Source organism: Lactuca sativa, chromosome 7 (assembly GCF_002870075.4).
Source record: "Lactuca sativa cultivar Salinas chromosome 7, Lsat_Salinas_v11, whole genome shotgun sequence".
NCBI lineage: Eukaryota > Viridiplantae > Streptophyta > Magnoliopsida > Asterales > Asteraceae > Lactuca > Lactuca sativa.
Genome location: NC_056629.2, coordinates 148,114,211 through 148,186,299, shown reverse-complemented (window position 1 = coordinate 148,186,299; position 72,089 = coordinate 148,114,211). Strand labels below are relative to the sequence as shown.

The 72,089-nt window shown below is 38.1% G+C and overlaps 1 protein-coding gene and 1 long non-coding RNA gene across 4 annotated transcripts; one reads left to right on the top strand and one right to left on the bottom strand.

Annotated features, from left to right (window-relative positions):
* The first annotated feature begins 24,964 nt into the window (after nt 1-24,964).
* On the top strand, nt 24,965-25,896 carry LOC128127474 (uncharacterized). The gene is made up of 3 exons (XR_008225271.1): nt 24,965-25,483; nt 25,545-25,628; nt 25,708-25,896. It is a non-coding gene; the product is annotated as an uncharacterized LOC128127474 (long non-coding RNA).
* A 3,767-nt stretch (nt 25,897-29,663) lies between these two features.
* LOC111894039 (premnaspirodiene oxygenase) lies at nt 29,664-33,873 on the bottom strand. Of its 3 annotated transcripts, none has more exons than XM_042896846.2 (3): nt 32,589-33,655; nt 31,790-32,462; nt 29,664-29,891 (listed from the first exon to the last, which is right to left on the bottom strand). In XM_042896846.2, the coding sequence occupies exons 1-2, from the start codon at nt 33,483-33,485 to the stop codon at nt 31,836-31,838; spliced, it is 1,524 nt and encodes a 507-aa protein (XP_042752780.1). In that variant the 5' UTR covers nt 33,486-33,655; the 3' UTR covers nt 29,664-29,891; nt 31,790-31,835. The 3 variants fall into 3 exon arrangements, with proteins under 3 accessions (XP_042752780.1, XP_023745876.1, XP_023745875.1); XM_023890108.3 differs by lacking the exon at nt 29,664-29,891 and adding an exon at nt 33,674-33,873 and having other exon boundaries at nt 31,689-32,462; nt 32,589-33,433; XM_023890107.3 differs by lacking the exon at nt 29,664-29,891 and having other exon boundaries at nt 31,689-32,462; nt 32,589-33,654.
* Nucleotides 33,874-72,089: the final 38,216 nt, after the last annotated feature.

Genomic DNA, 72,089 nt, shown 5'->3' with positions numbered 1-72,089 from the left:
ACACTAGTACAAAAAGTTTGAGGAATTTTCGAAACTTTTTTCTATTTATCTGTATTTTGATAGAATAAATACCCAAATATCTATAAAAAAAACCATGTTAAACTTTTTGAAAATCGATTTATATATTTTCCAAGATTCTATATGTTGCATATCAGTAATGTACAAATTTTGGGAAATTTTGTTAACTGATTGATATTTTTCATGAACTTATATATATCTAGAGAATTAAATGTAGTTAAAATGGTTATACATATCTATAAACCATACAAATTTATTCTGGAAGTATTTTAATACTGTTAGAACCAAAACCAGAAGTTTTGTAATTTTTATTAATTGTTTACTATTTTTCATGATATTATGATTAAAATTAAAATGGTGAAAAATAGCTAGACAAATCAAAAATGCAAGAAAACTTATCTTAAGGTCTTTGACTTGAATTACAACTAAAATGCAAAGTTTGGGAAATTTTGGAACTAAATTGACTTAGTTTTTAAATATTTAATCATTGGAACATCTCCTAAAATGTTAAATTATAACATTTCAATAGTGAGAAATTTCACTTGAATTTGTTATACAACAAATTGATTCGTAGAAATATAAAATTCATAGAAAAATGCTTGTAACTTAACAATATTAAATTTTGCCACGGTGGTGGCATAATTCTATTGTAGTAGTAAGTATGCAAGTGTTAGATTTCGATTAAAGACTCACTAGCATATACCATTATTGTAGGAATCTGTAATGGAACAAGTGTAACATAGTTCAAGGCACCATTTCCATCATCTCAATACATTGTTAGTATTCACGCCTCCCCCTATTTTTGGTTTTTATGTTTTGGGGTGGAAAAGCGTGTCCGGAAAACTATTTACTGTTTGTTGTATTTAAATTCATTTGTATCAAACTTGATTGCTATATTTTCCTATGTATGTCTATGCAACTTGAGACGTGAGGCCTTATTGTCTTAAGTCCCTTCCCTTACACTTTACTCCAACCATTAACTCTTTGAGCCAATGGTCATTATGGATAGCGCTATTAGGAACTGACAACTCTTCACTCGCCCCGATTGTTGGAGTGCATGATACCAATTCATCTGAGGTATAAAGTATATACCTTGTCTATTCATTTACTAGATCCCTTCATGGTGTAGTTTATGGATTTTTGGAGCATAATATGGGACCATTCATGGATGAAAGCATGTGTGGGGTTAAGAATTCAGATCTAGAATCTTTAAGGGACTCCATGGCATAAAGGTGCCAACTTTATGGACATGGGAGTCCCATGAAACTTGTGAACCTCATTTTAAGGCCTTTTGAGCTAGATAACCCATGCATGAATGTAAAGTTTGTAACTTTACGTGTTATATCGACCCTATAAGGCCAGATCTACGTTTTGGATGCATTAAGCTCGACTAAAATCGACTGTATGAATTTAGACTTAGGCGAACTCGATGAGTAGTTCTTAGGACTCGGCGAGTTGGGTCATGGTTCCCTAATCTTTTGTATTAATGAACAAACTTGTTGATTCTTGAAGAGGACTCGGCTAGTTGGACGTGTTTACGGACTTACGGATCAAAGAACTCGACGAGTCCAAGGATGAACTCAGCGAGTTAACAACAAAATGTCCCAAATGAGATGAAGAGGAATTTGACGAGTTTAAGGATGAACTCGACAAGTTGTGAGTGAAATACCCCGACTCTGTATGAAGGAGTACTCGACGATTCCACATAAGGACTCGACAATTTCAAATAAAAAGTCTCGATACTGTCATAAGGAAGAACTCGGCGAGTTAGAGGGTAACTCAACGAGTTAGATTGCGAGTTCGAGATTCTCTGAATGCTTGAATTCGACGAGTTGATGGACCAACTTGGCAAGTTGAATCAGCCAGAGGTTGACTTTAACCAAAGGATGACTTTGACTTTGACTTTGACCAGGGTGTTGACTTGATTTTGACTTTGACCAGAGATGACCCTTACAGGGTTTATGGTAATCAGAGGTAAATTAAAGGAGATTGTTATGTGTAGGAGTTTGAGAGGAGTTGATCCCAGCACCGAGGAGTGGGTCTAAGGCACCAATGTTGGCCCACTAGTAGGTGATTATATATGAGATGATTGTCTTTGCGACAATTGTCTGGTATGCCACTATCCATTATGCTTTATGTGCTAGTATGATATGTTATTATGTGGTAGTGGTAGAGGGTGAAATAGTCCCCGATTACCGGTTAAAAGAGACCGAAAGGGATACCAACACCGAAATATGTTAGGCAGTTACCGGTTGAAAGAGACCGAAGGGGAGGCCAACACCCAGATATGTTAGGCAGTTACCGGTTGAAAGAGACCAAAGGGAAGGCCAACACCCAGATATGCTAGGCAGTTACCAGTTGAAAGGGACCGAAGGGGAGGCCAGCACCCAAATATGCTAGGCATTATGTCAGTATATGGTATGTGGTATGTTGGGGGAACTCACTAAGATTAGTGCTTACAATTTTCAGTTTTTGTTTCAGATCCTTCTTTGTTGAAGGGAAAGGAGCCGACACGGTAGCAGTGCATCACACAAATGATTTTCCACACATCAGATTCTTGGGATTTGTACTCTAACATTTTTACTATTTTATGATATCGTTTTGAGACATGTCATCTTTGGTTTTAATGAAATGAATTAACTTGATGATGTTTTCTTATAAATTGTTTTATGAATCGTTATATCAAAAATGAATTTTTTGGTCTTGAATTTTTGGGATGTTAAAAGTTGGTATCAAAGCCTTGGTTTGAGGGATTCAGACACACCTTCGGGGGTGTCTGGACTCAAATTGAGGGTTTGAAAGATTTTTACAAGAAAATAGTTTTTCTAAAATTAAAAAAATAAATAAATAAATAAATAAAAAAGAGTTTTGATACAGAACAAGGTATGTGATGCATGCAATTGGCCGAGCTCGAGTATGTTTTCTCCAAGATACCCATACATGTTATGTTATGATATGATATGATTATGAGAAATGCAGATTAGGGCTGAGGATCTTGGAAGGATGCCTTATATGCCTATTGTATGAGAACTGCATGCTAGATTAGGGCTAATGATCTAGGAATACATCTTACATGCCTGCTATATTTACTTATTGAGTTACATGCTAGAACTGATTAGGCAGTAATATGATGGCCTGAATAGGAGATGTTTTGTGTGGTTACTCAATGCTCGAATGTTTCTTGCTTTGTGCTTATAGGAGTTGTAGTTATCTTTATCTAACTGTTAAGCGGATATGTTAAGTTATATATTGCAAGGACTAAATAATTACAGAAGGTTAGGTCTAGCCCTATTGCGCAGCTATTCTTTGAGTCCAACCGTTATAGGGTAGGACCTCTCATTCGAAGAATTATCCGGTCTTAGTGATATGTAATGGTATTCGCGAGTTAGTTAGGTAAGGGTGACAGGAATTTCTTATGCAGCTCATGGCAGAGAGTAGGTTGGAGAGTTACTATAGGGTAAGCCTAGGACGAGATTAGAGCAGTGAGAAGTAGTAGTAGAAGGGACTTGCTGAATTCAACGAAAACCTTCAGGAAAGTATGGATACATGTGCAAGGTAGTATAGGCCCGTACTACTGAAAGCAGAGGATCCGTACTCTAGTCAAGGAGGGTCAAGATAGAACCAGGGAACTTGTAGAATTTATGAGACCTCTCGAGGTTTTGTATGACCCTAACGATTATGTATTTTGTTTCAGAATGGTGGTGACACGTCACGGAGCAGGAGGTTCAAGGTCTAGGTCACGATCAGGTTCGGGTTCGGGTGCAGGTTCCGAGCCATTTGATGATGGAATACGCAGGTTCATCGTGTCTGAGATCACAAGAGGCATCCTTGAGGCAACCCAAGTGATTTTGTGGTCGATCAAGGAAAGGATTATCGAGCTGATGGAGGATCACCTAAGACATTTCAGAGTGACATGGCGTCTAGCCAGTCAGGGACACGCACACTCTCCTTCAAGGACATCAGGGGTTGTGGTGCGCCAGACTTCCACGGGGTGAAGGACCCCATCGTGTCTAGGAGGTGGATTGTAGACATGGAGTCTGCTCAGTTGACGAGCTTCTGCCCTGAGATGTCGAAGGTCCGGTACGCTGCAGGATGTTTGAGGGACCGAGCTCGAGATTGGTGGGAGGCGTTCGTTGATTCGTTGGGAGCCCCAGCCATTGAGGATTGACCTGTTCGGACTTTGAGGAACCAAGTTTAGGGTTTTGTTTGTGTCGGCTATGGAGCTTCAGCAGCTGACCAGGGAATTTCTTGATATGAGGCAACGATTGAGTCGGTGGCGGAGATTACCTCCAAGTTCAAGGAGAGGGCCTTACTTTGGTGCCTCAGTATGCAGAGGATGAGGAGATGAAGAAGACTCGGTACCACGACATGTTAAGTGCTGACATCCATAAACATGTCAGCTATTCGACATGCCGGACCTTCGATGACATGATTGCGAGGGCGAGGGAGAGGAAGATTGATATAGAGCACCTCCGGAAGAGGAAGGCAGAGATTGAGACGGTTATTGGGGTTTTAGGAAAGAAACCCAAGGGATTTGACTCTTGGTCGAATGGCCAGAAGAATCGGGCCGCTATGGGAAATGTGGAAAGTCATATGAGGGAGTTTGTCGAGCTAGGGGATCAGGTTGCTATAAGTGCGGCAAGACTGGACACTCTGGCAGGGATTGTACTACCCCTACCCTCAATTTCCATACATCAAACCTGATTCGCTTTCATTGCAATCTGGAGGGCCATAAAAAGGCCAACTGCCTGAAATTAGTACCAGCAACGGCAGTGGTAATGCCAGCTCCAGCAACCCTGCGGATCATGGATGGCCGACAGGGCGAGACAGATGCTCTGGTACTGAGGAGCCGAGCCTTCCAGCTGACCACCGAGGAGGCGCGTTCCATACCGGATGTGGTGACGGGTGTTTTCTTCTCCCTAACACGTATTATATGTCGTTTATGATATTTATGTACTATGTTTATGTGTTTTATTTAGGATCGTTCCATGTGAACGGTATTCCAGTACATGTTTTATTTGAATCGAGGTCTACCAAATCATTCGTCTCTCTTGCTCTTAGCAAGAGGTTTTCAAAGTCTTCGGGGATGTTGGACTGTCCTCTAGCGGTTGAGATTGCTGACGACCGATCTGTCCGGGCATCAGAGGTTTTCATAGATTACGTCTTGAGGTTATATGACGAGCGATACCTAGTGGATTTGGTTCTCATTCCGTTGCATGGGATCAAGGCTATCATCGGCATGGATTAGCTTAGCCCTAATGGGGCAATGATCGACTATGTACAGCAGTTGGTACGTGTCAGGACCCGGAGTGGGGGAGAGCTGGTGATTCAAGGAGAGAGGCCACAACATGGACCAGCTATATGTTCAGCTGCGAGGGCTAGGCGCTACCTTCAGCAGGGTTGCGTAGAGTATGTCGCCTACGTTATGGATAGCTGGGAGGCGGGTTAGGTGACTGTGAGTGATGTACCAATGGTGCAAGAGTACCCAGATGTATTTCCAGAGGAGTTGCCTGGGATACCTCCGGAGAGACAGGTAGAGTTCAGGATCGACCTAGTACCTAGTGCGGCTCCGAAAGCCAAGGCACCATATCGGTTGGATCCTCTTGAGATACATGATTTGTCTACACAGCTGCAGGAGCTGTTAGACAAGGGATTCAGTAGGCCAAGCATTTCGCCTTAGGGAGCCTCGATCCTGTTTGTGAAGAAAAACGACGGGTTGCATTGGATGTGTATAGACTACCTAGAGTTGAACAAGGTAAAGGCGAAGGACCATTACCCACTCCTGAGGATTGATGATCTCTTCGACCAGCGACAGGGGGCATCTTGGTTTTCCAAGATAGATCTGTGGTCAAGCTACCATCAGATGAGGGTCAGAGACGAGGATTTGCAGAAGATTGCCTTTCGGACTTGCTATGGCCACTACAATTTCATGGTGATGCCCTTTGGGCTCACCAATGCTCGTGTCGCATTCATGGACATCATGAACCGTGTGTGCAGACCGATGCTGGATCGGTCTATGATCGTCCTTATTTATGACATCTTGGTCTACTCCAAGACGCAGGAACAGCATGAGGAGCATGTGCGAGAGGTTTTGGATACCCTGAGGAGGGAGAGCTTGTATGCCAAGTTCTCCAAGCGTGGGTTCTGGTTGCGCGAGGTGCAGTTTCTGGGGCACCTTGTCAACCAGAATGGGATTTTGGTTGACCCAGCCAAAGTAGAGGCCGTGATGAGATGGGAGGTTCTGAAGTCTTCATCTGAGATTCAGAGTCTCCTTGGGTTGGCAGGCTATTACCAGAGGTTCATTCAGGACTTCTCCAAGATAGCAGTACCCTTGACCCGACTGACAAAGAAGGTCGTTGTCTCTCATTGGAGGCTTGATAAGCAGGCAACGTTTGAGACTTTGAGACAAAGATTTTGTGAGGCACCGATCTTAGCCCTACTAGAGGGAGTAGAGGATTTTGCAGTGTACTGCGACGCGTCTATCTCGGGTTTAGGCGCGGTATTGATGCAGTGGGGGCATGTTATCGCATACGCCTCGAGGCACCTGAAGCCTCATGATGCGAACTACCCGACACGTGATTTGGAGTTGGGGGTGGTTGTTTTTGCCCTTAAGATTTGGCAGTATTACCTCTATGGGTCTGTTGTAACATATACATGGATCACATGAGTTTGAGGTATCTCATGGATCAGCCAAATCTGAACATGAGGCAGCGTCGGTGGCTAGATGTGGTGAAGGATTATGACTGTGAGATCCTCTACCACCCGAGGAAGGCCAATGTTATGGTCAATGTGATCAGCGGCAAGGAAGCCAAAATCAGAGGCATTTGCTTTAGGATGATGGTGGTGACTCCACTTTTGGAGCGGATCCGAGAGGCACAAGTTAAGGGTATGAAGGAGGAGTGCCGGAAGTGAGAGCGGATCATAAGACAAGTGGGCTCGTTTGACTATGACATCCGCGAGCTGCTAACCCTGCATGGGATGGTCTGGGTTCCGTACTAGGGCAGAGTGCGACAGATTTTGATGGATGAGGCCCACAAGTCCAGATTTTCCATCCATCACGAGGCGAGGAAGATGTATAGAGATCTTTTCCCTGACTACTGGTGGCCCTACATGAAGCGGCTTGTAGCCTGGTACGTCAAGAGATGCCTGACCTACAGGAAAGTCAAGGCGGAGCACCAAAGACCTCACGGAAAGACGTAGAAGTTAGATATCCCTATATGGAATTGGGAGTAAATTACTATGGATTTCATCATGAAGCTTCACAGGACCGCATGGGGAGTTGATTCGACTTGGGTCATCGTGGATCGATTGACCAAGAGTGCCCATTTCATTCCAATCCAGGAGAGCATCTCGACCGAGAAGCTGACCGACATCTACATCAGAGAGGTAGTATCTCAACATGGAGTGCTAGTTTTCGTGATTTAGATAGAGATGTACGATTCACTTCCAGATTTTGGAAGAAGTTTCATGATGATTTAAGTACCCATCTGAACTTTAGCACGACTTTTCTCCCACAGACGAATGGTTAGAGCGAGCGGACCATCCAAACTTTGGACGATATGCAGCGGGTGTATGTCCTAGACTTTGGTGGTAGTTGGGATACCTACCTTCCCTTGGAAGAGTTTTCCTACAATAATAGCTACCACGCGAGTATCGACCGTCCTCCTTTTAAGATATTGTATAGGAGGAAGTGAAGGACCCTGACTCAACGAGTCGAGAGCCTTGATTCAACGAGTAGGGTTGCTAGAGTGAAACTCTAATTTTTAGGGTTTGCACCCTATTTAAACACTTTATCAGGCATCAACTTCAACCCCCATCACCTCCAAACATCAATCACGAAACCCTAGCCCATCTTGAGTGTTCTTGAGCCATTGTTGTGTGTTTTGGTGGTTTTGAAGCTTGTGAAGAAAGAGGAACTTGGGAGATCAAGAAGAAGCAAGTAGATCCAGAGTTTGTGCTCCTTTTCCATTTCATATGAGGTATAAAGTCTATACCTTGTCCATTCATTTACTAGATCCCTTCATGGTGTACTTTAGGGCTTTTAGGAGCATAATATGGGACCATTCATGGATGCAAGCATGTTTGGGGTTAAGACTACAGATCTAGAATTTTTGAGGGATTCCATGGCATAAAGGTGCCAACTTTATGGCCATGGCCATCCCATACAACTTCTCAACCTCATTTTAAGGCCTTTCGAGCTAGATAACCCATGCATGAAAGTAAATTTTGTAACTTTACGTGTTATATCGACCCTAGAAGGCCATATCTACGTTTTGGATGAACTAAGCTCGACTAAAATTGATTGTATGGATTTAGACTTTGGGGAAATCGATGAGTCGTTCTTAGGACTCGGCGAGTTGGGTCACGGTTCCCCACCCTTTTCTGTTACTGAACAAACTTGTTAAGTCTAGAAGAGGACTCGGCTAGTTGGACGTGTTTATGGACTTTGGGATCAAAGAACTCGAAGAGTCCAAGGCTGAACTCGGAGAGTTGAGAGCAAAATGTCCTAACTGAGATGAAGAGGAACTCAAAGAGTTTAAGGATGAACTCGACAAGTTGTGAGTGAAATACCCCGACTCTGTATGAAGGAGAACTCGACGAGTCCATGGAAGGACTCGATGAGTTCAAACGAAAGTCCTGATACTATAATAAGGAAGAACTCGGTGAGTTAGAGGGTAACTCAATGAGTTAGATCGCGAGTTCAAGATTCTTTGAATCATGGAACTCGACGAGTTGATGGAACAACTCAACGAGCTGAGTCAATCAGAGGTTGACTATAACCAAAGGTTGACTTTGACTATGACTTCGACCAGGGTGTTGACTTGATTTTAAATTTAACCAGAGTGACCCTTATAGGTTTTATGGTAATGAGAGGGTAATTAAAGCATATTATTATGTTTAGGAGTATGAGAGGAGTTGATCAATGCACCGAGGACAGTTCAGCTACTTTACGAGGTTGAGGTGAGTTACCTTCCGGTAAGAATGGGTCTAAGGCAACAACGTAGGCCTACTAGTAGGTTATTATAGATGATCTGATTGTCTTTGTGATATTTATCTGGTATGCCACTATCTGATATGCTTTATGTGCTAGTATGCAATGTTATTATGTGGTAGTGGTAAGAGGTGAAGTAGTCCTCATTTACCGACTGAAATAGACCGAAGGGGAGGCCAACACCTAGATATTTTAGGCATTTATCGGTTGAAAGAGACGGAATGGGAGGCCAACACCCATATATGTTAGGCAATTAGTGGTTGAAAGAGACCGAAGGACAGGCCAGCACCCGGATATGCTAGGCAGTTACCGGTTGAAAGAGACGGAAGGGGAGGCCAGCACCCATATATGCTAGGCATTATGTGAGTATATGGTATGTGGTATGATGGGGGAAAGGAGTCGGCATGGTAGCAGCGCATCACACACATGATTTTCCACACATGAGATTCTTGGGATTTGTACTCTGACATTTTTACTATTTTATGATATGGTTTTGAGACATGTGATCCTTGGTTTTAATGAAATGAATTAACTAGATGATGTTTTCTTATAAATTGTTTTATGAATCATTATATCAAAAATGAAATTTTTGGTCTTGAATTTTTGGGATGTTACATGATTATAGTGATTGAAAGTTTGATCCAAACTCTCTTTTGGGTTTTGTATAAACACTCCAAACTCATAAAGCAATAGAGTCCGAGTAGAATGCTCGAGATCAGCATCAGTTGAGTACAATTCCTTAAGCCTATCCTAAATGGCTTTTGCTGTGTCATACAAACTAACCAAACGAAAAGTGTCTGGTGGCAACGTAAACTTGATAATCCTCATTGCTTTAACATTCCTTATCAGCATGTCCTTCTCATCCTGTGATAAGTCTTTTACATCAATAAGAAGTTTGTTGTAGTCTTGTTGAGTTTTAATTTCTCTTTGTGTTCCTGTATGAGTGAACGTCTGAACAGTAATAGCCTCCCAAATCAAATACCCATTATCTACAAGCCGAGGACATAGTCTTCAGAATGCAACGCCCACACTTCATAATTATTGGGAAAAAGAATGGGAATTCTAGTTGTATATCCGATGCTGCTTGAAAGGTTTATCGAGTTAACTTGAGAATCGTCTGTCATGTTTAGAGATTGACAAAACCTGTATGAATCAGATGTTTAAACTAAATGGTTTTGGGTAATATAAAGATAAAAGATCAGTGTTGATAACAAAGATGACGGCTGAACCAGATCCTATAATAGCGGAAACCCTAAAAACTCTTTCAACGGAAGAGATGTATATAGATTACACAGTCTCCTACTCTAATACCAATTGAAGAGTCAAAAACTCTTAAGATCGATTGGATTCAAACAAGTAAGAACAATCAAACACAGAATATAAATCAAAAATGTGTCGAATGATTATAAATCACAACCTTAGGAGAGCTCGATAAACAACGGCTATTGTCGAGGTCTGTAGGGTTTACAATGACATGATTAACTAAATCATGATGCATGCATGCAGCTTAAATAGTAAAACCCTAATCATTAAACACGAGTGGACGTGCCCAATTCGGATATACAAAAGACTAAATACAAAGGCCCAATAAACGCAACACTTAATACTCAACAGATATCATCGGTGAGCATTCTTCATTCGACTCACGAGGAGACACGGAGGTTTAACCCATATGTGAGACCTTATTTCTATGCAACAATTTAGCTTTAGTTTTATTACACCTTGAGCATAAAACCTAACATAGGATATCCCTTTGACCCAAAAGCTTTTCTTTAGGTAGTTCTTACCCTAACATCTTCACTTTGAATATCCTAATTAAAGCACAAACCACTACCCATACGAGAAAGACTTACAAGTTTTAGTTCAAGACCCCCTAGATGCACTAGTGATTATATCGAGTATACAACCATCTTACACTTTCTAGTTTACTAGCATGTTTCATGCGAACCTTTAACCTTCAATTTTCATGCCCGATTAAACATCGCACTACTTTGTTGTACGAATCCTTCCTACAAATTTTGAATATTCCTTCGAATCTTAATATTTTCATACATTCGTTTGTGCCTTAGGGACATTAGTAACATTTCTATCGTTATAAAGGATTAGATCCTCTTACGCCGTGATCCATACGCAAAACCTATAACTTAAACTTTTACCTATATAAAAGGCATGGAACTACATTCACACCATAAAATGTTTTACAATGAATTTTGCATGTCCTTTATTTGGGGAAAAGCCACCGATACTCGCCTTATACTCGCAATAGTATTAAGTATGATTAGCTACACAAATCCACTTATTCTTTACTTTTTAATCTTCTCTCAAAAACTTATTTCGCCTCATCAGTTTTATTTATCATCGATACAATACTTTATAACCACATTATACAATTTACTATACATTTCGTAAAACTGTAAGTTATATTTCTCGCTAAAAACAACCACCTTTACTTTTGACAACTTGCTTTAACTTAACACTTTTCTTCAAAATTCAATTTAACCAATATTGGTTTTAACCTTGCTATTTCAATTTCATTTCAAACCTATTTCAATGGAAAGATGTGCTTTTAAGGGCATATAAATTATTTTAAACCTTGCTTACCATTTTGGCACATTTTCGGAAAACATAGAAACATTTTCTTTTATAAAAGTGTTTAGACTCTATGCTATAAAACTTAAACATATGACATTAAAGTTCATATTACCTGTAAAAGCTTCACCGGATCTTTCAAACCACTTTTTTTTGGTTGATCACATTCTCATTTAGGCGTTGTACTTTACTTAAATGTGTTTTCTTGAAACCCAACATGATACGTTTACAACTTTCTACACCAAACGTGTTTACAAGACATCACTAATGCCTACATTCCAAAACACACCTTATTTGTATATTTTATTACAAATTAGTTATATAATCTATAAAGTTTCTAGATTTTATCGCATTGCAAACCATAGTGTTCACTTTTAAATTCCCAATGATACATTCTCAACAATGTATAATTACTCTTCTAAATAGATTGATTATTTACCTTATCCGTTGTAACCATTGTTGGACTCCAGTCTAAAAGGTCAAAACTGTCAGATTTTCAATTACCAGTTGTAGTTTTTCTTCTTTTTCACAAATCGAGTTTAACTTAATTGATAACTCATGAATTTTTAGCAAACACTTTAAAACTTATGCATGTATATTTAATCATCAACATACATCGAGGATTGAAATTTGAAATATATCTCAACCTAGGATTTAAATCTACTTACGAATACTTTCCTAAAAAATTTTAACAATAGTAATCAATGCCGCTGCTATGTTCCTTTTCTTTCCCCCGCACTTTATTTCTTACTCTCTATCTAATTTGGGATCTCGCACACTCATAATAATAACATAATACAGGGTCTAACTTTGTTTTTGTTTATTTTGCTTCTATTGGTACCATGTTCATACACATACATACTAGAAGTCTACCATTTCGTTTTGAGCGATTAATATGTGTATAGTCGTGATGCATAATTATGATTTAGTCAACTTTGATATATTCAATTACGCCTTTTATCATATAAATTTTATTTTTATTTTGAAATCTACTATAAACAAGTGATCCTTATTTACATATTCTCTTTCGTTCTAAATTCGCAAACTTGATTTAAAATGAAGTTTTCATTGTATTTTCCTTACAATTAAAACACAAGATGAATACCCTTGTGCTTATCATTTTTCTAAGACCGGAAGGTATGTGTGAAGGATATATGTTCTTATGTTTCTTCTTCTTAAAACATAAAAAGTTTAAATTTTACAATTATCTATCCTTAAAATAATTGGTTTTGGTAGAATCACTTAATTAAGAATACATTATTTTCAATGATCGATAATGTTATTCATTCTTAAAATAGCATTCCACTTTGCAATCTCCAGTGAATTCCTAAACTCTCAAACTTGTTTTCATAAATACTCTGACTCTTCTTCAGCTTGTATTTGTCATGACTTAGACAAATAGACAATTTTTCAAGAGAGGAATTTAAATATTTATGTATAAATTCCCTTATTAATGATTTAAACCTATAACATTATTTAACCCCTTTATTATTTTACTACTTCGTTTGATCGCCACACATGTATCTTCATTTTCTTAGAATTAGTACACATTTTGATAAAACTGAGATTAATTATCATTTCTAAACACTCAAAATGCTATCTACACAATATGATTTAATTTATCATAAACTTTCATTGCCTCCATTTGCAACAATGACTCTCTAATTATATATACTCTTCGAATATGGTTCAATTATTCTAAGAGTAACTATAGTAGTAATTATAGCTTCAAAGATCCTCAATCATTTTGTAATTTATTTTGTAGATGACACTTAAATAGTCTTTACACTTGAGACGTACCAAAACTTCGTTGCTTACCCTTACTACGTATCTTCAGGAACTTACCCTCGATCACTTCTCTTTCATTTTTGCTATCCCCTTCTTATTTTGGAATATATCTTTTCCAGATTTAGTAGCCAAACTGGAAGTGAAAAAATTGTTCCTAATCTCTTCTTTATCAGGCGGCAAATTTACACTTAGTGTTGATTTAGAATGCGACTTAAGGATCAATGCGGACTTAGAACTCAATGCATTTGATGCTTCAAAAAAATTTATAACGCTATTTTAAGTTAGATAATATCTAACTAGATAATCTTTTCAAGTAGGTCGCCATGGTTGGATGATGATTTCGATGATTCTAATTATCCACAATCTAGATGACAGAACTCGAATTAGGGAAACACTAAATTGATTATAGCTAAAGAATTGGGCTATTCCCTTGAGGAATTAACCCAAAATAATCAGAGATCTCCTCAAGTCACCATTTCTCCAATTATACAATTGTATTCAGCTGAGTTCTAATAGAATGTGTCACGAACTGAATATCAGGACGAAATTATTTTAACGGGCGGGAGACTGTGACAACTGTCAAAATTCAAGATAGTTCTAGATTTGAATAAACTTAGTTGAACGTATAGGCACATACTAGACTTGGTAACTAGAATCTAAGTTACAACCTACTAGAAACTTGGAAACAAGTAGAATCCAAGGATAGTATACTTAGATTTCACATTGATATGTGAATTCTACAACTACTTAACTGTAATGACTATCCATACTCGGGTCACTCTTTGACTCGAACATCTTTTCATGAATCATATACACACATCATCCACTTGACCTAGTGGTAGAAATTAGGTTCGAGTCTCATAGGAACTTAAGTGAAAAATTGAAAACTACAACTAGTATACTTGATTCCTCAATTTCGCTTGAATCTCAAAACCACTACATAGAATGTCAATAAACCGATAAAATAAATTAAAAATATTATTTATTATTTGAATAAGAGTTATGAAACTCTAAAAGTTTCATGTTTCAAAATTTAATTAATTTTGATATCCAAAGACTTACAATCTCTTCAAAACCCTAACAAGCCCTAAATATTCAAATTTATAAATTTTAACACCCAAAATTCCATAAAATTTGTTATGAGCCACAAAATATCAATTTAATATAATCAAATTTAGGAAAAGATAATCAATGGAAAATAAAATTTAGATCATTGATATCTAACCTTATTCTGTAAGCCCAAAACCCAAATGTTATAATCAAATTCTTATTTAAAATGTATATTTTATAAAAATTTGGAAAAAGGTTTATAAAAATAAAAGGAAAATGATTTATATGAATAAAAGAAGAGAGAATGTCCCTCCTCTCTTACCTAAAGTCGTCCATAGTCTTCCTAACACACATAATCAAATTTCCAAATCCACACTCCACCTTCTGTCATCACTCTCTCATTTCTCTCTCACATTTGATCACTTCATCTTTTGTCTATTCTCCTTCTCTCTTAAACTCACGAATTATATTCCAGAAAATGAGTCCAAAACCACACCTTAAACTCTAAATCTTCATCATTTGAAGTATTCTTGAAGGTAATCCTGAATTTTCCTTCACATTTTTTCCATGTTTTACATGTTTTCTTGCATTTGCTCTATCTTCTGCTCCATTCTAATGAAAGATAATGAAAACATAAACATACACACACACACACAAACACTCATGGTTTTGATGATGAAGATGGTAGGATTTCACCCAAAAACAACATGTATGTTGTAAATGGTGAACTCCCATGACCAAACCTAAGTCAAATCAACATAATGCACTTTTCTACAAGTATTGGTGGAAAATCACCACATGAATCCTATGTTTTCTTTCAAAAACCACTTTTAAACATTTCAAACTCATGAGTGGTCTTCAAACCAACACGCATGTGATGATCTTCAAGCTTAGATGTTAGATGATCAAAGTTTGTTATCAAACTCTTTCAAATATGTTCATAAAGGATTTATTCCTAAATAAATATCTAAAACTTCTTTTCTATTAAAATTCGGTTTTTACTAGAATAAAAACAACAAAAAAAGAAGATCCATAAATTTTCAAAAAATAATTCATTTTTCTCTAATTATTATAATTATTTCAAGATAATAGAGCAATAATTCATATAAAATACTTTCTGAGGTCCATAAATCTAGAATAAATTCATGGATGACCCTTAAAGTTTATAAACATCTCTCATGAAGGTTGGATGATTTTTCTCTTATGTATGCTATTTTTGTTCTATTTTCCCAACATTAAACATTCATAAATCCAAAAATAGAACTCCATTATTTACAAATCACTCTTGATAATTTTCCAAATTTATATACAACATCAAATAATTTAACAAAAATTTTCAGGAATTATGCTAACTGTTTACTATTTTTTCTAATTTTTATTTATTAAATACACATAAATTATGAATATCAAACTCCTATATATGAAAATCACCTTTGGAATTCTTCCCAGATTATATATGATTAACAAAAGTGGAACACCAAGTTTGGGAAATTTTACATACTGTTTTCTAATTGTCTTCATTTTTACTAAAATAAACATAAAAAAAAAACATAAAATCAGGATACACTATTTGAAAAATAATTTTGGTATTTTTTGTAGATTATGTACACTGTATATGAAGTTTACAAAAAGTTTTGAATTTTTCCTTAACTGATTAATAATTATTCACGAATTAATGCTTATTTAAGTGAATAAAACAAAGAAAATATCTAAACTATTTTGAAACCAACTTTTATACTTTTCCCAACTTTTGTATATGTAATAACACCACTACAAAAGTTTTGGGAATTTTTGAAACTTTTTTCTATTTATCTCTATTTTGATTGAATAAATACAAAAAAATCCAAATACCCATGTTAAATTGTTTGAAAATCCATTTTTATATTTTCGCAGATTATATATGTTGCATATCAGTAATGTACAAATGTTGGGAAATTTTGTTAACTGATTGATATTTTTCATGAATTTATATATATATATATATATATATATATATATATATATATATATATATATATATATATATATATATATATATATATATATATAGTGAATTAAATGTAGTTAAAATGGTTATACATATCTATTATCCATAAAAATTTATCTGGAAGTATTTTAATACAGTTAGAACGAAAATTAGAAGTTTAGTAATTTTTATTAATTGTTTAGTATTTTTCATGATTTTATGATTATTCAAGAAATTAAAATGGTGAAAAATAGCTTGACAAATCAAAAATGAAAGAAAACTTATCTTAAGATCTTTGACTTCAATTAAAATAGAAATGCAAAGTTGGGAAATTTTGGAACTAAATTGACTTAGTTTTTAAATATTTAATCATTGGAACACCTCCTAAAATGTTAAATTTTAACATTTCGATAATGGGAAACTTCAATTGAATTTGTTCTACAACAAATTGATTCATAGAAATCTAAATTTCATAGAAAAATGCTTGTAACCTAACAATATTACATTTTGACACAATATTGGCATAATTCTATTGTAGTAGTAAATATACTAGTATTAGATTTTGGCTAGAGACTCACTAGCGTATACCATTATTTTAGGAATCAGTAGTGGAACAAGTGGAACGTAGTTCAAGGCACAATTTGCATCATCTCAATGCATTGTGAGTATTCACGCCTCCCCTATTTTCGGTTTTTACGTTTTAGGGTGGAAAAACATGTCCGAAAAACTATTTATTGTTCGTTGTAAGTAAATTTATTTGTATCAAACTTGATTGCTATATTTTGCTATGTATGTCCATGCAACATGAAACATGAGGCCTTATCGTCTTCAGTCCCTTCCCTTACACTTTACTCCAACCATTAACTCTTTGAGCCAATAGTCATTATGGATAACACTATTAGGAATTGACAACTCCTCACTCGCCCGATTGCTGGAGTGCATGATACCATATAATCTATGGAACAATAAGCATAGATCTTGATAGGGCATCATTCATAGGCTTGGTTGTGAACTCATTGTATGCTCATATACATACAAACTAGCTTACTTATTATAGCAATGAACTGTGTTTCTTATTATAGCAACAAACTTTTACTACTGTAAACTTATACCCTTGTTTTAGAAATGAAAATTTATCTACTTGTAACAACGAACTTGTTTACTCATCATAGCAATGAAACTTGTTACTCGTTTTAATAACGAACTTTATTTCCCATATGAATCTAAACATTGCACATAGAGACACAACACTTGTACGAGCATTTACATGTGTTGTCTCTCAAATACATTGTAATTTACTTTAATACGTTGTTCAAACTCATTATATATTGTAATGCTTTTTAATACTATGGTTAGTATTGTCTTTTAACTTTTGCTATGAGACCCTTTGTATTGCCACGCCTCGTGTTTACGTTTTAGTGGGGTATGATACAATCGGAGGTTATTGACTCAATGTAGAAAGGTATGGGTTCTAACATTCGGGGGTGTTAGACAAAGGATCTTAGAGGAGGTGCACAAGTCCAACTTCTATATTCATCCGGGAGGCACAAAGATGTATCGAGATCTGAGATTCAGTTATTAGTGGCCCTGCATGAAACGGGAGGTTGCATGGTTTGCTGTGCTTTGGTTGACCTGTAGGAAGGTCAAAGCCAAACATCATAGGCCTCACAGCAAGGTTCAATCACTACCTCTTCCCATGTGGAAATGGGAACAAATCACCATGGATTTTATCACGAAGTTACCTAGGACGGTGCATGGTTTGGATTCCATTGGGTTATTGTGGACAGCTTGACTAAGAGTGCACATTTTATTCCGATTTTCGAAAGTGTCTTCGCCGAGAAAATAGAATATATATATATATATATACATATATATATATATATATGTACGGGAAGTGGTGGTCAGGTACGGGGTGTCGGTATCTATGGTCTTTGACCGTGATGTCCGTTTCACCTCCAAATTCTAAAGGAAGTTTCATGAGGAGGTGGGTACTCAATTGCATTTCATCACCACTTAACATCCCCAGACTTATGGTTTGAGCGAGCGGACGATTCAAACGCTTGATGATATGCTTCGGGCATACGTATTAGATTTCGGAGGGAGTTGGGATACTTACCTTCCACAAGTAGAATTCTCATACAATAATAGTTATCATGTTAGTATTGACTGTCCCCCGTTTTAGATGTTTTATGGTCAGAAGTGTAGGACTCCAGTTTGATGGGGTGAGCATCGGCATCGAGTAATGGGAACCACTAAAGTGGTGATTAAGACCACTGAGTTGACTTAGCAGGTTCATGATATGCTAAGGGTTATGCGGAGATGCCAGAAGAGCCATGCTGACCGGCATCGATCAAGTCTTGAGTTCCAGGTGGGTGATTTTGTGTTGCTAAAGGTGTCACCTTGGAAGGGTTTCATTCCGTTTCCGAAGAGGGGCAAGTCGGGGCCCCGATACATTGGACCATTCAAGAATTCTATCTGAGTTGGCAGGGTTACTTATCGGTTGGATCTTCCGAACGAGCTTAGTCATATCGATAACTCCTTCCACGTGCCTCAGCTCCGGAAGTGTGTTTCAGATGAGATTGTTGTTATTTCTCTGGATGATATTCAAGTGGATTGGAGCCAGAATTATGTGGAGAACTCCATTGAAGTTTTGGATAGAAAAACTAAAGCTCTTCATAACAAGCTGGTAAAGCTGGTGAAGGTGCAATGGCAGCACCAGAAGGGTTCTGAATGGACTTCGGAGCTGGAGGACGAGATGCGAGAACATTACTCGGATCTATTTGCACCAGCGGACTTCGAGAACGAAGTCTAGACCAAGTGGGGGAGAGTTATAACATCCGAGATTGATCAGGTTGGTTTTTAACTTTTGGAATTTGAGTTTATGGCATTATTGATCCCATAGATTGGAATCTTAACCTCTTTGAGTACGCGAGGCGTAACTCTTATTATGCTGGGAGTTGAGGACTCCGGGTGCATACGTTCGTACGTATCGTACGCTGGGCGTATGTAGCTTAGGCCAAAATCCTAGTGATTAGGGCTTGTGCACTTTCTAAACCCCATTATGGCCCAAGGACCTTCCCTCAACATAGCCTCCACTATCATTTCGGCCCTCTTAGCTAGCTGTAGCCATTTTTGGACATCCTAAGCTTCGTAGTGATATTTTGAGCTTCTTTGGTGGTGAAGAAGGTGGTGAAAGAAGAAAGCTTTGTCTCCAAGACTTTAAATCCATCATTTACTAATCAGTTGGCACCACATTGAGGTATAAAGCTCAAATATTTGCTTGTGTTTCCTTAAGTTCTTGGTTGAGGATAGATTTCCCCTTTTGACCTAAAAGGCCAGATATTGGTAAGTATGAGCTACTCTCAAGCCTTTTAGTTGCATTTCTAGTTAGGATCTAGTGTCTCAATGCTTAAAAGTGCAAGATTGGAGGTGGTTTGGTCGCCATTCTTGAGATAAGACGTAGGAAAGGGCTTATGAGACATGATCTTTGTTTTTGGATCTCCTAGTAGCCATGCAAGGGCTTAAAGTTGGCAACTTTATAGCCCTAGAGGTCTTAATGGGTCCAGATCTGAGTTTTGGACGTAAAATCTAAATGCAATAAGTCCTTGCATGGATTGTGGTATAGCTGGTGTGTACACCGCGCGTACACCCTTATATGTTGTGTGTATTGCCTCCGACTGAGGTACGTTGCGCATATCAGTGTGTACGTCGGGCGTAGGGTACATGTAGTCTTGTTAAGTGTTTGGCTCAAATCTTTGGGCCTTATGTGGGTTTTTGGGGTTTTAACCGTGGGACTGAGCTTTTGGATCAGTGGGTAGTGCAATTCATCATTGGATCATTAGTAGCTTAGTTGGGACTTTTGGGCCTTGTGGCTGCTAATGGTTGTGGACTTTGGATGCTAGGCCCATTAGTGAAGGAATGACCATTGCGCCACAATGGAGGAACTTGGACTTAGATTTCTGGGCTTTTTACTTAGGGTAAATTATAATCCTAATTTAGGGTTATTTGTATTGTTGTTCAGTGTGAGGTTTCAGACTGTTGGGTGAGCAGCTATTGTGTTCAACAAATTGGGGTGACTCTTCTCACTATACCTATGGGTTGAAGGCACCAAGGCCGGCCCGTTAATTTTTACAAGATGTTAGTAATTGATTATGTTATGGTTTCATTGACTTCTGTGTTGACTTCTATGAAGACCATGGGGGAGCCCATGGCACTCGGCAAGACCTTGGGGGAAGCCCATGGCACTGGGATACAAGACCATGGACGTAGCCCATAACAATCTAAATGAATACCATGGAGGGAGTCCATGGCAAACCAATGTTTGTGTGTTCATGGAAATATATGGTTATGTGATTATATATTTTTTGGGAAACTCACTAAGCGTGCGCTTACAAGTTTGTTGGGTCTTTCGGGTACTTCTAGTTTTAAGGGCAAGGGTCTGGCTTGATGGCGCAGCATGTACTCCCCAATATTATGTACTTTGTACTTGAATACCTTAATCTTTTAAACAATTTAGTTATGTAATGGGATTTTTTGAAACAAATGTGGTTGATATTGTTAATTTTTTAAATGAAAATTTTCCTATAAATTTTGGGTTGTTACATACATAGTACAAACCGACAAAACATTCTATGGGCGACATAATGCTAAGTGTATGACAATTCTGATACTTAAAAGACTTACTGGATTTGCCCTAAAAACTGCTACATCAAATAACGGAAAAAAGCATTAAATGCTTGTACATACTCAAATTTCGGAACATCTTCATCTCGGATTCAAAATGACTTCAAAGCTCTTCACATCTCCGACTAAGGAATTGTCTTTGGATTTGCTTTGGTTCGGATTGCTAGATGTTCACTTCTTATGTATTAACACCATCCCCACCATCACAACCGCCACCACCACCACCAACTCTGAAATTAACCGACACCGCTACTACTACCTCCATCACTTATACCACTGCCACCTCTACCACTACCACCTCTTCTGCCACCGTCATAATCATATGATTAATCAATCTGTGAATAGACATATATGTAAAATCATTTATGATTATGAATATACATATAAACATGTATAATGATATATGATTATACCTAAATTCCATATAATCATTTATGATTATGTATACCCTACTGTTGTTGGTACGCTGGAGCGTTAGAGCAACAAATGAGAAATATGTAGCTGAGTTATTGTGCGCACCAAAAGATTTGTGAGAACTTGCGAACTCATACTCAACTCATCAATTTTCAACACCAAAAACATTAATATTCTCCAAATGGTTCGTCTAAGCCATATATAGGCTCAAAAAAATCTAACAGTTTTTTATTTATTTTTGAATTTTATATGTATGCAGAATCAACAGTAGTATGGACTGCTGATGAGCACAATCAACAACCATATGGAATGCGGATGTGCACAATCAGCAGCAATATGGATTGCTGATGAGAAATCTGTAGTCCATATGACTGTTGATTGTACTTATCAGCGGAATTGAAATATCATCAAGCATTGAACCTTTGAAGCAGAGATATAACAGGGATACGGCAGAGCCTCTCCGGGTAGAGAGCACTCAAAATTGTTCGAGATTCTCTGGTTATTGAGTCCTTGTAGAAGCTGAAATATCATCATGTGAGTGCAGTTATGATCAAACCATAGGTGATTGAAGTATAGATATCTGAACCATGTATACCTCTTCTGTGATGCGATTGTACGCTTCCTTTAGTAGGGAAAGAAGGGTTATTATCGTACACAGGTGAGTACAAAAAACCTTCGAGCCAGAAGTCTAAGGGTCGAGTGTTGATAGGAAACTTATGTTAAGCGATGTCAAATTTCTTCGGGGCTGATTTGGGAACTTTAAGGGGGTGTTTGACTTAGTTTTTCACAGCCTAAAAGTTCCTTTTGGAAAAGAAAAAAAAGTAAAAGATGTTTGACAAAATTAGTTTTAAAAGCTTCTTTTAGAGTTTTTAAACAAGGAAAAGAAACTTTTTGGAAAAGTCATGAAATCCTGACTTTCTGTAACTTTTTTAAAAAAGACTTTTGGGCTGTGAAAAGCTAAGACAGACACCCTCTAAGTGAACTTTAAGCTAAAAAAAATAAAAATAAAAATAGAAAAATAAAAAAAAATAAAAATAAAAAATAAAATTGGTGGCAGAGATGAAATATATCCTTGAATCTCATATTAAACGGCCAAACGCATTTTTTTTATCAAAATTTCAAATAATTTATGTTTTTTTAAGATGCTTCAAAACATGGTTGGACATAATGTGTGTACTCTAAATTCCACGGTTTCCAATCACATATCTTTTTATGAGTTCATAGATGTACTTTTTAATAGGTATTCTAATTGTTAAAGGATCATTTGTCTTTCGAAGCAAAAATGTTTGAAGTCTGCAGAATATCTCTGCAGCTTTTTGTAGCAAAACAGGGGACCAAACGGTTGCAACATGTAATAAAAAATCTATTTGTTTTTTATCTCTGCAGACTGCAGCAATAAGTTAAAATAAAATATGAAGGGGTTTGAAGCAGAGGGTCAAATGTTGTGTCACGCAACACACACGCAACAATTTTTAAGTTGCAAGTCTTCTGAAAAACAAATATTTGTGAATGGTCAAATGTTACATGTGTGCTACACGGCGTAACAGTGATACGTTTTTAAAAAAACAAACAACATCTAATTAAAGTCAAGTAAGCTACCACAACTAACTTTCTGTGGTTTTTAAAATTATTAAAACAAAGCGTTGTTTTATTAGTTCCACTTCATCATACAAAATTTAATGCAGTCGGTACAAACATCCTATTACAGCTTTGGTTGCACCAAAACATCTCGTTTGCATGCATATTTTAATAGTCTCTACAAACATGCTATTACAACTAACTTTCTAGCATTTTTAAAATTACTAAAACCAAGCGTTGTTTTATTAGTTCCACTTCATCATACAAAATTTAATGCAGTCTGTACAAGCATCCTAATACAGCTTTGGTTGCACCAAAATATCGCGTTTGCATGCATATTTTAATAGTTGTAATATGAGCATTATCTACAGAACGACAAACTCTCATTCTTTTTTTATTTTACTTTAAGCATCGATAAACCTTAAGCATTAAGCAGAAGGTACCAAATTTGTGGAGAAATTAGGTAGACAGATTTACTTTGTGTTTGACGAAGCATGGTAATATGCGGAAGAAAACAAGCTCTGATAACGAAAAGAAACATGTATGTAAGGTTTTGAAGGATAACGTAACCTTTTTTTGATTTTTTGTTGTTTCTTAATGATAACACATATTTGTAGGTATTGTTTAAGAAACGATGCTCGGAATGTAGGAACGAGTTGGTAACTATTTTGCCCGTGCACTACAAGCAATATACACTATTACCGGCGACACTAGATATTGTCGCCGCTAAATCCCATTGTCGCCGGTAAAGGGTTGGCACCCGGATCCATGCTTTCCCCATCTGTTATTACATCTGAACCGTTCGATAAGATATTTAATCCAACGGGTGGGGTGTCTTATCCTATCTAACCTAATACCGACGACATATTTGTTGCCGCTAAAGAGTTAAAAAAGTCGCCGCTAATAGTTAATGAAAAAACACGCGGTATCCTTCCCTCCAGTTTGTCGCCGCTATTGCTAAAAGTCGCCGGTAAAGCTCTACCTGTCGCCGCTAAAGGTGTCGCCGCTATTGCCTCTCGCAGATAAAAAAAAACGAACGGCGAACCCTCATTTCTCCATTTGCTTTCTGTTTGCTGCGCTTCTTTCCTTCGCCATTTCCAGCTTCTTCCGATTTTCACTTCTATTTGCTTGTTCCAAGAAAATTTCTTCCCACATTGTGTCCTATTAAGAATCTAGGTATGGTTAAAGCTTTTGGAACCAAATTTCTAACTCCATTTCTTCAACAAAGGTAAGTTGATTTTGTAATTTCCTTTTCAATTTGTATGTTAATTTCGATTTTTAGGTTTATCTAGTGATTGAATGGTAATAAATTGTTCATATATTTGTTTTTGGTGGTGTTGTTTTGGATTAGAAGCAACTTTCTCCCCACATTGTTCCAAGTAAATTTCTCTAGGTGTGGTTAAAGCTTTTGGGACAAATTTCTAACTCCATTTCCTTGAAGAAAGGTAAGTTCATTTGCTAATTTCACTTTTAATTTGAATATATGTGAATTTGTTGTATATATGCCAATGTATGTGTATTTCATGTATATATGGTATATGAGTATTTGGTAAAAATGATATGTATTTGTTATAAGTAGGATGTTATTGTGTGTATATGAATGTATGTATGTTTGTTGTAAATGTGGTATATGATTGTGAAACTTTTGTATTTGGTATAAATAGGATGTTATTATCTATATGTGAAATTATGTGTATTTGGTTTAAGTAGGATGTTATTTTGTGTGTATATGTATGTATTTGTATTTGGTGTATATGTGGTATTTGTATGTAAAAGTATGTGAATTTCATCCTCTTATGTATTATGTAAAAGTATGTGGTTTTGGTATAAGTAGGATGTTATAATTTAAAAAAAAAAATATATATTGTTATAATTTGAAAAAAAAAACAAAAAAAAAATTATAAAATTGTTTAAAAACTTATATACAAAAACTAGAAAGTTTCTAGTTTTTACCCAAGCTAACTCCAAATTAATTAACCAATAAGTTATATAGTTAACTTATAATCCTCAAATTAATTTATAAGGTTATATTTCCATAACCAATAATAATCGGTTAGCATAAAAATAGGTTAAAGGATGCTATAATTGATCTCAATCAAATGTACCTGGATGCACAAGCTAATCTATTGACAGAGAATTTTCAAGCAGCCTTGTTAAAAGATTATCGAGAATGTAAAGCCGACGCAAAAGAATATTTCAAGATGGTCGGAGGGTATGAAGATATCCCGAGAGCATTGGCCAATCCTTCGGATGGTGTGCTTGTTGACAATTGGGCGAAGACAGTTGAGTATTTTTAAACTGACGAACACATAATTGCTTCAGAAAGGAACAAAAAAATCCGTGAAAAGCAAACAAATGTGAATCGTGGGGGTTCGAGCTCATATAGAAGTACTTGCTATAAGAAGGTACTGTACAACACATGTAATTATTTATTTAAAATATAATATAATTTTTCTCGTTAAACAGAACCTTAAGAGAGTGGAAACATTTCACAAAGCTCATACCGATAAGAATGGTGTATTTGTTACTGCTGAATTGGAACAACAATATGTAAGTATTTAATTATAATTTTATCATATATTTAAATGTTTATTTATACTTAATTGTTACTCGCTTTCTGGAGTTACAGAATCGGTTAGTTGAAGAGCTGTTAGAACAAACTCAAGGTGAAAGTGAGTTAACACCCGCTCAAGAAAGAGCTACATTTGAGAAAGTATTAGGAGAGCGACGTGGCCACATTAGAGGCATTGGACGCAAACCTTCTGGTCTCCCGACGATTCCACAGCCTTCGCAACCATGACAACCACCATCACAACCATCACAGGTAAAATAACAATCTACTTTAGCATCGTAAAATGCATGTTGATTTGATAGTTTTGGTTTTGTGTTGATTATTTGCTAAAAATTTTGGTAATTTGGTTTTTGTCCCAAGTGCAAGAAATAGCAATGTACTTTTGTTTTCTATCTTAGTTTAAAAATAGCAATCTACTTTAGCATCATAAAATGCATGTTGAATTGGTAGTTTTGGTTTTGTGGGGATTATTTGCTAAAATGTTTGGTAATTGAGTTTTTGTCCCAAGTGCAAGAAATAGCATTGTACTTTGGTTTTCTATCTTTGTTTAAAAATAGCAATCTACTTTAGCATCGTAAAATGCATGTTGATTTGGTAGTTTTGGTTTTGTGGTGATTATTTGCTAAAATGTTTGGTAATTTGGTTTTTGTCCCAAGTGTAAGAAATAACAATGTACTTTGGTTTTCTATCTTAGTTTAAAAATAGCAATGTATTTTGATAATTTTTGTTTATGTTTGACGATCTAACTTATAAGTTTATATATATATTGTTATTAATTATGTAGTTGGAAAATCTTCGTGCAATGCTCGCCGACCCGGCATGTAGGGATGAGCTTTATTCGTTTTTTCAATACCAAAATAATCAAGGAAACGATGGGAACGACGATGATGTTATGTAAGGATGGGTTTTATTTGCATATGTTGTCACATTTTGCTACTTGGTAGATTGTAAAAATTTTGTTGTTTTGCTACTCGGATATTATGACTTTTGATATTTAATTGTATTTGGATGTTTCTTTGTAATTTGCATTGACACTATTGTGTTTGATATTTAATAGGATGTTTGTTTTGTAATTAGCGTCGGCACTATTGGTTTTGATATTTAATCGAATATTGTTATTACCGGCGACATTATCACCGGCAACCAAAATCATTAATTAAAAAAAAATTAAAAAATTGAAAAAGAATTACCGGCGACAGAAGTTATTACCGGCAACACTTTTACCGGCGACAGAAGTCATTACCGGCGACTAGCTTATTAGCGGCGATAGAGTCAATAGTGGCGACTTTTATCATTAGCGGCGACAAACTGATCAATAGCGACGAAGCAGTAGCGGCGACTCACTACCGGCGACGCGTCATTGCTATTAGTATTACCGGCGACTTTTATCGCCGGTAATGGCCTTTTTCCTTGTAGTGGTGTCCCACGGATGGCACCACTTGATGTTATCTGGAAAAATCGTCATGAGGTTGATTGAGTCGGGATGTCGAATGTGTTCTGCGTTGCCGACAGCGAGCCCCGATTTGATAAACGGGATCATTAGAGTCACCACTGGACTTGCATCCTGGGAGCGGCCTCGGACGATTAAGTTAGTATCAATACGAAAAATATGGGTCGGATCCTTCAAGTGGAATGAAACCGATTGTATGTATGTAGAGAGATAGAGTTTCGAACTTACTTTAGGATGTCGGTTGAGAGAAATATATAGATAGTCGGATGTACCCTTTTCTTAGAGAGGAAGTTCAATGGTTGGCCATGAGCAGACAGAGGTGATTGGTGTAATTTATGCCTTGAGAAAGAGCACACAAGAACTACCGAACCTTCAAAACGATCGAACTGTTGTGAAATGGCGGAACCTTCGGGAAATGGAGGAACTGCCCAAACCGTTAGAAAAAGGCCGAACCATCCGGAAACGGCGGAACTGTCGGAAAATAGCCGAACCATCGGGATGGCCGAAATATTGGGAAATGGCCGAACTGTCGGGAAATAGTCGAACCGTCGGGAAGTGACCGATGATATATATATATATATATATATATATATATATATATATATATATATATATATATATATATATATATATATATATATATATATATATATATATATATCAACACTAATCGACATAAAATGACTAATATACATGTGTCTTTTATTTTTACTGTTTTGTTTATTATTTAAATTACTAAAAGAAATTGTTCTATATACCCTCCAATGAATGAAGGCACATCTCACTTAGAGGAGCAAGTCATTGTAATCACTAAGCTTCATGAACCCGAAATTTCCATGGAGGTCTAAAAGACCTATTAACTTTGATGATTACATAACCTACCTTAATGAAGCTGATATGGATATAAGAAAGTGCAACGATCCAACATATTGTACAGAATCCATAGTTGTGATATCATCTCAATGGAATGAAGCTACGATTGATGAGCTTGATTGCATGTGTAAAAATGATGTTTCGGAACTTGCTGAACTCCCTAATGGTGTAAAACCTGTAGGATGCAAGTGGGTCTTTAAAACTAAGCTAGACCCGAATGGGAACGTCGAATGATATAAATCACGCTTGGTTAAGGCTACACCCAAAATAGGGAATCGAATATTAATAGACCTTCTCTCCTATTTCATAGGATTCCCTAAGGATTGTTATGGACCTAATAGCTCATTTTCATTTGGAACTACATCACATGGACGTTAAAACAACTTTTGTTAATGGTGATTTAAATGAAGATGTGTTCATGATTCATCTAGAAGGCTTTAAGCCTAAAGGTAAACAACACCTTGTATATATACTTAAGAAGTTCGTATAAGGGTTAAAACAAGCATCAGGGCAACGATACTTAAAGTTTGACGGAGTCATCAAAAAGAATGGCATTAATAAAATCAAGTGGATTAGTGCACCTACCTTAAAATGAGTAGGAACAATTTTTCCATACTTGTTCTTTATGTTGATAATATTATTTTGGCTAGTAATGGTCTTAATTTTGTGCATGAGTCAAAGCGATTACTTTTGTACCATTTTGACTAGAAAGATCTCGGGGAAGCCTCATACGTGATCGACATTAAAATACACCGAGATCGGGCCAATGGGACTTTAGGATTGTCTCAAAATGCTTCTATTGAAAGTGTTCTTTCACGTTAGAACATGCAACATTGCTCCCCCTCAGTAGCTCCTGTAGTTAAAGGAGACATTTTGGATCTATTAAAAAACCCAAAAACGGAGGTAGAAAATTAACGTATGAGATTCATACCTTATACTTCTATAGTTGGAAGCCTAATTTATCCTCAAGTTTATACTTGTCCCAATATCGATTATATTGTTGGTATTCTAAGCTGATATCAATCTAATACATGCCTAGGTCATTGGAAAAAACAAGGAAAGTGTTGCGATATCTTTAAGGGAAAAAAGACAAGAAACTAACATATAAAGGAACTAATAGATTAGAAGTGATTGGCTTTTCTGAATCCGATTTATAAAACGCAGAGTCATTAAAATAACGTCAACTAGGAATTTTTGGATTGACCAGAACATAAAGGGATGTTGTTTATTGAAAATTAATCAACATTAGGAAGAGAGCATGAGATATTTGTGTAGAAGTTAGAAGCCCTAGGATCGGTTGGGAGGGATGAAAATGCAATTTTATTAAGGGTTATTAATAAGTTAAAAAACATGTTTCGTAAACACTAATTTTTTAGTGATAAAATATTTTTTCAATGACTAAGAATTTTTGGCTTTTCCAAAAAAAAAAAGTCAATATGGTCTTTGAGCAAATTCCATGAGTAAAGAAGCCATTAGTAGTGACATCCTATCAATGGAATGAATCTATGATCGATGAACTTGATTCCATGAGTAAAAATTACTTTTGGGAACTTGTTGAACTCCCTAAAGGTGTAAAACATGTAGATTGCAAGTGGGTATTTAAAGCATGTAACAACCCAAAAAGAATGGTAAAATTTTTAATTTCCAAACACCCAAAAATACAACCATTTTGTTCCAAATTAACCATAGAATAAATATTCTTAACATCGGAGTGAAATCAAATAATAAGCGAAATAAAATCGAGGGGAGGTTGTGCAATCACGTTAGGGCCTTCCTTTTAGAACTGTAATTACCTAAAAGTGTTAACGCACAAACCATAAACATAGAACTTAGTTATTTCCCTGTAATATCACATACCATGCATACCAATGGGCCTAACCCGCACATTAGGCCCAACCCATATAAGTGTTTTATAGTCCTGCAGTCGAGCAACAATACATACATGGTTAATTTGTATTTTCATATAAGTGTTTATATCGTCAAAGGTATTTAGTAATCTAATTTTTATGATGTTTATCATTTTTTGAAAATACATAATGCTTTACTCCAAGAGATCAATCAACAAACCCAAGCTTCTTCTGCAGCAAGCGGTCTATCACCAAGTGATATAAAAAAAATGTTTTGATAGAATATTGAGTGTTCGACGTGGACATTTCAGGGGAATTGGTCGTAAACCTCTTACCGTTGTGTCTATGTACAATTAGGAACAACCAATGACATAAGAACCACCACAATCACAGTAATTGTTAGTTTAAGTTGAAAAGTATAATGTTATAATGGTAAAACGAAAAAAAAGTAGGATGCTATAATGATATGTTGGTTATGGTTTGATATGTTGATATTTTGTAGTTCGGTAATTTTTGGAAAGTAGAATGCTATAATGATATATTGGTTATGGTTTGATATGTTGACATTTTGTAGTTTGGTAACTTTTAGAAAGTAGAATGCTATAATTATATGTTGGTTATGGTTTGATATGTTGATATTTTGTAGTTCGGTAATTTTTGGAAAGTAGAATACTATAATGTTATGTTGGTTATAGTTAGATATATTGGTATTTTTTTATTTTGGTAATTTTGGAAAGTATAATATTATTATGATATGTTGGTAATATATTTTGTTTTTTTAGCTAGATATACTGCAAACGATACTAAAAGACCCGACATGTTCTGTGGCATTGAAAGAGTAGATTCCCTCATTGCCACCGCCAAATAATAATGAAGGAAATGATGAGAGTAATGATGACGGGTAGGAATTTTTGGGTTTATGAAATGTTTTGTTTGGACGAATACTTTAGGTTGTATGGATTAATATTTTATAAATGTTATTGTTTTTGGTTTTGTATGGTTAATATTTCTATAAAATTCTACCAGATTTTATAATGATATAATGTTTTTTATAATTTTAATATTAAATAAAAAAAATAAAAACGAAAATAGTTTTTGCGGCGACGGGGAAGTATTAGTGGCGACAAATGTTTTAACGGCGACGCCTTCACATTATCGGCGACTAGCAGACCATTAGCAACGAAGCATTAGCGGCGACGTTTTTGCAGCGACATGTCGCCGCTAATACCTTTTGCTGCGACGACCCCTATCTTTTACGGAGACAGACGTTGCCGTTAATGCCCGACTTTCTTGTAGTGAGTCCATGGTAGGTCGCTGGAGCCATCTGCTGTGTAACCAAACAAATGTGGATTAAATTCACACGATAGTGCTTCTGATCTTGACGGCTTTGAGCGATAAGGCCAAGAAGCAATGGACGGTGGGTTTTGGATGGACACCTGACAACTCCAACGAAATGGTCCTCCCAAGAAAAAATATTAAAATTCTTAATGAATTAATTAAAAAGTAATTATAATTGTACCTGAACTAAGTTTTTTAGTAAATAAATATCAAAGTACAACGTTTTTGGTAATTCCTTTTTGTCAATTACTAAGCTAGCAAACTCATGGAATTCAACCATAGTTCGATGATATCTTGGCCTCGATTCATAAGATTTGAAGATCATGTATAATTTTAAGGTTGCTATTTGCTATACATAAATATCGATCTAATTAGTTGGGACATTTTTTTTGTTGAAAAACAAAAGAAAAAAAAACACTGACGATTTTGTCATTCTATCCTTACTCTTTTACACATGCATGGCAAATAGTATAAAGTAGATTAGGTTAAGTTGTAGACAATTTAAAGAGTTATTTTTACAGCACATAACTAAGAACATAATGACAAAGAGAATATATAAATTTGTTAAAGTTCCTTGCTTTTTAAACAATGCAATTTCGAATATGACAAAAAGCTGGAATAAGGTACTTACTATAGACCTGAAGAACCAAATACATGATGATCCTAACTGGTGGACTTTAGGAGTCCCCGCAATTGAGATCATAAGGGGCTGCAATCAGTTGCAAGCTCGTCTTTCTCCCAACGGAAGCACCGAATTTCTCCTTCATATCCAAATCTCTAATATTCATCCCATCTGGGAGTTTCCAGTTGAAGTGATAGAGTAAGCTTGCAAGAAGAAGCTCAACATTAGCGACACCAAATAAAATTCCTGGACAGATTCTCCTTCCTGCTCCGAATGGTAGATACTCCATGTTGCTTCCCTTGAAATCATAATAATTGTCTTCGAATCTTTCAGGTAAAAAACACTCAGCATCATGCCAATACTCAGGATCCCTTGCAAGAGCCCATGCATTAACAATCACTTTCGTCTTCAACGGTATCACATATCCATCAATCTCGCAACTCTCCCGACATTCTCTAGGAAGCAACAGGGGAAGTGATGGGTGTAATCTCATCGTCTCTTTGATCACTAGTTTTAGATACTTCAATTCTTGAATATCTGCTTCATGTACTTCTTTCTTTCCATTTAGCACTGCTCTAACTTCATTTTGTGCCTTTTTCATCACTCTCGGGTTTCTTACAAGTTCTGACATGACCCACTCCATTGTTGTTGAAGACGTCTCTGTTCCAGCTGAGAAAACATCCTGCATACAAACCAGCCGAACTTCAGTTCTTCAGGACACGTTTTAGAGTGAAGATATGAAGTCATTACACATGAAAAACACAAATTATTGAGTCTATATATCTAAATGCGTGTCGTGTATACTAACCACTACCAACGCTTTGATATGGTCGGTTGTGAATGGAAACTCAAGCTCCCCACTGTTTTTAAGTCTGAACAGAATATCAAGAAAATCTTCATCTTCCGTGCCAGTTTTACACCCATCTGTATCTTCTGGTTTCTTCTTGTGGTCATCGAGGATTCTGTTTAGGGTCATATCTAGGTTTCGATGAAGGGTTTTTAACTTGGACCCGATACTGGTAAAAACATGAAGAAACTTATACGAAGGAAACAAATCGACTATATCAAAAGCTCCAGCCAGAACCGCAAGTTCTTGTACACACTCAATTAATAGATCTTGCTCCTTATAGATCCTACCGAATGCAGCTCTTGATGTTACAGTATTCATGAACGTGAAAAAATGTTTGGAAAGATCTACAGGAGATCCTGCAGATGAAAGAATATGGTTCATCAGAGCACCGACTTCTTCCTCTCGAATTGACGAAAATGACTGGACTTTCTTCGCAGTGAGGAGCTCCATGGCGCAAATCTTGCGCATCTGCCTCCAGTGAGTGCCATAGGATGAAAATGCGACGTCTGAGGAGTTGTAAAACACGATCTTGGAGACTAGCAGTTCAGGTCTGCTGGCAAACGAGAGATCTTGCTTTACGAGTATCTCTTTAGCTATTTGAGGAGACGAAACAACCAAATAAGGTATCTCTCCGAGTTGAAGATGCATCAAGGGACCATGTTTTCTGGCCAGATTTCTAAGAACTTGATGTGGTAGTTCTGAACTAATCATTGATAACATGTTCCCGATGAAAGGCAGCTTCCATGGACCTGGGGGCAATTTGCTGCCCACCTTCCCTGAGCTGTATCTCTTGAATAACTTAACTAGAATGAACAAAAAAAAGAAAGTCACTAGGATGCTCATCAAGAAAGACATGCTTCGCAGTTGTAATGCTTTGCAATTCTTTTAGAAGAACAACCAATAATTATAGACATATGAGAAACAAGTTTTTGACATTTTGTGATATCTTGCTGTTCTTGTCAGCTGAGGTACTATTTTAACATATCATGTAAAATACCAAAATGTAAAATCTATAATTAATAATACGTAAATGAGTTTGGGACCTATCTCTTTCCTTGACAAGCTTATTGGAACTTGACTCCACATTGGGATACATAGTTTCTTAATATGCCATAAAGATCCGTCTTGAGTTTCATGGCTTGCTCAAGTGTGGTAAATTTTAGAAGAAGAAAACGGAGGGATAATAACGTGAAAGTAATATTGCTGTTAAAAGAAAACATGAAAGGAATATTAAAATGGTCCTTATGTTACAATGGAAAGTAGAGTAAATCACTACATAAATCGTCTCTATCTATTTTGTTTTTTTCATTCAACGTTATCTTTTCTGTTGCAACTTTTGTCCCTTTTAGGCTTTTACGTACATCAGAAAATTTTGGAAGCCATTACATGATTAAGCAATATGGGAGACACATAGCCACTAATACATTATCGCCCATATGGATGTCGCTTCCACTGGTAGTTTTTTATTTTCCTTCTTCTTTTTTATTTATTTTTTTTGAAGTATTATCACATGTACATGTCAGAAATCCAAAACCCAAAAAAAATTGCATGTAAAATATATATATATATATATATATATATATATATATATATATATATATATATATATATATATATATATATATATATATATATATATATATATATATATATATATATATATATATATATATATATATATATAGGGTGACTTGGAAACTAACAATGCAATGAGAATTGGACATGTTGTTAGGTTAGAGAATATAGCTAGGCTTGGAAGAATATGTTTGATGGTTTTCGGTTGTGGAACACAGAAAAACCCAAGAACAATGTGACGATGCCTGATGATGTTCAACTCTAAAACCAAGAAAAACCTAAGAACGATGTGATGATGCTTGATTGTTACTCAAAAAAGCTAAAAACAATGCATGATGGTTGATGGTGTTCAACTTGAAAAGTAAGGAAACCCATAACCAAACCCAAAGAAATGAAGGCAGATGGAAACTGTAGAAGAAGGTATGGTGGTGCAGTGGTAAGGTGGTGGATGGTGGTGAACTATGTTTTTCGGATTTGCTACTAGGATCCATTTATAATCCATTTAGAATGAAATAAAATGAGAATTGAATTAGAGAGAAAAAAAAATGGAATTGAAGAAAGATTGAATGGAATGGGAAAGAATGTGTCATTTTTGAAAAAGGAAGAGAGTTATATTTATAGTGGTAAAAAGATTTAGTTTTTTTTTTTTCTTTTGAAAAGTTACAGGATCCAACGGGGTGTATGTGTGTGTGTGTGTGGGTGTGTGTGTGTGTGAGAGAGAGAGAGAGAGAGAGAGAGAGAGAGAGAGAGAGAGAGAGAGAGAGAGAGAGAGAGAGAGAGAGAGAGAGAGAGAGAAACTTCAATCGGGTAAAGAAACCCTGTGGCATCTTCAATTTGGCGGTACTGCTCTTTGTTGGAACTAGTACGCCCAGGGTAACAGTGATAACCTCTACAGATTTTGTCCTAAGCACTGTTTTTATGACATGCAAACGCATCTGTTGTAAAACTAATGTCATATCTACCAAAATTGCAAGATTTAGGATACAAATTTTCGAGTGTCCTAAATGTAGTGTCACAATAGATAATAAAAAAAACACCGAGGAGACTATCAAATTAGCATGTCAAGAGAAGTTGTCGCCTTATAATTTTTTCACTAAAAGCCCACGTCCATATTCCGCTACATAAAAATCCATCTTCTTAATTTTCGACTTCAAAGTTCGTCTGGAACTGAAATCAATCGATTGGAACCATGCTCATCTGGAACAAAAATCGATGGATGGTGTTAATTGCCTCAAAGAAACCCTACTTTTCAAGATTTGCTTCAATTCTTTCGCATCTCAAAAAACCTTGAAATCGATTTTGGATTTCCCGTATTCTATCGGTGTGATGCTCACAAGATATGTAAAGCTCCGCTTCAAATTTCTCAAAACCCTATATTTACCTATGTCTCCCGCCATTGTGGAGAATCGTACGATACGCCCTAGTTTTCCTCTCAAGGAGAGTCCATGATTAAGAATTTAATCCAAAAATTTTCCTTATTTGTTTTATTTGATTGGAAATCCTTCATTCTAGGTTACATGATGGTGACCTTGAGATTGCCTCACTAGAGAAGAGACCACAGTGGTTCTCCCCTCCACTATCTCACTCCTGCAACCAATCCGGTGATCAATGTGAACTTCGGTGATCACTATGAGACAGAAAAAGGTAATTTCAGGTCTGATGATTTTGTGTCCATTTTTGATCAATGTGAACTTTGTTGAAGATTTTGTCTATTTTTGATGATATAAAATTACAGAGGGAGTCACAGGGCCTAAATATTCACAAGATGCTCAAATTGCTGCTGCAACCTTTATTTTCCGTGAACATGCAGCTACAACAAACAATTTCAGGCCTGGTAAAGTCTATATCCCTCTATCTCTCTTTACGTAATTTTTAACTGCAGACTTATGCATATTTAATAGTATTAGTATTATTGAGCATTTAATGATGCAAAATTATGCTTTGAAAAAAGAAGGGTAACTTCGAAATCAATAATTAAAGAAAGTACCATCTGTGACAGGTGATGAAATATAGCAGAATAAATCAATTTCATAATGTTGGCAATGTGAGGGATTGTAATCGTTAGATAGTAGAGGCTTCATGAAATGCATGCAGGGAGCATTCACCGAACAACATTTTGATTCATTTATCTTTCTGAGTTTTTGTGTGGTGATTTTTGTTTTTGACCTTTTTGCCCTTGTGTCTTGTAGGTAGCATTCACCGAACCATATTTTGATTCAGATCGTAACTTTGCTACCATAGAGGGGTACCCAGTTACCAACAAGTTAAGCAAGTGCTTTTTTTACATTATATAATTTGAATATCTTATTTCTTATATTCAATGGTTTTATTTGATTTTTAGACTGTGAAGAGACTGCTGGTTAATATGTAAGCGAAAGATATTGGTTCAATTGTTATGAGCTCACCTAGAGATGATCTGAAAATGGTAGCAAACTTTAAGGATATTTTGGAGAAGATTTTTATCTTGGATCCTGATAAGAGGTTAAATGTACACCAAGAATTGAGTCATCCATTTATCACCGGAAAGTGAAAGTGATGTTGCAGCTGTTAAGTTTTATCATTTTATGATATAAATTAGGTTTAAGCATAAATTAGGTTTAAGCCCGTGGAAAACATGGTTGAGAAAGAAAAAATTATTTATAATTGGAAATTTTAATGACTAATCAAATATCTGCAAGAACATTATTAATTTAAACTTCAATAAAATAAGAATAATTTTTTTCTTTGGTAGACTATTTCAGTAAGATGGAATTATCCGGTTACCATATTTCTTTCTTGATTTTTATTAATTCATGTAATGTAAAAAGTAAAGATTTGAAATATACATTTTTTTTAATGAGAATCAATATGTTTTTTTGTTATTTCATAATTGGAAATTATAACGACCAATCAAGTATTTGCAAAAAAATTATTAATTTACAAAAATTATATTGTTATGAATATCAAATTTTCGTTTTGTATGTTTAGATATTTGAATAAAGCATAAGTCCTTACGATGCACATTTGAGTATAGTGAATAAAACACAATAAATCATGGAAATGACATTGATATATGACAAATTAAATATGACAACAATGTAATAAACATAAAATACATAAACACAACATAATAAATTATAAAGGGAAAATTACACAAATGCCCTACAAACTTTCTAGAGTTTACCCGTTGAGTCCCTAAAGTTTTTGTCGGGATTTATGGGTCTCTAAACAGGGATATGAATTGCTCTTTTAGTCTCTGTCAACCTATAATAGTCGGTTTAGTGACCTTTTAGACCAAAAAAATTCACATTGTGCCCCTATAAAAGCAAAAAATAAGTTCATGGATCAATTCGTAGCAAAAACCTCTCATTTTCTTCTAAAGCCGATTCACACTCAATTCTTACCCTCCCAAGAAATCGATCGCTGCTCTTCAATCCGTCTTAACCCTCGATCGTCACACACACTCACCGAAGATCACAACCATCTTATCCTTCTAATTGATTCTCGATCATAACCCCTTTCCACTATTTTCTTTGATTCGATTTCAACTCTTCAAAGAATTGATCACCTCATTCCTTCTTCTCTGTTTAAAATTGCAAAAGCTACCTCTCCTTCTCCCTCCGAGTTGCAGGTTTGATGGATGCGATGTTGAGAAGGATGCGTAGGTTTGATGAGGTTAACTGAGAAAACGAGAGTTAATCTCTTTTTATATTCGATTTGCAGGTGATTGGTTATGGTGGCTGACTGGTGTTTTTATGGGTTATGGGTGCTAAAATGGTGGTTTACTTCATGAGACAAAAAAGGGGAATAAGGGTGTTTGGATTGGGTTGTTGTGATATTTATTCGATGGTGATTAAGGTGGGTTATGGTGGCTGTAATGGCTGAATAAAATTTTGATCAGCATTTGGTTCAAGAGGGTACGAATTGAGTGTGAATTGGATTTAGAAGAAAATGAGCGTTTTTTTGGTATGAATTGATCCCCAAACTTATTTTTTGGTTTTATAGGGCACAATGTGAGTGTTTTGGTCTAAAAGATCACTGAACCGACTATTACAAGTTGACAAGGACTAAAAGAGCAGGTCATATCCTAGTTTAGCGACCCATAAAGCCCGACAAAAACTTTAGGGACTCAATGGGTAACCCTAGAAAGTTCATAGGGATATTTGTCTCATTTTCCCAATTATAAATTTTTTAATAATAAGATAACTAAATTGAAATATTTCCAACATTTACATATATACCCTACACGTTGAGCATTTTAGAATCAACACAAGATCATATAGACTTTATGAAAGTTAGTATCAACCACAAAAAGATCATCTAGACTTTATGAAAGTAAGATGCTATAATTGAAAAACAACCACACAGACACAACAAGTGATGATTGTATTTTAATACATAACAATATCCTTTATAGTACGATGGTACCCTAGAATTGGATTGAAAATAATTTTCATAAATGGAATTGTATTAATTAATTAATTAATTTTTTAAACATCATATTTTATATTTTATATATCAAATAAAAATGTTAAATAATCAATATAAAATAAAAGACATTGGAGCCCCTTAGCAATTTGGGTTTTAAAAGATAATGAAAAAAAATCAATATTATTCCATTGGGTCACCGATTTGGGGATTTCCTTCTCTCGTCGGTTCTTCATCCGTTGACTCGTCGGTGTCATCGCTCATAAACCTCACCTTTGAGGGCTTCAACTTCCTCTTCGCCACGAGACAGTCCAACATTTGGCGATTTCATTCAAAAACCAGATAGGAAACTAAAGCCTGAAGCCTGCCCCTCTCATAATTGTTTATGCCACCTCTGGTATTTAGCTAAGAAGCCTCCCCTCCTTCTAGTTTTCTGTCTTTCAATTCTTTATCCCACGTGTTGGCTAGTTTGTCCTCTTTCAATTGAGTGATGTTGAAATGATGGAGGTTTAAAAGGCCACGAAACTAGTTTTGAGTTGAATATGGGGACGGTGATGTATGGTTGTCCCGCAGCCAAAAGTAGCGGATTGGTTGAAGGTTAACGGGTGGTCTAGGTTTAATGGTGGTCAAGTATCCGGTGAATGTACATAATTCCAATGATTTGGTAAGTTTTTCTTTTAAACACTTTGAATCTAAAGTTTTATTCACAGTATTTTTTTTCTTTTATAAACTTTCAATCTAAAATTTTATTAACAATTTTTTTTTTTGCTGAAATTAAAGCATAAACCTTCAATTCTTATGAAAACATTGTACTTTTAATATATTAAAACAAATATGCTTATAGCAAAAATAATGAGGGTGTGGATCATTTGTGTATCCAAGTTAAGATAATTTCATGGAAAATCTGCTTTGGAGTTATTCAAATAATATTGAAATTTTTTTGGAATGAAAAGAAATTGATATGGCATAATTGTTTTTGTTGTAAGTATATTTCATTTAATTTATTAATTCTTAATAAGTTATAAGTAAGAAAGAAATGTAATTATTTCATGGAATTAAAGAAATAAACTAAAATGCTACAATAAATTGGTTTGGTATAACTCTCATTGGAGATCTGAAAAGGTAATTAATTTACCTCTTTCTTCAATTTTTAAATATTTAGAAGTAAGATGCTATTTATGAACTTTTTTTTAAATGCTAAAAACAATTTTTTTTCCCAGCAACTATCATATTAATAAACTACTAATGAACATTTAAAGTACAATGACCGAAATAAATTTAAGAAAAAAATAAATCAATGATGTTCATTTAAAGTAGGAAATATGTAACTGGACATAAATAATTAAGATTTCATAACGTCCAAATATGAAAAAATTTACATTTAAAGTACATTGTTGTAACTGGAGAGTACAATACCTAACTAAAAGGTTTACATATTTTAAGGATAATGTTAATAGGATGCTATTTATGACTGAACAAAGAAAGGTTAGAAAAACAAATTGTTATAAATATCAATGTTGTCAAAATCACGATCTTGATTTTAAGATCATACAATCATTTTGTTTTGTGACTTATGACTAATGTTTTGAAGTTTTTATAGCTTTTGATCGGAAAACTGAATGTTTGAGATATTTTTCATGTTTTAAAATTATAATTTATAAACTAAAATTGTGTTTTATTTTGTAGGATTTTAGGATCACGATCCCGATCTTGCAAATCCAAAAATGATCATGCGTAGGATCCAGATCTTGACAGCCTTCAAAAGTATTACAATAATTGTCCCAAACAAAAAGAACTATTATTATGCCCCTGTGTGTTAAAAGAATTATTTTTTTAGAAATTAAAAAAAAATAGAGAAAAAATAAAAACAATGATGTTCATTTAAAGTTGGGAACCTGTAACTTGAAATAAATAATTAAGTTTACATAAATGGTCCTAATATATATATATATATATATATATATATATATATATATATATATATATATATATATATATATATATATATATGAAAAAAATAACAATGTATTAACAATTTTTTTTTTCCTATTAATGAATTCTAATTTAGTAAAAATAAATTTTTTTTTGCAGAGCATCTATAAATTAATTCGATTTTTTTTTTGTAAAAGTATGACGCTCATAGTGAAATATTTTTGCAAAGTTCAATACTAAAAATGATGTTATTACATAAATATATATTTGTACTTGCACATGGACTTTGAAATTTGAATTTATATGAGATGTATCAAGAAAGTGTCAAAATAGATAAGATATTGTGATGAGTGAAAGTACAATGCTACTTCAGTAGGAATAGAAAAGCAAACTGAATGATATTTGTTAAATAGTCGATCAATTTTATATGAAGTGATGTTAAAAGTACAATGTTATTAACAGAAAATGATTTTCAAACTTTCACATGGCCTGTGAAATCGAAACTTAGAGCAAAAAATGGGAACTTGGTAGGAAAATTCGATTATGGAGGTAAAGAAATTATTGTATGTTGTTTAAATGGGAACTGTTCTTTATATATTCATTATATAATTTTTTTAATGAAAATTTGAGTAAAAACTACTATGATAACTATCATAAACATAAAAAAACGAATTATGAAAGTACTAACCTGTTGATGTTTGATCTTTATCTTTGGTGGAAGATGTGAAGAAAACGAAAACAGTGAGAAGAGGAAAACCATTATGATATGCAAACATAATGGTATGGGAGGATCATTAGACCATTTTCAAAAAGCTGATGTGCACTTACCTTAAGTAATAATGATAATCTTGTGTTTTTTTGCTTCAAGATCAATGTATTCTGCAACCACAAGGAGACTTTAAGTTGAACAGTTAAAATAAATAATATATGAAGAATGAATGAGCATATATAATCTGATAATTCAAATACGGGGATTGAAATTTATTTCCGAGTTTTTTACAATTTACTGTATTCGAAATAATTTTGAATTTATGAATGGTAGAAAATGATAACTAAGTTGTTTATGACATTAAACTCTGTATGGGATGAAACAAAATTTTTATTTAATAATTTGGACTTACAATTTAATCTAACAGTTGATATGTAGGGATATGAATATATCTTTTGTGTATGAAATTTTAGTTAATTCTGACATTTATTTCCTAAAAGCATGTAATTGCAGAGAATATGGGTGGACAAATCATGCTTCCATTTTAATGGATTTTAATTGAGTTTGAACTTTTTCTTTTTGCAGACCACATTCCTGATTTTATCTGATTGTGAGTTGAAATGACCAAAAGGGCAATTTCTAAATATCACTTAGACATTTTGAGTGGGAAAAATAGTTTGGGGGAGGCTCAGAAATTGCCACATGGCAATTTGGTACTCCCATATTACTGTAGCAACCGGTTCCTAGTATGTATTTCATTCAAGTATTTTTCACAATTTGGACTGAGACTCGGCGAGTTGATGGAACAACTCGTCGAGTAGTAGCGACTTGGACCCGGTGGTTAAGTGGTGGACTTGTCGAGTCGGCGGCATGACTCGACGAGTAGACTCTTGCTGGACAAAACCCTAATCCAAGGGTTTTCACCCTATTTAAACATCTTATTCAGCCTCCCTCACCCCTTATGCTCTCAGAACCCGCTCACATCAAACCCTAATCGTCCTTGGTTAAGATCTAAGGCCTCTTTGGTGGTTTGTGATCACAAGAAGGAAAGAAAAGCTTAAAGAGTCAAGAGGATTCCATATGGATCATTATGGAGCGGTTGACCAAGAGTGCCAAATTTATACCAATCTAGGAGAGTATATCGGCCGGGATACTTGCCGACATCTATATTCGAGAGGTGGTGGCGCGGCATAGGGTGCCAGTGTCGTGATTTCAGACAGGGACGTGCGGTTTATGTCTAGGTTTTGGATGAAATTCCACGAGGAGTTGGGTACTCGCCTCCACTTTAGCACCGCTTTTCATCCGCAAACGAATGGTCAGAGCGAGCCGACCATCCAGACACTGGAGGACATGATGCGGACATGTGTGCTAGACTTTGGTGGTAGTTAGGATACTTACCTCCCATTGGCTGAATTCTCCAACAATAACGGCTACCACGTGAGGATCGATCGCCCTCCCCTTGAGATATTATACGGGAGGAAGTGCAGGACCTCGATATGTTTGGGTGAGGTTGGACAGTGGGTCATGGGGAGCACTAAAGTGGTGCTGAAGACGACAGAGAGGATCCAGTAGGTCAGGAGCAGGCTCCAGACTGCACAAAATCAGCAGAAAAGCTATGACGACAAGCGTCGTTCAGACCTGGAATTCCAGGTTGGGGATATGGTTCTTCTGAAGGTGTCACCTTGGAAAGGCGTCATTCGATTCAGGAAGCGGGGCAAGCTGGGCCCCAAATACATTGGAACCTTCAGGGTTATAGCCCAGGTGGGCAGGGTGGCATATCGGCTAGATTTTCCAATCGAACTCAGTCAGATCCACAACACTTTCCACATCTCCAAATTGTGGAAGTGTCTGGTGGACGACTCGGCGGTGGTGCCCCTAGAGGATATTCAGGTTGATGACGGCCTGAACTACATTGAGCGGCCTGTGGCTTTCCTCGACCGGAAGTCGAAGGATCTGAGAAACAAGAAGGTCGAGCCAGTGAAGGTGCAATGGTAGCACCGGAAGGGCTCAGAGTGGACGTGGGAGTCGGTGGACAAGATGAGGGAACATTATCCGGAGCTTTTCCAAGATCGAGCCGCAGACTTTGAGGACGAAGTTTAAAATAAGTGGGGGAGATTTGTAGCATCCGGTTCCTCGTATGTATTTCGTTCAAGTATTTTTCACAATTTGGACTGAGACTCGGCAAGTTGATGGCCCAACTCGTCGAGTAGTAGCGACTTGGACCCACGGGTTAAGTGGCGGACTCGTCGAGTCGGCGGCATGACTCGACGAGTAGACTCTGGCTAAACAAAACCCTAATCCAACGGTTTGCACCCTATTTAAACATCTTATTTAGCCTCCCTCATCCCTTATGCTCTGAGAACCCCCTCACATCAAACCCTAATCATCCTTAGTGAAGATCTAAGGCCTCTTCGGTGGATTTTGGTGCTTTGTGATCACAAGAAGGAAGGAAAAGCTTGATGTCTCAAGAGGAAATCAAAAGATCTCGATTTTGTGCAGCATCTACAGTTCTTTGGAGGTATAAAGCTTATACCTTGCTCACTCGTGTTCTAGATCCCTTTTGGAGTGAATTAGAGCTTTAAGGAGCCATTTTGGTGACCAACCATGAATGGAAGCATGGTTGTGGCTAAGACTCCAGATCTAAGGTTCTTAATGGACTACAATACCTAAAGTTGCTGATTTTGGAGTCTTAGAAAGCCCCATGCATTTTAAGAGTTTCCTTTAAAGCCTTTTGAGCTTATTCTCCCATGCATGCACGTAAAGTTTGCAAATTTACGTGCTAGATCAATCTTAGAAGCCTAGATCTATCTTTTGGTGAAGTGTTGTACATCAGAAATCGGGAAATGAGACTTAGACAACCTCGACTCGGTGAGTTGTTCTTGGGACTCGGCGAGTCCGAGGCTTGACTCCCTTTTCTGTTAGGGTTCAAAGGAACCCAGTGAGTGTTAGAATGGTCTTAGAAGGGTCCGGGGGAGTGACCCAACGCATTGGACTTATCCATAGACATGTAGTTCATAGGACTCGATGATTGCATAAGCTGACTCGGTAAGTCCAAGGAAATTTCCCAACTTTTGAATATGAACTCGACGAGTTGTTTATACAACTCGGCGAGTTAAGGACAAGACTTGTTTGTAGGACGAGGATGAACTCGAGGAGTTGTTCACACAACTCGGCGAGTCGGATGAAGGTTCATTCGAGGTTGTTTTAGAAGGAGAACTCGTCGAGTCATTGCTAAACTCGAGGAGTAGAAGCCTGAAGAAGGACAGATGAAGGCTAGGGAATCGACGAGTTGGAGGCCCAACTTGGCGAGTCAGGTCAACTGGAAGTTGACTTTGACTTTGACTTTGACTTGGTCAGGGGTAAAATAGTAATTTTACCCAAAGAACAGTTATCAGTGTCTATTTAAGTGTTTTATGGGAATTATAGCTGGAGGATCACCATAGCAGCAGTCAGACATCTGTCTATCAACTTTTCAACAGTCAGCCTTACGAGGTGAGTTACCTTCCAGTTGGGGTGGGTCTAAGGCACCAATGTCGGCCCACCAGTAGGTGATTATGGTTGAGATGGTTATCTTGGTGATAATTGTTTGGTTGCTATATCTATGATGAGTATGTGTTAAGTAGTAGTAGGGCACACTAGCCTTGGTTACCGGTTGAAACATACCGAGGACGATTACCGGTTGAAAGATACCGAAGGGGTGGACAAAACCCACGCATGTATAGTAGTAAGATTATGATATGTCATTATGTGACTCAGTATACTTAAGTATTTTATTATGAAACCAATACGTTTATGACCTGTAATGTGATAGGGATAGGGGTGAAATAGTCCCCAGATACCGGTTGAAAGATACCGAAGCGGAGGTTAGTTCCTAGATACCAGTTGAAAGATACCGAAGGGGAGAGTAGCTCCCAGTTACCGGTTGAAAGATACTGAAGGGTAGGATAGTTCCCGGTTACTGGTTGAAATATACCGAAGGGGAGGGTAGCTCCTAGTTACTGGTTGAAAGATACCGAAGGGGAGGGTAGCTCCCAGTTACCGGTTGAAAGATACTGATGATTATGTGCTACAGGTATGGTGGGGGAACTCACTAAGCTTTGTGCTTACAGTTTCAATTTTGGTTTCATGTACCTCTTCATCTAAGGGGAAGGAGCCGACGGTGTAGCAGCGCATCACATACACACACATGTTTTCCGCATGGAGTTTCCTGGGAATGTACTCTGATTTATTTTACTTTTTACAAAATGGTTTTTATGGTGACATGTTTTGGATTATGGACATATTGGTTGTGACATGTGATATCATTATGAATGTTTTTATACCGATGGTTTTTATGTTTTATTTTATTAAAAACGAAATTTTTGGCCTTGAATTTTAGGATGTTACAAGTTGGTATCAGAGCCCTGGTTTGAGGGATTTGGACACACCCTCGGGTGTGTCTGGACTCAAAATGTGGTGCTAAAGGATTTTTTCAAAGAAATGGTTTTCTAAATGTAAGAAAAAGAGTTTCAGAAAGAACAAGGTATGTGTTGCGTGCGACCGGCCGAGCACAAGTAAGTTTTCCCCAAGATACCCATACTTGTTATGTTATGTTATATGATATATGACTCTGAGAACTGCATGCTAGATTAGGACTAAGGATCTAAGAGGATGCCTTCTATGCTTGATATATGTTTTCAAGAACTGCATGCTAGATTAGGGATGAGGATCTAGGAAGGATGCCTTATATGCCTATTGTATGAGTTGCATGCTAGGACTACCTATTTAGCAGTAGGATGGCATGGTTATGTAATGCTTGATATGGTTACTCGATGCACGAATGTTGCTTCCTTTGTGCTATCGGGGTCCTGGCTAACTTCAACTAACTAGCGAATGGATATGTAATAGTATCCGCAAGCTAGTTAGGGGAGGATGGTAAGGACTCTCGGTGCAGCTGATGGCAGAGAGTAGGTCAGAGAGTGCCTTAGGAAAGCCTAGGATGAGAATAGTTACAAAGGGTTATTGGTTAAGGGACTTGGTGAAGTCGAAGCAATCCTTGAGGAAAGTAAAGATAGATGTGGAAGGTAGTATGGGCCTGTACTACTAAAAGCAGAGGATCTGTACTCGAGTCAAGGAGGGCCGAGATGGAACCATGAATCTTGGATAATGTGTGAGACCTCTCGAGGTATGTTTTGATCCTGACATTTATGTGTTTATTTTCAGTATGGTGGTCAAGGACATGCAGCAGGAGGCTCAAGATTTGGGTCAGGATCAGGATCGGGATCGGGCTCGGGCGCGGGATCTGAGCAGGTTGATGATGGGTTATGCGATTTCATCGCGCCTGAGATTACGAGAGGCATCCTTAAGACGATCCCGGTCATTTTCAGGTCGATCAAGGAGGGGATCATCGAGCTGATGGAGGATCGCCTCCGAGCATTCAGGAGTGATTTGGCGTCTGGCCAGGCGAGTACGCGCACACTGTCCTTTAAGGACTTCAAAGGGAGTGGTGTGCCAGATTTTCACAAGGTGAAGGACCCCATTACTGCCTGGAGATGCATCGCAGACATTGAGTCTGCACAGTTGACGAGCTTCTGCCCGGAAGGGTCAATGGTCCGCTTTGCGGCGGGATGTTTGAGAGACAGAGCAAGAGATTGGTAGGAGTCAATTGGTGACTCATTGGGAGCCCCGCACGTCGAGGCTATGACCTGGTCAGACTTTGTGACCAGATTCAGGGCGGAGTTCACGCCAGCTGTAGAGCTTCAACAGCTGGCCAGGGAGTTTTTGGACATGAGACAAACTACAGAGACTATGGTGGAGATCACTGCCAAGTTCTAGGAGAGGACTCTTTTGGTGCCCCAATATGCAGGAGATGAGGATATGAGGAGGACCCGCTATCAAGACATGTTCAGAGCCGACATCAGGAAGCATTTCAGCTTCTTGACATGCCTGACCTTGGACTCTATGATTGCCAGGGCACGGGAGAGGGAGATCGATTTGGAGCACCTAAGGAAGAGGAAGGCGGAGACTGGACAGGTTACAGGGGTTTCGGGGAAGAAACCCAAGGGATTCGACTCTAGGTCGAAGGGATAGCAGGGCCGGGACCACTGTGGAAAATGCGGTCGGTCACACGAGGGAGCTTGTCGCACTGGGTCAGGTTCCGGCTGCTATAAGTGCGGCAAGACTCGGCATTTTGGCAGGAATTGTACTGCCCCGCCCCCACAGTGTAGATGAAAGAACTGATTTGCTTTCATTGCAATCAGAGGGGCCACAAGAAGGCTAATTGCCCTAGATTGACAGCAGCGCCGGCAGCGGCGTCGACCCCAGTAGCAACACGGGTTACGGATGACCGAAATGCCAAGGTAGAGGCTCCAGTGGTGCGGATCCGAGCAATTCAATTGACAGCCAAGGAGGCACATGTTGCAACCGATGTGGTGACAGGTACAGTTCCTTCTCTTATTTCTTTATGTTATGTCGCTGTGATTTTGATATGTTATGTGTATGATTTGTTTAGGAGCGTTCCATGTGAACGATGTTCCAGCTTAGGTGTTGTTTGATTCGGGTGCCACCCGATCGTTTGTTTCTCTTGTGCTTAGCAAGAAGTTTCTTGAGTCTTCGGGCATGCTGGATTGCCCTATAGAGGTTGTGATTGCGGATGACCATTCGGTGCGAGCATCATAGGTCTACCGGGATTGCGTGTTGAGACTGTTCGAGGAATGTTACCGGGTAGACTTACTTCCCATACCTTTGCGGGGGAACAAGGTTATTATTGGTATGGATTGGCTAAGCCCCAATGGGGCAGTGATCGACTGCGCGTAACAGTTGGTGAGGATCAGGACCCCAAGGGGGGAGAGCTGGTGATCCAGGGCGAGAGGCCACAGCGAGGACCAACTTTATGTTCAGCAGCGAGAGCGAGGCGCTACTTTCAGCAGGGTTGCACATGATTTGTCGCCTATGTTACGGATACCCGGGAGGAGGGTAAGGCGACGGTGGTCGATGTGCCCGTTGTGCAAGAGTTTTCAGATGTATTCCCCAAAGAGTTCCCTAGGATACCTCTAGAGAGGCAGGTGGAGTTCAGGATCGACCTCATACCTGGTGCGGCTCCGATAGCCAAGGCATCTTATCGGTTGGCTCCTGAGTTGTCTACACAACTGCAGGAGCTGTAAGACAAGGGATTCATTAAACTGAGCAGTTTACCCTGGGGAGCCCCGATTCTATTTGTGAAGAAGAAGAACGGGTCGCATCGGATGTGTATAGATTACCGGGAACTGAATAAGGTAACGGTGAAGAATCGTTACCCACTCCCAAGGATCGATGACCTCTTTGACCAGCTACAGGGAGCGTCTTGGTTCTCCAAGAGTGATCTGCATTCAGGATATAATCAGATGACGGTCAGAGAGGAGGATATACAGAAGACTGCGTTTCGGACGCGCTATTGCCACTATGAGTTTGTGTGATGCCTTTTAGGCTCACCAATGCTCCTGCCGCGTTCATGGATCTCATGAACCACGTGTGCAGACCGATGCTGGATTGGTCTATGATAGTTTTAATCGATGACACCTTAGTTTATTTTAACTAGGTGCCTATCTCTTATTATACTATAGCAACGGGAGAAGTCGGGATTGGTGCCCGGAAATCTATGGGGAGAATTTACGGGAGGTTTTGGATACTTTGAGGAAGGAGGACTTGTATGCTATGTTCTCCAAGTGTGAGTTCTGGTTACGCAAGGTGCAGTTTCTTGGGCACCTTGTCAACCAGGATGGGATTTTGGTGGATCCGGCCAAGGTTGAGGCCGTGATGATATGGGAAGTCCCGAGGTCTCCATCTGATATTTGGAGCTTCCTGAGGTTGGCAGGCTACTATCGGAGATTCATTCAGGACTTCTCCAAGTTAGTCGTACCTCTGACCATCCTGACAAGGAAAGTCGTGGTCTTTCGCTGGGGGCCTGAGCAGCAGGCTGCGTTTGAGACATTGAGACAGAGATTGTGCGAGGCGCCAATCATAGCCCTGTCGAAGGGCATGGAGGATTTTGTAGTGTACTGCGATGCATCCATCTCGGGTTTGGGCACAGTATTGATGCAGATAGAGCATGTTATTGCTTACGCTTCGAGGCAGCTGAAGCCTCATGAGGCGAACTACCCGACGCATGATTTGGAGCTGGGGGCGGTTGTTTTTGCCCTCAAGATTTTGCGTCATTACCTCTATGGGGTTCGTTATACCATTTACCCGGACCACAAGAGCCTGAGGTATCTCATGGACCAGCCAAATCTGAACACGAGGCAACGTCGGTGGTTAGATGTGGTGAAGGACTATGATTGTGAGATCCTTTACCACCCGGGTAAGGCCAATGTGGTGGCCGATGCGCTCAGCCGCTAGGCAATGCCGATCAGAGATATCTGCATGCGGGTGATCGTGGTGACTTCGTTGTTGGAGCAGATCTGAGAGACCCAATAGGAGGCTATGAAGGAGGAACATCGGAAAAGAGAGCGTATTGTGGGTCAGGTTTCCTCCTTCGACTATGATAACCGAGGATTGTTGACCCTCCACCGTAGGGTGTGGGTCGCCTATCATGGAGGCGTGCATCAGACATTGATGGAGGAGGCAGAAAAATCCAAATTTTCTATACATCTCGGGGCGACGAAGATGTATAGGGATCTTCGTCATGACTATTGGTGGCCCTGCATGAACCGTGACATAGCATGGTATTTGGAGCGGTGCTTAACCTGCAGGAAGGTCAAGGCCGAAGATCAGAGGCCACAAGGCAAGATGCAGCCATTGGATATTCCCATGTGGAAATGGGAAGATATCACCATGGACTTCATCACCAAAATTCCCAGGACCACGCGTGTGGTGGATTCCATATTGGTCATTGTGGATTGGTTGACAAAGAGTGCCAATTTTATACCGATCCAGGAGAGTATATCGGCCGAGAAGCTAGCCGACATCTATATTCGAGAGGTGGTGGCGTGGCACAGGGTGCCAATGTTAGTGATTTCAGACAGGGACGTGCGGTTTACTTCTAGGTTTTGGTAGAAATTCCATGAGGAGTTGGGTACTCGCCTCCACTTTAGCACCACTTTTCATCCACAGACGGATGGTCAGAGCGAGCGAACCATCCAGACTCTGTAGGATATGCTGCGGGCATGTGTGCTAGACTTTGGTGGTAGCTGGTATACTTACCTCCCATTGGTTGAATCCTCCAACAACAATAGCTACCACGCGAGTATCGATCATACTCCCTATGAGATGTTATACGGGAGGAAGTGCAGGACCCCGATATGTTGGGGTGTTGGCCAGAGGGTCATGGGGAGCACCGAAGTGGTGCTCAAGACGATAGAGAGGATCCAGCAGGTCAAGAGCAGGCTCCAGACTGCATAAAGTCGGCAGAAAAGCTATGCCGACAAGCACCGTTCAGACCTGGAATTCCAGGTCGGGAATATGGTTCTCCTTAAGGTGTCACCTTCGAAAGACGTCATTGATTAAGGAAGCGGGGCAAGCTGGGCCACAAGTACATTGGACCCTTCAGGGTTATAGCCCGGGTGGGAAGGGTGGCATATCGACTAGATTTTCCAGCCGAACTTAGTTAGATCCACAACATTTTCCACGTCTCCCAGCTGTAGAAGTGTCTGGTGGACGACTCGACATTGATGCCCCTAGAGGATATTCAGGTTGATGACTGCCTGAACTACATTGAACGGCCTTTTGTCGATCCTCGACCGGAAGTGAAAGGATCTAAGGAACAAGAAGGTCGAGCTGGTGAAGGTGCAATGGCAGCACAGGAAGGGCTCAGAGTGGATGTGGAAGTCGGTGGACGAGATGAGGGAACATTATCCGGAGGTTTTCCGTGATCGAGCAGCAGACTTCGAGGACAAAGTCTAAAATAAGTGGGGGTTATTTGTTGCACCTGGTTCCTAGTTTGTATTTCATTCAAGTATTTTTCACAATTTGGACTGAGACTCGGTGAGTTGATGAGCCAACTCATCGAGTAGTAACGACAACGACTCGAGGGTTAGGTGGTGGACTCGTCGAGTCGGCGGCATGACTCGACGAGTAGAATCTGGCTAAACAAAATCCTAATCCAAGGGTTTGCACAAAATTTAAACATCTTATTCAGCCTCCTTCATCCCTTACGCTCTCAGAACCCCCTCATCAAACCCTAATCGTCCTTGGTGAAGATCTAAGGCCTCTTTGGTGGATTTTGGTGGTTTGTGATCACAAGAAAGATGGAAAATCTTGAAGAGTCTAGAGGAAATCAGAAGATCTCGAGTTTGTGTAGCATCTACAGTTCTTTGGACGTATAAAGCTTATACCTTGCGCACTCATGTTCTAGATCCCTTTTTGGAGTGAATTAAGGCTTTAAGGAGCCATTTTGTTGACCAACCATGAATGCAAGCATGGTTGTGGCTAAGACTCTAGATCTAAGGTTCTTAGGGGACTACGATACATAAAGTGGTAGATTTTGGAGTCTTAGAAAGCCCCATGCATTTTAAGAGTTTCCTTTAGATCCTTTTGAGCTTATTCTCCCATGCGTGCACGTAAAGTTTGTAACTTTACATGCTAGATCGATCTTAGAAGCCTAGATCTATCTTTTGGTGAAGTGTTGTACATCAGAAATCCGGAAACGAGACTTGGACAACCTCGACCCCGCGAGTTCTTCTTGGTACTCGGTGAGTCCGAGGCTTGACTCCCTTTTCTGTTAGGGTTCAAAGAAACCCAGTGAGTGTTAGAATGGTCTTAGAAGGGTCCGGGGGAGTGACCCAACGCATTGGACTTAGCCATAGACCTGTAGTTCATAGGACTCGACGATTGCATGAGCTGACTCGGCGAGTCCAAGGCAATCTCCCAGCTTTTGAATATGAACTCAATGAGTTGTTCATACAACTCGGCTAGTTAAGGACAGGACTTGTTTGTAGGACGAGGATGAACTCGACGAGTTGTTTATACAACTCGGCGAGTCGGATGAAGGTTCATTCGAGGTTGTATTAGATGCAGAACTCGTCGAGTCATTGCTAAATTCGACGAGTAGAAGCGTGAAGAAGGACAGATGAAGGTTAGGGACTCGACGAGTTGGAGGCCCAACTTGGCGAGTCAGGTCAACTGGAAGTTGACTTTGACTTTGACTTTGACTTGGTCAGGGGTAAAATAGTCATTTTACCCAAAGAACAGTTATCAGTGTCTGACTAAGTGTTTTATGGAAATTATAGCCGGAGGATCACCAAAGCAGCAGTCAGACAAATGTCGGTCAACTTTTCAACAGTTAGCCTTACGAGGTGAGTTACCTTCTAGTAGGCGTGGGTCTAAGGTGATGGGTTTTGAGCATCCAACACCCCTAAGTGTACATGCAACCCTAGAAAACCAGTGATCTATGTTTGTCTAAAATACATACAAAATATGATTTCCAAGGTTCATAATCCTATCTAGCATACATGGGGAACTTTTAAACTAAAAGATGGCTAGAATTACATACCTTGTAGTTGATTTGATTCCTTGAAAACCTTGAGAGCCTAGCACCCCAAGTGTGATGCCTCAAATGCTTCACACAACACCAAATGCTTTGGAATGACTTTGAGAGAATGTATAACACTCTAAAAATCGGCTTGCCCTCTCTTGTACTTAGTGTAGCCGATTTTGGTGTATCACATGTTCTTTGTATAGTGTGTCACATCTAGGGTTACACAATGTAAACCCTAATGTAACATGACTCTTCATTTCCATGACCCATGGGTTTGTAACTCCCATGGAGCATCCTATGGGTTTAACCCATCTTGATAGTCCATAGAGCCTTTTAGCCCACTATACAAGTTATGGATGATTTACATAATCAACCCATATATTTAATTAGTCATCTTTTGATCACTTAATTAATTCCAAATTAATTCTTGATCAATACTAATTAAATAATACTATTAACATATTAGAACTTATAATATATTAATAAACCAATAGTGTTATTTCTCTCATTTAGTCTATCCAAATGCATGATGCCATGCAACCCAAACGGACCATGCCAGTTCGGGTCAAGTACATATCAAATATAGTTATGGACTTAGACACCTTATCGAACAGCCTCCCACTTGGATAAGACTAATAACTATATCTGTAAGTATGACTTCAGGAACCAATCAGCAATCGTAGCTCTTTCAAGGTCTCTCGGAACTGAGAAGATGATGATGCGCCATTTAAGATAAGTGATCATATAATCCTCTGTTCTAGATATAGGCCGGACAAATACATGGAACAATGTCTTTCTTATTGTCCAGCAGTTTGTTTCCCAATTTCCGATTTGTTTGACATAGAACTAAATTGAACACATCAATTCAGTTCTGACCGGGCCCGGTACATAGGTCAAAATAGAATCATCAAGGGGCCCAGATATCGCTTCTAATCGAAGAAGGAATAGATAAACTTCAACTCATATGTTTGTTGTACTACTTATTGAATTATACACAAAGGTATGTTTTATAACATCGAGTTACCAATGCGGTTTTGTACAATCAATGCATAACCAACTCATAGGTAACAAATCATATCTATAGGTTTCAAGACTTGTATGATATTACCGTCTCACGATCACTCGAGATAAATTCCATGAAGTGATACTAGTGAGCATGGGTTTAATCTAATACTTAGACCTTATGAGCATTCATGAGTGTTGTAGCACCACCTTATCGAACATCTTAGACCTCTACAATTCACCCATGACAATCTTGATTCATATCTACTTCCAACATATGACCGGATGTGGATGGTTTGAATAACTTAGTCATTCAGGAGAAGCGACTTAGTTAATCCGGAAGTCAAAACATGCAAAGTGAAACACAAGAGTAAATGAATCTAATATGGTATCAAACCTTATGAATATAAATAGAACACCTTTTATTTATGACCATATTGATTACTCATTATTCATTGTTTCGGGTTTTATAAACTTTATACTTGAATTAAAAACACTAGTTGTCTCATGCTCCAAGCATGTTCTCTACGTTTTTCAAACAATAGCTTTGCCGTACACCAAGTATGCAATCTATGTTTGTCTATGATCCTTACTCTGTGAAATAAACCAAATGAACATAATTTCAATGATTCTAATTTCACACTCCCAAATCGAAAAATGTAAGTATTCCAAATTCCTATCACTTATTAGTTTTTTAACCTTATATGTACTACCCTCTTGTAATAAACAAAGTCACAAAGACTTGTCACCAGTCATTATAGGGTATTCCAATGGAGATCAATTCCATGGAAACGAAGTCTCAAAGTACACTACTCTGAACATGTTCCTTGCATTAAGTTTTCTAATCTTACCCAGATAACTTCCATTCTATGGACACAACTCCATATTCCCATTTTGACTATAACTTTTAAACAAGAGTTACCTCCTTTCAGAATATGTCAATTAGGACCTTCCAAAAATTTAACATTATACTTCCAATTGTCCTTGAACAACCAATCTTTGGTAAACCTTAGACTGTCCTTGAAAATTCCTTAATCATTTTAGTCATATCCAATTCTAGACATTTCCCTCTTAATGCCCCAGGCATTTGGAAAATTTAGAAAGGAAAAACATTATAGAACATGTAATCGATCCTGTACCCAAAATAAATGGGACACGATTCATGATGTCTCTTATAAAGACATGATTCTAGACCAGTCTTTTGCTACAATATTTTTTTTTATTTGCCATGTTCTCAAATTTGACTATGAAGAGGGATGTCGTGATCATAATCGAATTTTGAGAACGCAAATAATGGACCCATTCTATTTTCCGAGTTCTCATAATTCAGATTATGAAAAAGGATGTCGTAATCATAATCGAATTTTAGAACGCAAATAATGGACCTATATATAGAATTTCTTTATGTTGAGCCAATCCAACATAAAATTCATATATATATATATATATATATATATATATATATATATATATATATATATATATATCCTTGACTAAAGATTATTAAAACCTCAGTCTAAGATTTTAGAATTGAAATGAAGTATAATTTCCTCTCCCTTAATTATAGCAAAACAACTTTTCAACCCCTGTAACTTAACGAATTGAAACTTTTGTTTTCTATAATTAACATTGCTAACTTGCAATACTTATCATAATTATCATGATCCCACTAACACGATGATTATTAGCATAACACTTATGCTACCACTAGCTTTGACATGTACTCAGAAATCAACTGGACTTCTAGAAAAACAATACTTTATTGACTTTCTTACCAAAGTTCAGATTTCTGATACTAGATTGCTTTGATAAGACTTTATCAATATCATACATATTATCTAAGATAGCTCACAAGTGTGTCTAAACAATTTTAGAACTATAAAGTGGAATGTCGTAATCATAGTCTCAGTTGTTTAGATCTTTGCGTTTCTCATACGTCCATGTTAGCGTGTCGGTTAACCACACATGCTCCACTAACGACTTTGAGAATGCAAAGATCACAATTATTATCTTACTTAAAATCTACTTGGTGGAAGTGTTTCCTCACCATCATTTTCATGAATCGGAGAGAAACCTTATGACCCTTAGATTTTATGGTGTATGTGTTCTTATCCACGCGAGTTTGTGAAAACCATAATCACAAGATAAGGTTAAGGACAAATCCAAACTCATATGGACTGAAGTTATGCAATCTTAACTTCTTGCCACCTGGCAGTACAGGGTCTGCCATTGCTTCCAAGTAGTTATGCAAACAATTGAGAACATGCAGAACTTCAAATGTATAACCAACTTCAACTAGAATGGGCACAGAAATGTCAACATGATAGGTTATAAACCTCTAGTCGTGTGCTAGTGACGAAATACGGGTTTTATTCTTGATTAGTTCTTGAAACTATTTCAAGATGTGACAACCCGAAACTTTCATCCTATGTAATTGGTCCGCGTATTACCTTTAAATCTTGAATTCATCACCCTTTGTAAATCTTCTGGTTCAGAATGTGTGTTTTGGACACAATATAGTCTAGTTATGGGTCTTAGGAGGTGTTGGAAAGTGTTTTCCATCATGAAATCGGATTAAACACACCAAAAGAGGCGTGTGCGGCCACACTTTTTTGTATACGGCCACACTTTTTTGTATACGGCCACACACCCATGTGTGTGGCCGCACACCCTCCAGCCTCACACCCAAACATATATATAGATGCGTACCTTCTTCATTCATTCATTTGGATACTCCTTACTCTCTCTCTCTACTTCCTCTCTCTAAAATCTTCAACCAAGAACACCTTGAAGGCCTCATATTTGTGATCTAGTTCATCTTCAAGCTTATTAGTGGTAAACACTTAAATCCCAAGCCTTAAAACTCATCATCTTCATCATATTCATGGACCCTTGAAGGTGTATGGCCGCACACCTTCATGAGGGGGCAGCACACATTCAAATCTCCTTAGTGTGAAGAGCAAACACTTCATTTGGACTCACAAGAGGAGTGTACGGCCGCACACTCCTGTGTACGGCCGCACACACACACTGAATGGCCGCACACACTTGTGTGCAGCCTCACACACCCTTCTGGCCGCACACCTTGGCCGCACACTCAATTTCTAGGCCATGCACTCACTCAAATGCCCACTTTTGGCCCTAAACTTTCATGAATCATTAAGTATGGATCATGAGACACTTGTATTCAGTAATGCCGAGCCCTAAGAATGTTTATCCATCATGTTTAAGCATGAAACATCCTAGTTCTAACCCAATTGTGTGTCATCACATGATTTATAGGAACCATTAGCATTCAGGGCATCCATTGACACTCAAACCCTTCGATAAACCGTGAGTTCATACCCCTTTAATGAACCTTTCAAATACTTTATTGTTTTTGGGGGGGGGGGGGGGGAATACAAGTCAAATATACATGTTTATGAAAATTAATCACATGTGATTCGCTATCCATAACTTAAGTCACATGTGATTTATCACTATGCCTTCAAAAAAAAAATTTACGTTTTAAAAACTATTTTAGATAAATAAACTATTTTCTAAATGTTCCCTTTGACAAGATTTTCCTTAAATATATTTTCTTATAAAATGTAACCACACTAAGATATTTATATAAGTAAGACTTGAAGGACTTAGGACCGATAGCTCGCCTTATTTCCTGTTCTTGTTTGATTGTGGGCTTAGGGTAGTTGTTATCCGTCCGACTGTCGTTGATTTCTTAGTTATATATCATGTATATTGGTGTTGGATACGGGCCTTTTATTTCAATCAATGTCTACACTACATAATTGCTAAAAATTGCACCCACTAAGTTAACTATAATGGGTATAGTTAAGGCTATTACTACTCGTTACTGCCACTATCTTACATACTATAATACACACTAATACGAGACGACACACTAGTAAGAGAACTCACTATGAACTATACAAAAGACTACTTCACTATAATACAAGAGAAAGCACTAATCATGGGATAACACACTAAATCACTATGAGATACGCTATTCGCTACAAACTATGCCCAGAGTTTTCCAACAGGAAGACGACGCTACATGTATAGATCTATACAGGGCAGACACTATTACATCCCGACTGTTAACTTCAGTCCGAGCCGTGCAGGCCCAGGGATACCGGTACTTCTCCACACTATGCATGACCGGGAAGGTCATGGGGTACTCTACTACTCACACTATCAGAAGCATACAAGGAATACACTACATTCACACTAAAGTACTAATACTAAAGAATAAGTTTAAAATCCCTAAGTAAATAAGTATTTAATACTAATGAAAGTTTGCACCACTATTACTGATATCAGGCATAACTTTCTTATTACACTACTTATTGGGGTTCACTAATATACTTTTATTACAAACGATGTCTTTTAAATGATGAGACTTACATGAAAGTTACAGGTTTTTCAGTTACAAGGTATTTCGGGAAAATATAGGATTTTCTAGAGTTTTCTATTGCTTACGAATGTAAACTACAGCCCTCACACATCTGTACTAAGGCATTTTATACTAAAACTCATACTAAACTCTTATGAACTCACCAGCTTTATGCTGATACTCATTTTCAAAATAACTTGTATCCTTAGGTCAAAGATAGATAGGTACAGGTGCTACATTTTGGAGAAGGTGGGGCATACAAGATCCATCTCTTATTTTTGCATACTTTTGGTGTTTAATGAACTCTACAGAACACACTTGTAATTACATTCACTATGTAAATGTAATGGTTGCATGTTTCTTGTTTTTACTATTATACAATTGTGATGATATTGTACATGACGTCCTCCACCCTGAAACGTATTCCGCCGTTATCGATTTTGGGGTGTGACAGATTGGTATCAGAGCATTGTTTATAGTGAATCAAGTATGTCAACCTATAAAAGATATACGAACTATAAACACTTCAGGACTAAAACACTCTGACCAAGAATATATACTGTTAAGTATCTAAAAGATTTAACTAAGTATATATATACACACATCTCTATAAAACACAAGAGCCAGTATCACCCTAGAACAGAACAAAAGTATTAAGATTGTTGGATAGCACAATTTGGCTTAGAGACATATAGTCACATTTGGGGAGATGTAGCCTGATCAACTATATTTTCCTGATAGTAACTAGCATGTGCCTAAGCTTGGTTGTGATATTGCAACAAGTCTAAAACTTACCAACACTACCATAATACCGCTAGCATAAGAATACTATAGGAGTATTCTGTATCTCTAAAACATACATATATGATAACAAAAAGGGTCATTACTGATAGGAAAATAGTTGCTATGTGGATACACCACGGTTACATGTGACTAGGGCGCTATAGACTCAGAATCTGTAGCCTTTGCTTTATTTCCTATTCTTGTTTGATTGGGGATCTAGATTAGGGTTGCTTATTTGAAGGACTATCTTGCTTCAGTTGCATGTAATTGGTATGCACTATGCAAGTATTGGGTCGACTAGTAACGATTCATCTTATAAGTAATTTAGGTTAGTACGTCTATAAATCTTCTTTTCCCCTTTCTCGCATAGATAGCATGGCTGGCTTTCACCTACCCGACGACCCATACTATCCAAACTGGAGCAATGGAGGATGGCTCGATGAGAAGTCAGATAATGATCACCCGATCCCTTTGGATGATCATCATGCTGAAGGCTTCTCGGATAGCTCCAACTCCGAACCAGAAGTTAACAACCAACCTCCTGAAGCTCCGAACCCCAACCCCCGTCCGGCATTTCAGGGTCCCATTCCTATGTAGGCCATATCCTTGCACTGTTGGAGCGAGGAGCAGGGTCAGCCGTTACCCTACAATGGAGATCGAGGCTTCTGCAACATAAGCGAAGGAGGATCAGCGGATCGGGTTCTGCCCATCATGATCCGAAGGATTGCCAGGAATGTCGAGCAGGGTCAATCAGCCACTGGTCGAGTTGTAGAAGTGGATGCCAACTCGAACCTCAACACGGTTCGCATCCGCCAAATCGAAGAAGCCATGGACAGGACAAGAAGGACCAACGAGGCTCTGCCGCATCAGTTGGCTGCATCCCGAGCCGAAGTTAGTGAACTCCAAGCACGTCAAAGGATTCATGATCGACACCTCAGGAAATTTTGCATCGACTAGCGGATCTGAGGGTTCGCCTAAGAAGTAACCGTCGCCAGTAGAAGATATCTAATTACCTCACTCTTTTGTCTAAAGGACTAGCCTTTTCTCTCAAAGTTCCGTAGATCTCTTTTCTGTAAATAATCCTAGCTCTAGAAAGCACTCTAACTAGATCTCTAAACAACCAACATTTTTCCTATGGTTTGATGTGAGACCTTCTGTTAGGTTAATTTTTCCTGAACTTGTATTACATCATCAATACAGTATATTGGCAGCTAACTATTCTATTGCTATGACTCTCATTCTGATTTTTGGATTATGTCGAATTAATCCATGAAACACCCTATTCCTATTTCGCAATAGACTCTTACTATTGCTATCATTCCTGTGATCTTCCAGTAAAAGATGAATCCACGAAAGCGTCTAAGCAGAGGAAGACCAACAACTCAAACCTCTCCTCCACCACCTCCTCCTCCGTAGTTCGACCCAGTGCTGTTCCAAACAGCTGTAACCGCGGCTGTGACAGCAGCCATGGCTCAAATGAACTCCGGGGACGCGAGCGGTGGTAACTCTAGATTTGGTGAAGTCCATCAAAGAGTGCAGGGATGCACTTATAAGGACTTCATGAACTGTAAACCTACCTTCTTTGATGGTACTCGAGTAATTCTTGCATTATCCCAATGGTTCGAAAGGACTGAAGTTGTCTTTGAAATGTGCTCTTGTCCCGAAGAGAGCAAAATCAAGTTCGCTACTGCCACCCTCACTAACAGGGCTTTAACATGGTGGAACAGCCATGTCAATGCACTTTCCTTGGTCACAGCCAATGCCATGGGCTGGGACACTTTAAAGGACCTCATGAGAAAGGAGTACTGCCCAAGGGGCGAAATTCAGAAACTTGAGGAGGAACTATGGAACCTCAAAATGGTAGGGACCGACATAATAGCTTACATAGCCATATTTTGCGACTTGGCAGCTATGTGTCCCAACATGATCCCTTCTGAAAGCAAGAACATTGAATGATACATATGGGGTCTAATGTCTCCATATCAGGGAAACGTTCTAGCCTCACGCCCTACTACCTTCGACAGTGCCAAGGAATTGGCCCAGAGTCTTATCAACCATGAAGTCTCTTCCACTCCAGCAACAGCAACCACAACTACCACTACACCACCCGATTCATCTGATAGAAAGAGGAAGCGATGGGATAAAAGGAAAGGCAAGAAAACTCAAACGTCCTCCAAGGACCAGCAAAGCGTGGCGGTTCACGCTGCCACTACTCCAGCCACTCCTGCGCCGCCAAAAGCTTATAGTGGGAATCTGCCCAAGTGCCCCAAGTGCCATTTCCACCACAACGGCCCCTGCAGTGAATTGCAGTGTTCCAACTGCGGTCGGAAGGGCCATACTGTGCGATTCTGCAAGGTCCCTCCCAAACCTATCTTGCAAGTTTCCGGTTCGGGAGTGACCCCGACGTCTTATGGCTGCGGTGAAGCTGGTCATTTCAAGAAGAACTGTCCGAAGGCTGCGAATGCTGGGGGAACTGGAAGGCTATTCGCTATTGGTCATAACGAGGCGGTAGCGGATCCCACAGTAGTCACGGGTACGTTTCTTCTCAACAACTCTTATGCATGTGTCTTATTCGATAGTGGTGCAGAAAGAAGCTTCATAAACCAAAACTTTATATACTTACTCAAACAATCCCCTCAACCACTAAAAGAAACATTCGTCATAGAAATGGCTAACGGGAAGACCGAAAGCTCTAACGAAATCTACATAGGTTGTACCCTCACATTAGACGACCACTCATTTCCAATCGATCTCTTACCAGTCTTTATCAAAAGTTTCGATGTCATTTTCGGCATGGACTGGTTGAGTCTCCATCGTGCCGATATCCTATGCTCCGAAAAATCCATTCGCCTGAATCTTCCGAACCACAAACCTCTATTGATCTATCGAGATAAACCCGGTACGAGCCTACGTATCATCTCCAGTATTCAGGCTCAGAAATACTTGCGTAAGGAATATTGCGCCTTTCTTGATCACGTTGTCGACATTAGCCAGAAAACGAAAGATCCGAAGGACATTCCTGTTGTATGCGATTTCCCCGATGTCTTTCCGGAGGACCTTCCGGGTCTACCTCCCAAACGTCAGGTTGAGTTCAGAATTGACCTAGTCCCAGGAGCTACCCCCGTAGCAAAGTCTCCCTATCGGTTAGCGCCTGTCGAGATGCAAGAACTATCCAGTCAAATTAACGAGCTGCTCAGCAAGGGCTTTATAAGAACGAGTTTCTCACCTTGGGGAGCTCCAGTCTTGTTCGTGAAGAAGAAGGACAGATCGTTCCGTATGTGCATCGATTATAGGGAACTCAATAAACTCACAGTCAAAAATCGCTACCCACTCCCTCACATCGATGACCTATTCGATCAACTACAAGGAGCGAGTTACTTCTCCAAGATTGACCTTCGGTCCGGGTATCACCAGTTACGGGTGCTTGAGGAAGATGTTCCGAAGACAGCTTTTCGAACCCGTTACGGGCACTTCGAGTTCGTAGTGATGCCCTTTGGAGTGACTAACGCTCCCGCAGTATTCATGGACTTAATGAATAGGGTATGTCGACCGTATCTAGATCAATTCGTCATCGTCTTTATTGATGATATACTCGTCTACTCTCGGAGCGAGGAAGAACATAAGGATCACCTGCGACGAGTCCTGGAAACACTGCGATCAGAGAAGTTATATGCGAAGTTCTCTAAGTGCGAGTTTTGGATCCGAAGAGTTGAATTCTTAGGACACGTGGTTAGTAAAGAAGGAATCCACATGGATCCCTCCAAAATTAAAGCTATTGAGAACTGGTCAGCACTGAAGACGCCTACGGAGATTCGTCAATTTCTAGGCCTCGCTGGATACTACCGCAGATTCATCCAAAACTTCTCTCGGATTGCGAAACCTCTCAATATGTTGACACAGAAGGGCGTATACTTTGATTGGGAAGAGAAACAGGAGAACGCATTCCAGACCCTGAAGCGAGCCCTATGCACTGCACCAGTATTATCCCTTCCCAAAGGAACCGAAGACTTCGTGGTATACTGCGATGCATCGAATCAGGGACTCGGCTTTGGCTTGATGCAACGAGGTAAAGTCATCGCTTATGCCTCAAGACAGATAAAGACACATGAGGTGAACTACACTACACACGACCTCGAACTAGGAGCGGTCGTCTTCGCACTAAAAATTTGGAGACACTACTTGTATGGGACAAAGAGTGTAGTGTATACTGACCATAAAAGCCTCCAACACATACTGAACCAGAAACAGCTCAACATGAGACAACGCCGATGGGTCGAGCTACTCAACGATTACGACTGCGAAATTCGATATCATCTGAGGAAAGCCAACGTGGTAGCAGACGCTCTGAGTAGGAAAGAGTATTCAAGTCGAAGAACCAAGTCATTAACAATGACTATCCATTCGCTTCTATCCGCATAGATCAAGGAGGCTCAGCTTGAAGCATTAAAGCCTGAGAATGTGACCGGAGAATCCCTGCGCGGAATGGAGAAATGTTTGGAAATCAAAGGTGACGGAGCTTACTACCTTATGGACCGAATCCGGACTCCGCGCCACGGAGGTTTCAGAGAGGTAGTTATGAAGGAAGCTCACAACACTCGATACTCCGTCCACCCAGGTTCGGATAAGATGTATTTGGATCTCAAGAAGCTATACTGGTGGCCTAACATGAAAGCAGAGATCGCTACTTTCGTGAGTAAGTGCCTTACGTGCGCGAAGGTCAAAGTCGAATATCAAAAGCCATCGGGACTCCTCCAACAACCAGAGATACCTGAATGGAAGTGGGAGAGGATTACAATGGACTTTATAACCTAACTGCCCAAGACAACGGGTGGGTTGGATACCATTTGGGTCATCGTCGACAGATTGACCAAGTCTGCACACTTCTTACCCATCAAAGAAACGGACAAGATAGAGAAGCTCACAAGAATATACATCAAGGAAATAGTACGCTGCATGGCGTCCCTATATCTATTATCTCAGACAGAGATAGTAGATTTACCTCAAGATTTTGGCAATCACTATAAAAGGCTCTAGGGACGAGGCTGGACATGAGTACAACTTACCATCCACAGACCGACGGACAAAGTGAGTGGACGATCCAAACTTTAGCAGATATGCTGCGAGCTTGTGTGATCGACTTTGGTAAATCGTGGGATACACACTTACCTCTTGTGGAGTTTTCCTACAATAACAGTTTTCATATGAGCATCAAAGCAGCTCCATTCGAAGCCCTCTACGGTCGAAAGTGCAGATCCCCTTTGTGCTGGGCTGAGGTGGGTGACACTCAGTTGGCCAAAGGACGAGTTCCTGATAGCGCTCTCACTGGTCCGGAGATCATTCGAGAAACGAGCGAGAAGATTGTACAGATTCGTGAACGATTAAAAGCCGCTAGGGATCGACAGAAAAGCTACGCGGACAAACGAAGAAAACCCTTGGAGTTTCAAGTAGGAGACCGAGTCCTTTTGAAGGTCTCGCCCTGGAAGGGCACGATACGCTTTGGAAAGCGTGGAAAGTTGAACCCAAGGTACATAGGCTCTTTTGCGATTCTCGCTAGAATCGGCCCTGTAGCCTACAAACTCAACCTACCCCACGAGCTAAGTAACATACATCCTACCTTCCACGTCTCAAACTTGAAGAAATGCCTGTCCGACGAGACTCTAGTCATTCTGTTTGACGGGATCGAGGTTAATGAGGGTCTCAACTTCGTGGAAGAGCCTGCGGATATTAAGGATCGGGAAGTAAAACGAACGAAACAAAGCCGCATCCCAATTGTGAAGGTTCGGTAGAACGCCAAGCGGGGACCGGAATTCACTTGGGAGCGCGAGGATCAAATGAAACTCAAATATCCCCATCTTTTTGCCTAATAGTTCTATAACTACCCTCTGTAGAAATTCTAAATTTCGGGACAAAATTCCCTCTAACGGTGGGATAATGTGACAACCCGAAACTTTCATCCTATGTAATTGGTCCGCGTATTACCTTTAAATCTTGAATTCATCACCCTTTGTAAATCTTGTGGTTCAGAATGCGTGTTTTGGACACAATATAGTCTAGTTATGGGTCTTAGGAGGTGTTGGAAAGTGTTTTGCATCATGAAATCGGATTAAACACACCAAAAGAGGTGTGTGCGGCCACACTTTTGTGTGTACGGCCACACACCCATGTGTGCGGCCGCACACCCAACTGCACACCCTCCAGCCTCACACCCAAACATATATATATATATATATATATATATATATATATATATAGATGGGTACCTTCTTCATTCATTCATTTGGATACTCCTTACTCTCTCTCTACTTCCTCTCTCTAAAATCTTCAACCAAGAACACCTTGAAGGCCTCATATTTGTGATCTAGTTCATCTTCAAGCTTATTAGTGGTAAACACTTAAATCCCAAGCCTTAAAACTCATCATGTTCATCATATTCATGGACCCTTGAAGGTGTATGGCCGCACACCTTCATGAGGGGGCAGCACACATTCAAATATCCATAGTGTGAAGAGCGAACACTTCATTTGGACTCACAAGAGGAGTGTACAGCCACACACACACACTGAACAGCCGCACACACTTGTGTGCAGCCTCACACACCCTTCTGGCCGCACACCTTGGCCGCACACTCAATTTCTAGGCCATGCACTCACTCAAATGCCCACTTTTGGCCCTAAACTTGCATGAATCATTAAGTATGGATCATGATACACTTGTATTCAGTAATGCTGAGCCCTAAGAATGTTTATCCATCATGTTTAAGCATGAAACATCCTAGTTCTAACCCAATTGTGTGTCATCACATGATTTCTAGGAACCATTGTTATTCAGGGCATCTGTTGACACTCGAACCCTTCGATAAACTGTGAGTTCATACCCCTTTAATGAACCTTACAAATATTTTATTGTTTTAGGGGGGACACAAGTCAAATATACATGTTTATAAAAACTAATCACATGAGATTCGCTATCCATAACTTAAGTCACATGTGATTTATCACTATGCCTTATAAAAAAAATTTACGTTTTAAAAACTGTTTGGATAAATAAACTATTTTCTAAATGTTCCCTTTGACAAGATTTTCCTTAAATATATTTTCTTATAAAATGTAACCACACTAATATATTTATATAAGTAAGACTTGAAGGACTTAGGACCGATAGCTCGCCTTATTTCCTGTTCTTGTTTGATTGTGGGCTTAGGGTAGTTGTTATCCGTCCGACTGTCGTTGATTTCTTAGTTATATATCATGTATATTGGTGTTGGATACGGGCCTTTTATTTCAATCAATGTCTACACTACATAATTGCAAAAAATTGCACCCACTAAGTTAACTATAATGGGTATAGTTAAGGCTATTACTACTCGTTACTGCCACTATCTTACATACTATAATACACACTAATACGAGACGACACACTAGTAAGAGAACTCACTATGAACTATACAAAAGACTACTTCACTATAATACAAGAGAAAGCACTAATCATGGGATAACACACTAAATGACTATGACATACGCTATTCGCTACAAACTATGCCCAGAGTTTTCCGACAGGAAGACGACGCTACATGTATAGATCTATACGGGGCAGACACTATTACCTCCCGACTGTTAACTTCAGTCCGAGCCGTGCAGGCCCAGGGATACCGGTACTTCTCTACACTATGCATGACCGGGAAGGTCATGGGGTACTCTACTACTCACACTATCAGAAGCATACAAGGAATACACTACATTCACACTAAAGTACTAATACTAAAGAATAAGTTTAAAATCCCAAAGTAAATAAGTATTTAATACTAATGAAAGTTTGCACCACTATTACTGATATCAGGCATAACTTTCTTATTACACTACTTATTGGGATTCACTAATATACTTTTATTACAAACGATGTCTTTTAAATGATGAGACTTACATGAAAGTTATAGGTTTTTCAGTTACAAGGTATTTCTGGAAAATATAGGATTTTCTAGAGTTTTCTATTGCTTACGAATGTAAACTACAGCCCTCACACTATCTGTACTAATGCATTTTATACTAAAACTCATACTAAACTCTTATGAACTCACCAGCTTTATGCTGATACTCGTTTTCAAAATAATTTGTATCCTCAGGTCAAAGATAGACAGGTACAGGTGCTACATTTTGGAGAACGTGGGGCATACAAGATCCATCTCTTATTTTTGCATACTTTTGGTGTTTAATGAACTCTACATAACACACTTGTAATTACATTCACTATGTAAATGTAATGGTTGTGTGTTTCTTGTTTTTACTATTATACAATTGTGATGATACTGTACATGACGTCCTCCACCCTGAAACGTATTCCACCGTTATCGGTTTTGGGGTGTGACACAGGATCTTTTAGACTCCCACTGTCTTCTTGACCTATAAGACTTTCTAATCAAATATTCAAGAGATATTGTGGATTCTAATCAAACACTTTGGTCTTTGTTTTATCCTAAACATCACAAACTTAGCAATTTCAAATGTACAAGAGTAGAAAACATTTTACTGTTACATTTGACAAGTTTTACTAAACCTTTTACAGATGTGTCACTCAAAGTACAACCTTGGAGAATGACTCTAAGATTGTTTATGGAACAAAGTATGAATCATCTTCTTGATTTAACCACTTCAACAATTCATAACTTCTCTTCTTAGCTATCAGAATGCACTTAGAGGATGAATTGTGAAGGACTTTTAATCAGTAAAACGATCATATATCATGATACTAAAGTACTCTCCCATCTTTTCAGATTTGAGAAACTTTTATCTTTCTGCCATAATTTGATTCTTCTTATTCGCTCTGCCATACATTGGAATTTTTCCAATGTCTCAGAATTATACTTCAGCTTATAAGTATAACCATATTTACTAAACCTTTGTAAATCATGAAGAATATGTTGGATTAGTGTCTAAGGCCGTAATTATATTTGGAAAGTACTTGACCCGGTTGTGCATGGTCCTTTTGGGTTGCCTTCACCATGGCAACTTGACAAGGTGATTTATATAGAGAGAAGAGATATTATTATTAATGTATGATAAGAATAATATGTTAAAGGAATAATAATATTATTTGATTGATATAAGTCATAAATTAATTAGGAATTAATTTGGTGACTTAAAGAGATTAATTGAATAAAGGGGCATAAACTGTCAAATGTGTAATAGTTGTGTTTTAGGCTATGAATCCTTATGGATATGGGAAGGGACGATTTTAAGGATATGGATATCCTAGAAATCGTCCAAGGCCTTATCTAGAAGGATCTTTGGATTTCTTTGAGGCTAAGTTATCCAATTAGGGTTTAAGGTAAAACCCTAGGAGCTCATAGTATAAATAGACCCTTAGGGTTGGAGAGATCGGACACTCTATGCATGAGGAAACTCTAGAACCGATTTCTCACCCCTCTCCCTCTCTCAAATCATCTTCTTGCTAGTAGGTGTTTGTAAGCCATTAGAGGAGTGACAATTGTGACTCTAAGCTCCAAGGAAAAGAAGTTTTCAAGCAAGTAACTCAAGGTATTCTTCTAGATCTGATTTCATATGTTATGAGTTGTTTGTTTACACTAGATCTATGATTCAAAGTATTGGATACAAAGCATGTTCAATTAGAGAAACCTAGATCCAAGTAGTAGGGTTTGCATGTGCACATAAGAAAGTTCTTCTGGCTCAGACCCATCAGTGGTATCAGAGCCTTGATTGGTTTCAACTGAATATGATGCTTAACTACTTTGCTTGCTGAAAATCGTTTTTCTTGGCCTCTGCCCGACCCAACTCGGCGAGTCAGTGTCTGGACTTGGCAAGTTGGCCCTACTCAGCGAGTCCAAAGCTGACTCGACGAGTCCAAGCGTCAGGCAGAGGATATTTCGGGATTTTGTTGCTGATTTGTCTTCGATTTGATACCTAAATCGTTTTGTTATGTTAAAATCTAAATTTTGACTTAATTTTATGATTATCCTTGACATAACAATAGATAATTTCAAATCTTTTGAATATCGGTTATTTATATGATAAATATTGACTATTTAAAATTATTTGGTAATTATGTAATGACTAAAATTGGATTAGGTCAAATATAGATAATTATGAAATTAGTTATTTGAATTATTTGTTATTTGATCCCTCTAGTTTTGAAAAGTTCAAATTTGTCCCGAAGTTTTGAGATTTAAATTTTCTGATTAAAAGTTTAATTTAGAAGAATTTAAATTTCAACCCCTAGAGTTTTACAAGTTTAAAATTCAACCCTATACTATTATATTATTAAATCTTAATGAATATATATAAGTATAATTAAAATGCTAGTCTTACTGTTAGTAGGCCTCATTCACAAAGCCGGTCTATAAGGTGGGTATAAGGTTGCTGCCTATAAAATGACGCTTAATGGGTGTACACTCACACCCACCGCTTGCTTGACTGGTGGAAGGTCATTAGCCGAACGGGTAGGATAGGGCAACTCTCTCTTCTCATTAATAAGTATAATGAATCTATATTAAGTAACTAAACGTGTTTCATAAAATTCCTAATCTTAGTTACTTTAGGAAAAGTGAATTGATGCAATCCCATGAGATTACACTTTGCACCCTTGCTAAGAAGTTAGTGGAGCATGTGTGGTTAACCGGCACACTAATTGGTTCTAAGCAAAGGTGGAAAAGGGTGATTCTTTGTTTGTCATAGTTCGGTGGAGCGTGTGTGGTTTACCGACACATCGAATAGGTGATTGTAACAAAGAAGGCACCATGTAGATTTGCATGGTTATTCACACCCACTTTGTGATCCTCGGTATCCCAGTCACAAACGAGAGGGGCATATCGAGATTTAAACATGCCATTGAAAAGTTCAATGAATCTCCAAGAAAACCTAGGAATTCTCAATGCATTTAAAACTTAAGGTTAAGTTTTCATGGTGAAGAATTAGTGAATTGTCATTCACTTACCTCCAAAATTATTTGCATGTTGGATTACGACATCCCTTTTCTAATATGTGAATAACGTTGTTGGGTCCTATCCGTAATTTTTCATTTTGGGTGTTTAATTAGGGATTCAATACTAATCAAACTTTGTCCTTTCTATTTGTAGATGTCGAACGCAAACAACGCTGATGCTAACTCATTCACGTTAATGAGTCTTTATCAAAAAGTGACTTTCGATGGATCGAACTTTAGCGAATGGATAAGATACATTCGCACAATCGCACGCTACGAGGACAAAGAGTATGTCCTCGACGAAAAGCTCAAGAAGGTCAACCCAGAAATCGCTACTCCCGAAGAGATGGTTGTCTTTGAGACCCATGAACGTGATGCAACGAAGGTCCATTGCATCATGATAGCCACAATGAACTATGAATTCCAAAAGTCCTATGAGGACATGTATCCTTATGAGATGCATCTAGACTTGATGGAGAGATATCACCAAAGCGCGAGGCAAGAGCACTATGAGATCATAACGAATATGATCACTGCTAAAATGGGAAGTGGAGAGTCTCTAACCGTGCACTTGCAAAAGATGCAAATGTATGTTGACTGTCTTTGCAAGTTGAAAGTCAACTTTGGGGAAGACTTGGCTATCGACATTGTGTTGGATAAAGTGTCTAAGACCATAACTTATTTGGTATATACTTGACCCGACCCGGCATGGTCCATTTGGGTTGCATTTCATCCAAACTATTTATGGATAATTTTATGAGAGTTATACACATATGATTATTAATATATTATAAGTTATAATATATTAATATGAAGTCATGTTATTTAATTAGTCTTAGTCTTAAATTAATTATGAATTAATTTAGAGATTAAAAGGAAGACTAATTAGATTGTGGGCTATTGGTTTTATATAGTGTGGGCTAACACTCATTTGTTAATGGGCTACGCTTGTATGGAAGTCCATGGATGATCCATGGAGCTTTTAACCGATGGATCCTTGGAAAAGGAAAGGTCATGGGTTATTAGGGTTTCACCCTAATCATGTACACTATATAAGCATGCTTATGTTGCATGAAATAGCCACTAGTGGCACTAGTTGTGTGAGACTTTGTGTGGCCGATTTTACAAGTGTGTATATACTCTCTCAAAGTTTTCCAAGAGTTTGTGGTGATTTGTGATTCCATTTGAGGCATTCACACTATTGGTGCTTGGCCCTCAAACTCCTTAGGAATCAAACTCATCATCAAAAGGTATGTAATCTCATCTAATTCTTTTATGTTTAAAAGTATCCCATGCCATGTTAGATAGGTTATTAACCTTGGAAAATTATTATTTTGCATGTATTTAGACAAACATAGATCCAAGGTTTATTAGGGTTGCATGCACACTTAGGAAGTGTTAGATTGCTCAAAACCCAACAGTGGTATCAGAGCCTAGGCTTGCTTGTTTGAATACTTGATGCAAATTGCTGAAAATCGAAGATTTTATGCTGTCTGCACAGCTGACTCGCCGATTCCATGAAGGGACTCGACGAGTCCAAGGCAAAACTCATCCAACTCGGCGAGTTGGTTCATGCACTCGACGAGTTGGACCCCTAGACAGCATATCTTCGAGTTTTGGTGCTGGAATTGGTCTAGAATCATTACCTTAAACTGTTTTGGACTCATAAAACCTATTTTTGATGTGGAAATGATGATGGTGGACCAATTTCAAAGTTATAATCAAAATTTCAGTTTTATATGTGTTCATATGATTCTTGAAATTGTTGATGTGGATGTTCATGTTCATATGAGTTTTGTTAGATCATAGGAATTATTTGCAAATTGTTTGTTAGTTAATTCTTGATCATAATGTGTTTTAATGGAATTCTTAATTTGTCCTCAAGTTATGGAATTCCAAGATGTTTTCTTTTAAATGTTTTTTTTAAGAAGTCATAAGTTACATTTTCTTGAAGAGTTTTTCCCATAAATGCTTTTATGGACTTCATAACTTGTCCTCAAGTTATGGATTTCCAAGTGACGCTTCATTAAAAGCTTTAAAACACTTAATTAAAACTCATAAGTTATGAATATCCAAAATTTTATGAATTGTTCAAAACTTGCCCTCAAGTTTTGGAATTTGTAAAGCTCACACAAACTTTAATTCCATACCCTAGAAGTTTTAAAAGTTAGAATTCTACCCTTATATTATTATAAGATTAATGGTTAATTATTATATATATGTATAAGAACAAGTCGTTTTACCGTTAGTAGGCCTCATTCACGAAGCTGGTATATAAGGTGGGTATAAGGTTGTTGC

What these genes read in the sequence shown, in the direction of transcription:
- LOC111894039 (XM_042896846.2), bottom strand. Translation starts at nt 33,485, where the DNA reads ATGTCTTTCTTGATGAGCATCCTAGTGACTTTCTTTTTTTTGTTCATT. An exon ending in ATATCAAAGCGTTGGTAGTG is followed by an intron (nt 32,463 to 32,588) that starts GTTAGTATACAC and finishes GTTTGTATGCAG; the next exon opens with GATGTTTTCTCAGCTGGAAC.